Source organism: Alexandromys fortis, unplaced genomic scaffold, assembly GCF_014885135.2.
Source record: "Alexandromys fortis isolate MF-2015 unplaced genomic scaffold, M_Fortis_MF-2015_v1.1 scaffold_25, whole genome shotgun sequence".
Classification (NCBI taxonomy): Eukaryota; Metazoa; Chordata; class Mammalia; order Rodentia; family Cricetidae; genus Alexandromys; species Alexandromys fortis.
In genome coordinates this window covers 197,363-266,955 of record NW_026067904.1, presented here as the reverse complement: position 1 = coordinate 266,955, position 69,593 = coordinate 197,363, and the positions used below count along the sequence as shown (strand labels likewise).

The 69,593-nt window shown below is 52.0% G+C and overlaps 3 protein-coding genes across 7 annotated transcripts in view; all 3 read left to right on the top strand.

Annotated features, from left to right (window-relative positions):
* The window catches only part of Ube2d2 (ubiquitin conjugating enzyme E2 D2), a 37,788-nt gene extending 35,831 nt beyond the window's left edge, over positions 1–1,957 (top strand). Inside the window, exon 7 of the mRNA XM_050134903.1 lies at positions 1,032–1,957. Within this exon, the coding sequence (XP_049990860.1) occupies positions 1,032–1,077 (46 nt within the window). The 3' untranslated portion in view covers positions 1,078–1,957. The remainder of the gene's footprint in view (positions 1–1,031) is intronic.
* Positions 1,958–25,837: 23,880 nt separating this feature from the next.
* Cxxc5 (CXXC finger protein 5) lies at positions 25,838–56,741 on the top strand. 5 transcript variants are annotated; one of them, XM_050134930.1, is made up of 3 exons: positions 25,838–26,035; positions 53,469–54,546; positions 55,741–56,741. In XM_050134930.1, the coding sequence occupies exons 2-3, from the start codon at positions 53,626–53,628 to the stop codon at positions 55,783–55,785; spliced, it is 966 nt and encodes a 321-aa protein (XP_049990887.1). In that variant the 5' UTR covers positions 25,838–26,035; positions 53,469–53,625; the 3' UTR covers positions 55,786–56,741. The 5 variants fall into 5 exon arrangements, with proteins under 5 accessions (XP_049990887.1, XP_049990884.1, XP_049990885.1 ...); XM_050134927.1 differs by having other exon boundaries at positions 25,838–26,286; XM_050134928.1 differs by lacking the exon at positions 25,838–26,035 and adding an exon at positions 26,323–26,450.
* Positions 56,742–65,583: 8,842 nt separating this feature from the next.
* On the top strand, positions 65,584–66,108 carry LOC126497192 (60S ribosomal protein L26-like). The gene has a single exon (XM_050135109.1). The coding sequence runs from the start codon at positions 65,625–65,627 to the stop codon at positions 66,060–66,062; it is 438 nt and encodes a 145-aa protein (XP_049991066.1). The 5' UTR covers positions 65,584–65,624; the 3' UTR covers positions 66,063–66,108.
* Positions 66,109–69,593: the final 3,485 nt, after the last annotated feature.

Below are 69,593 nucleotides of genomic sequence, written 5' to 3'. Positions count from 1 at the left end.
TATACCACATGAGTCCCTGGTACTCGCAGAGTCCAGAAGGACTTGGATCTCCAGAACTGGAGTTACAGATGGTTGTGACCTACCATGCAGGAGCTAGGAACAGAATGAAGTCCTCCTTAAGAGGAGCAAGTCTCCAGCTCCCTTATTGTATTTTTGTGAGACAAGAGTCTATAGTAGTACAAGCTGGTCTCATTCTTTTTTTATTTTTATGTGTTGTTTGAGACAGTTTTTGGAAATTACTGTCTTAATCTCCCCTCTTAGCTCATTATTCCATTTTAATTATTGTTAAGTGATTTTAAGAACCATATAATGTAGAATTACATAGTCAAAAAAACCTTAAGGTGTGTTGGCACATACCATAGCCCTCCAAAGGTAGGAAGACTACTAGTTTGAGGTTGCCTTTGGCTGCACTGAGTTGAAGGTCAGTCGGAAACATAGGGTGGAAGCCAGATGACTTTAATTCCAGCACTCAGGAGCGAAGGCAGTCAGATCTCTTGAGTTCCCCAACCTGGTCTACAAATCTACAAATTGAGATCCAGGACAGCCAAGGCTGTTAAACAGTGAGTCCCTGTCTCGGGAATTTAAAGAAAAAAAGAAAAAGGTATCAGCAAATTCTAAACTTGACTTGAGTTCTTTAGATACTGCATTTATAGGAAATCGTTTTGGTTTTTACAGCAGTGTCTCACTGTATTATGAATACAGGTTTATTTGTAATTAGAGGTAAAGCTAGGTCATGGTACATCTCTGTAATGGCAGCACCCAGGAGGATTGCCTCAGGTTTGAGGCCATACATCCTAGTTTTAGATAGTCCAAGGCCAGCCATGGCTCTGAAGTGAGACCCTAGCTCAGATAGGGGGGTGGGACTGAGAGAGTAAGGGGAGTATGTGTGAAAGAAATTGGAGGGGAAAAGATGATTTTGCTTTAGTGTTTTCAGTTATTGCCCTAAAATTACTAATTGGGATAATGAATGAAATGTGTTGCTCATTGACTCCTTACCTCTCTTAAGCCAAGTTCTCTTTGTGTGTGTACAGGTACAACAGAATAGCTCGGGAATGGACTCAGAAGTATGCGATGTAATTAAAGAAATTATTGGATAACCTCTACAAATAAAGCTAGGGGAACTCTGAAAGAGAAAGTCCTTTTGATTTCCATTTGACTGCTTTCTATGAGCCCACGCCTCATCTTCCCCTGTGCACATGTTTACCTGACACAGCAGTGCTGCGTGTTGTACATACTTGGAACAACAAACTAGAAATACTGTACTTCTGTACCAACATTGCCTCCTAGCAGAGAAGTGTGTGTGTGAGAAGCCAGTTCTCCGGGCATAACCTAGGTGTGAGACTAAAAGCTTTTCTTATTGACCTAAATTTGGATAATGGCAAGATGTGAGGGGTAGTGGGTACACAGTGTTTGCTTGATGGGAGGAAAAAAGCTCCAGTGACCCATAGGAGATTGTTTTTAAGTGGAACCCATCTAATCTCAAACAGTCATAAAAAGCACGGTGAAGAACATGAAGCTGTTTCTGTATTCATTTCACCCTGAAGGACCTACAACTTAGGTGAATGTTATGACCAAACAGATTAGACTCTGCCTACACGCTGTATTTAAGGTCTGATTTTGACTGATCAACATTTAAATGGACTGGAGCTGTTAGTACATAAAGTGTGGTGGACTTTGTTCCCAACACTTTCACATCTCCCTGCCCTTTCAGCCTTCTTCCTTTTAGCCCCTTTCCATAATCTTTGGTTTGTATGTGGTTTCTCAGTTAATACATAGCTAATAGCTCTTATTTTTCTTATGTTTTTAACTGCTTTAGGCCTATTTCGATGTAAGGGTGAAAATTCATTTGATGGAAATACTTGTGTATATTTAAAGACCCAGTTGCTCCTCTGGAGCTTGTACGTTCAAGAATGATTAATCTGTGTAATAAACTGATTACTACAGTCATTACATATAATTTTGTGTGAATAGGCTTTTTGATTTAAAAAGTTTGTCTAGTTAAGATTAGTGGTGGATTTTTTCCTCATCCCTGAAATGTTTTCATTTATATTTGTTGCATTTCAAAATCATGAAACAATTCCAGTTTACATAGTAAAAAAAGATATGAGAGTAATTTTATTCAATACGATAGAGGCATAAGCTCAAAGGCATTTTCATGAAACTTATGTGCACCATTCCAGGAACATGACTGTTAAACTAAATAAATTTGCTTTGTTATGAAACTGAGCAGCATTTCACCAAAACCTTGTGATAGTCTCTTGGTACATAGGACATAGAACACAAAGGTGTTGCTGTTTGATAAGTTAAGCCTCTGTGATTGTAATCATAAAAGAATAACTGACCAAACCTGGGAAACATGAGCACAATCTTGTATTGGAGACTCTACATAATTACTTTGCACTAACATTTGCAGGATGTTCATTGGTTTTAAATTGTACTGTATGTGGCTTTTTGAAGTCTTCCCTTGACTCTAGTAAAATGTAGTTTGAAATTTGTAAACAACTGTTACCCAGAAACATACGTGTGAACTAGGCAAGTTACCTGCCCTCACCCCTTTCCTAACCTAACTGTAAACCCGGCCAGCCTGAAGGCCCTGGCTGATGCTCTCTAGTCATCAGCTTCTTTGAAATGCATCTTTACACTCTTGCACAAAAAAATGAGGAATAAATGTCCACTGCTTTTGGTTTTAAACTTGTTCCCCTGTCTCATCTCTCAGTGTCACTGTTCCTCCATCTTAACCTGTCTGCTAAAAGTCTCTTGGTTAGCAGCTGGCAGCTTACAGACATTTCAGGAATGCTGTATTACTGGTTGTAAGAGAAAGATTTTTTTTTGTTTGGTTTTGGTTTTTCGAGACAGGGTTTCTTTGTAGCTTTGGGGCCTGACCTGGAACTTAACTCTGTAGACCAGGCTGGCCTCGAACTCAAAGAGATCTGCCTGCCTCTCCCTCCCGAGTGCTGGGATTAAAGGCATGGGCCACCATTGGCCCGGCTGAGAAAGATTTAGGATTGAACTCTAACCAGAAATCACCATGTATCATTACTATTATAGGCAGATGGAAATTCAGTTTTTGGGTGCTGTGTGTCTGTCTGTTTCAGTGGGCCCCTTGCCTTGTACATAATAGTTGCTCTGCCATTGGCTGTTTCCATTTTTTATTATTAACGCTGCTACTTACTTTGGGTTCCGTTGCACAGCTCTTGAAAGCCCATTCTTATTTGCCTTTCATTTCAAAGAGCTGCTTGCTGATTACCATTTATTAGGTCATAGTATGGGTAATTTTTATAAAGAGTGCTTTGAGTATTTTTGTGCTAAATAAAAGCTGTCATCTTATTGTGCAAGTGCCAAGTGAAAGGTTTGGATGGTCACAGACAATATTAGGCCAGTGAATGTGGTTAGAATATGAAGACACTTTTGGTCTACTTGTTTTATGAATCCCATCTCACTGTAAGAATACAGATGTCACTCAGGATTCTCACAGGAAATTTCTCTCGTGTCTAAAAGTTTATTTTATTTTGGTAAGGCAGTGGTTACAAAGGCATGTCAAAGTTATGGGTTTCTGTTTGGGTCTTATTAAGAGTTTAGACAGTTTTATCCAGTTAATTCAGAGCAATATCTTGGTAAAACCATTTCAGATATTTGCACACTCTTATTACTGGCCAGTAGTCAAAGGGATCATTGTCCTGCTAACTTCTACTTTGTCTAGGACAAGGATTTAGCAGGGCTATAATGGTGATGATGAGACAGGAAGGTTATGGTAAAAAGGAAAATATGACCAAGGGCTGGGACTTTTTGCACTGACTTAACGTTAGAAGTATTTCTTTTCTTCACCCAGTCCTACTTTCTGAGCCATCTGTTTGCCTCAATCAATTATTTTGAGCTTTAGATTGCCAGGAGAAATAAGTTATTTCTAAATTATAATCAGAATGCTTATCTGTTGCCGCTTGTCTGCAGTTAAGGAGAAATTCTAATTTGTCTCAGTATAGGACTCCTTAACACTTCCTGGAGGTGAGTCAGTCTCAATAGAATTTTCTTCTGTTACTGGCTCTTCTGAATTATAGATGTATTTTGTCTTCCTTTTCACCCCTACTACTCTGACTTTTAGAGCTGTGGAATATACCCCTGTTGACTTGAGATTTCTGTCCTGCCAGGTCCCACAGTCATTCAGTCCCAAAGAAATAACACAGAGGTCTACATTAGCTCAAGCTTGTTATTCTTATATCTTACATTAACCCTTTATTCTTGTCTGTGTTAGCCACGCGGCTTGGTACCTTTTTTGCATCCTCTGTGTCTGGGTAACAACTGCAGACTGAAACTTTCCTCTTCCCAGAATTCTCATTGCCCTGCCTATATGTTTTGACCAGCATTTATTTAAAATACAAGTGACAGGGTACATACAGACCATTGTCCCACAGCATACCTGGTGCGGGTTCCTGTTCACCTGTATTATATATGCACTTATGTGAAAACTGGCTTTCTTCGTGTTCTCTGTAACTTTTCATAAGTCTGTCTGGACTGAGCATAAGTTATCCCAACACTTTAGAAGTACGGGCTTATGGATCGAAAGTCTGGAATATATGAGATCTTGTCTAATTTTTTTAAAGCCTTTCTCTCAGTATTATACCCTTACTTACACAAAACCATTGTTCTTGATAGTTTTTGGACCAATTCTTTGTTGCTATGTTTTACCTTATTCAGTGTAAATGGGAAAGCACAACTTTTGAAAACCTTTAAAGCTGTTGACCTCAGAGACTGTAATCCAGTCACCACCTAGCTTGCCTTCTCAATGACTGCTTTTTAGGTAATTTAGGCAAAGTTAGAAATTTTGACTAGTAGCTAGGGATCACTTTTCATCTTTGAATTATTCATAGAGTTTTACCTCTTATCAGATACAAATCTATATTAATAGGTCGGGGGTGTAGCTCAGATAGGGTGCTTGTGTAGGATGCACAAAGCCCTGGATTTGGTCCCCATTACCTCAACCTTGAATACATTGGTACTAATATAGCAGCTTAACAGTCTTTGATTAGTGTTTCATTGCTTGATTTTAACCTATGTAAGTTATTTGTAGAATTTCCTACATTGTACTCTGAAAGCAAATGGTTGATCACTTGTAGGAAAGAAAGCATGAAGCCACTAAATACTCAAACAGCAGGAGCCCTTTCCACCCTGTGAGGGTATGCAGTATGCCTGCTGCAGCTTTCAAAGGTATGGAACCATCTTCTTCCATATCTTATTCTTGAAATCTCCAATTTGAGCTTCTTTCTGAAGTAATTAGAAACTTTGAATTTCTTTGTTTTTTATGTGTAGTCTCAACTTTGTTACTTATTTAGGTCATGAACTTCTGAGCTGAATTCTTCCTAAGGCCTGGGGCTATAAGCATAGGCTGCATCCACTTCAGTTTTAAAAGTATTTGTATTTTTGAGACAAAGTCTCCTGTAGCCCAGACCAGCTTTAAACTTACAGCTGTAGATGACCTTGAGATTTTGATCCTTCTACTTACCAAGTGCTGGAATTACAGGTACCATGTACCTCATACGCAATACAGGGAATTGAGCCAAGGGCTTCATGCATGCTAGGCAAGTTTTTTGTTTGTTTTGTTTTATGGAGACAGGGTTTCTCTGTGTAGCTCTGGCTGTCCTGGAACTTGCTCTCTGTACCAGGCTGGCCTCGAACTCAAGAGATCCAGCTCCCTCTGCTTCCCAAGTGCTAAAATTAAAGATATTTCCAGCCATTTTTGTTTTAAGATTTTTTTTATTTTTTTTTTTATTTTTCAAGATTGTTTCTCTGTGTGACATAGACCAGGCTGGCCTTGAACTCCTTGATTTGCCAGCTTCTGCCTCCCCAGTGCTCGGTTTAAGCATGTGGCACCACGCTCTGCAAGATTATTTTTTTCCATTTTAATGTGTACTGTTGTGAACCTGCCTGAATATGTGTACCACATGCACATATCTAGGGCACCAGATAAATCAGAGTCCCTGGAACTGAAGTTAGTGGTGTTTATGGGGTACTGTGTACATACTGGGAACGTACTTGGCAATAGAATAGCATTAAATACTTGTAATCAGAGTCATCTCTCAGCCACTCATTTTGCTTTTTGCGACAGGGTTTCAAGTTACCTGAGTTGGTCTTGAATTTGGGGTATCCTTGCTTCTTCCACAAAAGCTGGGTCTGTCCCACTAGACACACTGAAGTCTTAAAATGTTTAAACATTTATTTAGTGTGAGTATGTGTGTGGTTTTTGAGCATGTGTGTGGTTATCAGACAAGGTTCTGGAGACTTTTTCCTTCCACCATGTCAGTTCCAAAGGTTGAATTCAGTTTGTCAGGCTTGACAGCAAATAGTGCCATTACTTGGGGAGCCATCTTGTTGGTCCTCAAATCTTGAATTTAAAATTTTTTTGCAGTAGGTAAGGAGAGGATTTTGTTGAAGAAGATATCTCCCCAGATTGCCAGTTTTCTCTGTTCTCCCTAGACATTAAGGTAGTTCTTGACATCCCAAAGGATAATCCGTTTGGGCTTTAAAGCCAACACTAGCTCAGAAGCAAGAGATGGGTTCTGTGCTTGAAGTAATTGGGAAAAGCTGGGTTACTTACCCTGTGGTTCTGGTGTCTTGATGTTTCCCCCTGTAGTAATTCATTGGTTTCACCTGTTTACACCCCAGCCTCCCCAAGCTAGCATCACAGTCATCTTTGAAGATGTAGCTAACCTGCAGAATATTGTGCCAATTGTTAAAGGATATTGTGAACTTCCAGGCACTTGCTGCAGAGTGGCAAAGGAGACAGTGGAAACAAAACTGTCTCAGACTTCTTTAAAGTTTAATTTTCTAGAAGTATGGCTCTAGGTTTTTTCACTCAGCCTTCCTTTGGAGCAGATAAGGCAGGGGCATGAGAAAAGATAGAATCTGGTGGGGTTTTAGGGTTCTTCAGATGTTTATTCTGTGAGTGGGAGATAATTCCCCCCCCCCCCCCGCGCGCACACCGTTTTTCTACCTCAGTTTCTTTCTACCCTGTTAACTCATGGTTCAACAGATAGCTAGCTAACTAGGGTTACAGTTTTTGTACCTACAGGTAAAGGGGTTCTGTGTGGGTGCTAGTTCCTCTGTAGCCAGCAGAGGGCAATGATGACCCGTAGCTTTTAAAGCTACAAGGTGTGTGAGGTCAGTGAATGTGCTTGGACAGAGCCTGAGAGGCTTTTGTTTGGGGTATGGAGGCTTGTTTTAGGTTTGGCTTTTTGTTTGATGTATTTAGAAATAACCGGACCAGTGCCTAGTTCAGTCTAGTACTCAGAAAGGTTTACTGTAAAGAGAACAGGTTATAGTGTCTTAAATCCCATCCCTAGCCCTACCAAAAGTATCAAAGTGCTAGGCCTTTACCACGTGTTCTTGTAGTCATCTCTGTATTACATAAACAGCTTCAACACCAGGCTTGTCCATTTGGCTGTGTTCATTGTTTCATGTGAACAAGGGGATTCACGTTTCTGGTGCCCACTGTTGTCTTTCTCAAAAGCAGATGGTCCCTGTACCCTCACCAGCTATCCACTATCACTTGTTTGCCTGCATGAGCTGGGCAGCCATGACATGGTTCTTTTAGACCCAAAGATGGAGGGTCGGGAAGAAGAGCAGAGCACTGGTGGTGAGTGAGGCCTGAGAAATACTCTTTTTTTCAATCTATCTTATGATCGGGGACCCCAGGCTTTCTAGTGTTCCAGTGTCGCAGCTGTGGCCTCCAGGGCCACCATCCGGAAGCCAGTTGCCTCTTCATTGGGAATTCTTTGAAATTCTAAGCTTGGCCATCTGGGTATGCAAATAACTGTAGATTTGCTGAAGTCACCAAGTAGCTGCAACCCAGGCAGAGCTATGAGAACCGCTACTATCCCCAAATTGGGAAAGCTTCTAGAGATTGTTTTTGCCCAGAAGTCAGGGTTTTGGCTGTATACCTCTAGAGAGGGAAGTCTAGGGGACTCCCTGAGTTTTCTTTAGTTCCTAACCATGGGAAGGAGCTTACATCTGAAGAAAACTTTGGACCTGGGAAAGTCCCTGTAATAAGTAGGGAAGCCTTGATTGTAGCTGTACTAGAAAAATAGAGATTTACCTGAAGGAAAGGCTGGCTTGCTGTAAAACACTGGCAGTAGACTGGCCCCCAGAATGCTTTGCTCTCTACCACGTCTTTCCCACTGGGGCTGGTTATCAGGCTGCAGCAGGAAGAATTTGTGCTCTGGTGGGGAAGGGGAGTGGGTCAGGACAGAAACCTGGGAATGTAGACTCCCTGCTTTCCCTGAACAACAGCTATGCAGAATGTGACTGGCTCCAGACTAAAGGACAGCACAGGCCAGCTTTTGTGTGCTGGGAGGAGCTGTTCATGTCAGGAACTCTTGAAGATTGTGAGCATGGACATTCCTTAGTGTTTATGTATATGGGCGTGAGCCTGAATCTGTAACCTTTATAAAAGATTAGATCTGGGTTTGGATCAAAGGCTCTTCAATCATATAATTTGGAGCAAATAATTTATATGTCCTTTGATTTTTATCATTGAAAAGGAGCACTTGGTTGATCCCAGCACTCAGGCAAAGACAGGTGGATTGATTTCTTTGAGTTTGAGGCCAGCCTGGTCTATAGAGTTCCAGAACAGCCAGAGCCATTACATAAAGAAACAAACAAAATTTGTGGACCAGGTTCAAGGAAGTAACTATGGACAATTTAAATATGCCCTGTTTTGTTTTGTGTGTTTTCATGGCAAACCTTTGAGCAAGACCAGTATGGGACGAGCGGTGGTGGCGCACACCTTTAATCCCAGCACTCGGGAGGCAGAGGCAGGCGGATCTCTGTGAGTTTGAGACCAGCCTGGTCTACAAGAGTAGTTCCAGGACAGGCTCCAAAACCACAGAGAAACCCTGTCTCGAAAAAGCAAAAAAAAGACCAGTATGGGATACCAGTACCTTGTATAGACTGGGCCCCTTAGGGGGCATGCATATACCAGGATGTACATGTCAACCACTTGTGACTGATGGATATAAAGCCTGGGGGCTGTGGGTAAAGAGTGTTAATGGCAGATCAGATCTCTTCTTCCCCCATGTGTTTCTCAGTTGTTACTGGAAGGGGAAGGAATTGGTTGTTAACAGCCACCGTGGCCAGATCCTTGCTGTTCCTATCCTAGGTCACAAAAACAGTCTTCATTCTCTAGTCAAGGAAGGCCTCTGTGTTAGGAGAAATGTTGGGTCAGTGTGTGAGACCTGAGAGCCGGTCACAGAAAGTTTAGAGAATCTAACTGGGAGTATTGGGAGTCACTCTAGGCATGACCTTCCTTTGTGGGGAGCTCCCTTGCTAGAAGAGATTCTTGGAAGTCCTTGGGTGGGCCCAAGTCTGAACATGAAGATAGGGCTCCTGCCCAGCTGACCTGCATTAGCTCACAGTGGAGGTCTTAAAAGGGTGTTTGTAGGACTGAAGATGTTGATCCTGCTCCCACAAACATGTGCTTCTTCAGGATGAGGGTAGGGGTATTGCTGAGACCTAGGGCTGGTCTTGTTCTGCTGCTTACGCTTGTTACTGAAAGAACCTCTCTGGGGCTTTGTTGTTGGAGATGGTTTCTCTGTAGCTCTGGCTGCCCTGGAACTCACTCTAGATCCGATCAGGCTGACCTCAGAGGTCCACCTGCCTCTGCCACCAGAATGCTGGGATTGAAGGTGTACTCAGCCATGCCCAGTATTCTGGGACTATAACCAACTCTTCTATTTCTCTTGGGGAAAATATAGGGATAGAGAGTGGATTTAAATAGAGAAAGTCCTTGAATTTGGGAGACTGAGTGGGGTAACTTTGTCTTACTAAAGCTTGTGAGGGTAACAGGAAGTAAGATCAGTAGCACCTGATGAGAGGCTCAGTTGTGGCTCCCCAAGGTCCCAGAGCCTAAGTTCTATTTGGGCTCACCCTGCTGCTAGGATATATCCAGTGGGATGGGGGTAGGAGTGGCTTTGTTTTGTTTTGGGTGAAAACAACCATGTGAGTTGGGTTTTCCAGATGTAGTGACAGTTCTTTGCTGCTGTGGTGAATCAAGTTCCCTGAGAGGAACTCAGTCTAGAGCTCTGTCAGGGCATCAGTCATTGTATAGATAGGACTTGCTAACACAGTGCTTCTAGCCTTCCTAGTGCTGCGACCCAGTAGTACAGCTACTTGTGGTGACCCCCAACCATAAAATTATTTCCGTGGCTACTTCCTAACTAATTTTGCTGCTCTTACCAATCATAATGTAAATATGATTTACAGTGGTCTTAGGTGACCCCTGTGAAGGAGTTGTTCAACCCCCTGTTAGGGTCTCTACTCACGACCGAAGACTCCCGTGTAAAGTTCTTGTGTACCTGGGCTGTGCTGCATCACATGGCGGTACTGTCAGAACTGTGAGTTAGTGCTTGTTCACTTTGCCTGTGCTCTGGTGTTTATTTGGGGGGGGGGGTGGCATTCCACATGATGAAGTTGGTTCATGGTGGGTGCTATCAAGCTACTTTATTCCTCCTAGTTATTGAGGTGCATCTTAGGGTAATGGGTGGCCCAGTTGTGTTCCACTTGACCTCTTGATCCCATAGTGAAAGTGCATATTGAGACCCAACTTTTTGCCTTGTGCAGCCAGACATATCAACTCCTCCGTTTTTGTCTAGTTGAGACCAGTCAGTGTAAGTTTATATGCTGGCAAATGGTGGGTGAATAGTGTGGTATGTGTGCCCTGTGTGTGGTGGAACTGGTCGTGTGTTTGTAATAAGCTATATCATTGTGTAGTTATGTGTGACTGATTTCATCGTGTGTCCATGAAGACCAGACATCAACCCTCTTGTGACTTGTGTCAGAGACTAGTGTGATGAGACTGCCTCATTTTGTAATGTGGTACCCTATGTGATGCCTCTCTGTACGGTTTTGTATGCATGCGACCCCACTATGCCCTTTTGCGGCTCTGTGTTTTTTGACCTCATCTACGGGTGCCCCCACCCCTGCTGGCCGCGCTGCCCCTCCCCCCCCCCCCCCCCCCCCCCCCCCCCCCCCCCCCCCCCCCCCCCCCCCCCCGCCCGCGCGCTGGCCGCCTGCGCCACGCAGCGATCGATCGCCATTGATTGTCCCTGACGAGCTGCTCCACTTTCCAGCCAATGTCAGGAGGGGGGGGGGAATCTCCGCCGCCCTGGCGGTGTCATTTCCACACACTCCCTGGGCTGCCGCCAGCACGGGCATCTCCAAGAGCCGGCCTGGATTACCCAGAGTACGGAGTGAACCACTTACTTTGCAGAGGAAGCCCCCACCCCTGACAACACAAGTCCTGACCCTGCTTGTTGTCCCGTCACCCCACTCCTAGGGTGGGTGGATAGATAGATGTCGTCCCCACCCGAGTTAAAGCCGGCTTGTGCACCAAAGGGGCTGGGCCGCAGCCGCCGTTTTCAGTAGGCGGACGCACCAGCGGGCCAACTTTACCGGCCCAAACAGATGCTAATGATTTTCCGGGAGGCGCTGGTTATCTCTGGCCCCAGCCGGCCAGTTGCAGAGCTGGGCCAGGCACTTCCTTACCGCTAGGGTCCTTATTAGATGACCACGTGGCTCTAAGTAGGCCGTGAGGGTAGCTGGCTGTACTGGTGTCTCTGGAACTATGGTTGGACTGTGTGGGAATATATGCTCTATCCACATTGAATGCTACTAATACCCTTGCCAAAAGGCCCCCACTACATATCTACAAGATGCAGGGGAAACTGCATCTTGTAAATGTCCAAGGTCGTGTACCCTTATTCCTACTTAGCTGAGTGGGTCACCCCTCTGAGAAGCCATCCTTCGGGGGACCGCATTCCTCCCCCTCCTTCCCTCTCAGGGGCCAGAGCCAGTTTCCAGACTCTCGGGTGGAAGTGCTGACGTGGCTCTGGGCAGCTGTCTGGGGCCGGGAAGCGGGGCAGATGTCACGCAGCCCAGGGGAGGAGGCGGCTCCCCGGGAGGGCGGACAGGGCTTCTAGCCAAGCAAGACTACCTCCTCCCCCTCTGACCTGGCTCTGTCTGTCTGGAGCTGGGGCGCAACCACTGGGCCCAGTTGAATCACGTCAGAGAAGCTCCAGCTCTGTGTGTGGCTACCGACAGTGTGTGGCTACCGACAGTGTGTGGCTACCGACAGTGCCGCAGCCTCTCTGATTCCTCCTCCACTCCTGCTGAGAATAATGGCACCTGCATTGAAGGGACAGTTCCTTAAGTGGTAGCACGGGCGTGTGAAGCCCAGCCCAATGCCAGGCACATTGTTCCTGCTCAATAAATGTCAACTGCTGTTGTCTTTGCAAATGGGAAGTTGGTATGTCCAAAGGCAAAACTGAGTCCTAAGGGTGCCGGCTGGCTTCAGTGGTCATTCCAGCTTGCCTGCTGCTGCACTGCCCCTGGCCCTCTACATTTCTCGTGCCTGTCTAGCTTTGTGCCTTCTCTCTGCAGTGTCAGCCCCTCTTGGCTCTTCCTGCTGCCAAGCCGCCTCCCTCCCTGCCTCTTCGTGTGGTTCCCTGCTATCTGGCGGCCACATTGGGTCCCTGGAGCAACGCAGCCCCTTGGGAACAGCAATCGATGGGGCGGAACAGCCTTCCTGACAGATGGACCCACGGAGGCTGGGCTGCTTCAGCAGAGCTCCCTAGGAAACCAGAGACAAGAGCTAAGCCACCATGGCTGCCTCCTAAATAGAGGGGGGCGGGGCAGAGCTTCCAGCCAGCCACAGACTGGGGTAACTTCAAAATAGGTGGACTTGGAGTGGCAGGGTAGTTGTATGTCCATCTCCTACCCTCACCCAGCCTTTTCCTTAAAACCAGAATCTTCTTTGATCCAGGCAGTATAGGGTTTACCTGGCATTGGGATAGGTGAATCTTCGTGAGAAGCTAAAACTTCACCAGGCCCCCTCATCATGGGCACTGGAGGCTGGTGTGTGAGTAGGTGAGCAGGCAGCCAGTTCACATTCCTAAGGTCACAAGGGACCTTCGAAGCTGGAGCAGCAGCCTTCTTTGCCTGTGCTGATGCAGTGATGAGCCTTGCTTAGCCCCCTATGCCTGTGGTGGGGGGCTGGAGAATACCCCTTGCCTCTGACCAGGCTTACAATGTCAGCACTACTGACATTTGGGAATGTAAATCCAAATTATTTATCCATCTGAATGATTTCTGTTTTTAGATACCAGTTGCAAAAGAGTGACTCTATCATAAAGTGTTCTCAGGGGCTAGATAAGGAAGCACTCACCTCTAACCCCAACACCTGAAAGGCTGAAGCAGTATGATCTCACTGGATTTGACAGCCAGCCTTGTCTGGATAGTGAGTTTTAGGTCAGCCAGGGCTCAAGCATGAGATCCTGCCTGAGAACAGCAGTAACAAAAAGAGACAACTCAGTGGTACCGCACTTGCCCAGTATTGGGGGGAGGCTGGGGTGGGTCTTCAAACATTGCCAAGTAGCCATGGTCTATCTCAGGACCAATAAACAGAATGTCTTGGGGATGTCAGACATCTGCAGTAGTGAAGGGGTGATATCCCGAAACAACCCTGTCCCCAGCTGTCTCAGATCAAGAGTTACTGGAAATGGCCCCTACTACTAGCTGGAGCAAACTGCTTGCTTGAGATGGCTGGGTTTTTGACATCCTTGCTTATCCTATTCAGGCTTGGTGCCATTACCTCACTATCAGTTGTGGAAGCAGGAGAGTAGATGAGGTCATAGAGCCACTTGGGGTGCTTCAGTAACCTGTCATTGAGGGTGATGTGTCTCAGGACGGGCACACCAGCATTGATGATGATCAACCTCCTTCCCATGGTGTCTTGGCTCCTCCCTCAAGGTCATTGCTGGCTATGGTGGTGCTGGCAGAACTCAGCTATCTCTTGCTGGGAGTGTGAGAGAGATTGTGAACACAGGTCCAGTGGGCTCAGCCAGCTGACAGTCAGCTGGGCCACCTGAACACACGGAGCTGCTCCAGAAGGCAGGAGGGAAGACAACACTGAATTAACAGTGGTACTGGTTAAACTGCCAACCCAGAGCCTCTGAACCAGAGAAATGGAATTGGGGCGCCCCCTGGAGTCACCTCCACAAGCAGGCAGAGGAGGGAAAGCTTGATGCAGGCTTGCTAGTAGGAAATCCCTACTTCTGCCTAATCCACTTCTTTCCTAAGTCATCCTTCCTATTCTGGCCCCAGCAGAAACAGTGCCCAGAACTACAGTCTTCTGGCTAATGTGTGATCATACCTTGGAAAGAGAACTCTTCATCTGCCTTTGTGGCTGGAGGGATAAGATTGCCTGAGTGGACAAGGCTGAGGAGAAGGAGATGGCACTGACATGAGATTAAGACAGTTGGGGAGGGGTGGGGTAGTGGAGAGATGGCTCAGTGCTTCTCTTGCAGAGGGCCTGGGTTTGATTTCCAGCACTCACATGGTGGCTCACAGCCATCTGAAATTCCAGCTCAAGGGATCTGATGCCCTCTTCTGACATCTGTGGACACTGACTGCGTGGAATAAATAGTGAAAGGCGGTTAAGTGGCTGGAGAAATGACTCGGCAGCTAACAGTGTTAACTGCCCTTGCAGTTTCCTAACATCCACGTCAGGTGCTTCACAACCTCCTGTATCTCCAACGCCATCTTCTGGCCTCCCCAGGCACTGAAGTCATGTGTACATATGCACAGACACCCACATATACACATAATTAAAGGGAATAACCCTGCCTTTTACTTATGGAAGAAGGGAGCTCTCAACTGCTGCTCCAGCACCATGCCTGTCTACTTGCTGCCTTTCTCCCGGCAATGATGGTCATGGACTTTAACCCTCTGGAATGATTCTTGTGGAAAAATTCCTGACTTTGTTTTGGCTAATGGGAGGGAAGAAAAATCATCCTACCGTTTGTTGGTCAGGAGCCTTGAAAAAGCAAGGTACCAGGGGACAGGTAGCAGTGTCCATGGCCGAAGATCCAGTGGGCATCCACAGCAAAAGATAAGGGAGCCAGGAGAAAGACAGAGATAAATGTAGGCGCTCCTCCCAGTAATGTCTACCAGGAAGGAGAGCATCCCTCAAGTGTCACCACTGCTGGGAGGGGGGGGCAGTTACAATAACTCCTCCCCTGGATGTGTTCCTAACGTGCAGGGGCACAACAGAGACAGGACAGGCTATCTGTGCAAGTCATACAGGAACTCTGAAGAATTTGAGAAGCAGTAGAAAAACACTTAAAATAATCAAATCTTTCTTAAAAACAAGACATATAATCTGTAACTCCAGCTTCAGATGATCTGATGCCCTCTTCTGGCCAGACACCTGCACATACAGACCTGTATACATAAATAAATCATAAAATAAAAAGTGTAAGACCTGCCCTGGGAAGATGGTCCAGTGGCTAAGAGCACTGATTTGACTCCCAGCACCCACGTGACAATTTCCAACCTCGGTAACTCGAGTTTTAAAGAGATCTGATACGCCTAGCCTCTTCAGGTGCCTACCATGCAGGCAAAAGACGCATGCACTTAAGATGAATGTTTAAACATCCAGAAGACCCCAGTATACAAGGTCCCAGGATAAGGAGGAGGTGGGCCTTAAGGAAGGGTCTGAGGTTGGGGCTTAAAATAGTCTTTGGGGACTGGAGAGAGGTGGCTTAGCGGTTAAGAGCTCTGACCCCTCTTCCAGAGGGCCCAAGTTCAATTCCCAGCACCCACATGGCAGCTCATAGCTGCTTGTAACTCCATTGTTGGGTGTCCAACACCTTCACACATACATGCATTCAAAACATGAATGCACATGAAATAAAAATAATTTCCAAAAAAATAGCACCTTTGCCTGACCAATATGTGGAGTCCAGTTCTATCTAGCTGGGGCAGGGAGGGGGGGTGGCATGGTTCTCGCCTTCCCTAACTTTCAGGGGAGGCAGTGAAGGAAGGGCTAAGGCAAATAAGCTTTAGGGAAGACAGATCCACTGCAGCCCCGAGCAGACGCTGGCTCACCCCTGAGATAGCAACCAGGACCATTCCTCTAAAAAAAACAGCATCAACTGGGGGTGGGACCCTCAGCAGAGATGGAGAAGATGGAGACATGTAAGGCCTGCTGTCAGTCCTGGGTCACAGAAATAAACAGAGAAATTACTTGGTATACAGCAATGGTGATGGAGCTGGGCGATGGTGGCGCACGCCTTTAATCCCAGTACTCGGGAGGCAGAGGCAAGCAGAGGTCTTGAGTTCAAGACCAGCACAGGCTCCAAAGCCACAGAGAAACCCTGTCTCGAAAAACCAATGGTGATGGAAAGTAAGGACCAGAAACCCAGTAACCCTAGCACCTGAGCAGTGTGAGGGGAGGGTTCTCAAAAGCTGCTTGTCTTTGAACTCACCCAGAATGTTCATATCCTATTTGTCCTGGAGGCAGACGAAGAGAATGACCCCTTCCCCAGTCTCTTGTCCAGGTCAGGGCCTCAGGCACAGGTTCAAGGCCATATTTTAGAGCCAGATTTGGTGCTTCTTTAATCCCAGCACTGGGGAGGCAGAGGCAGGCAGTTCCAGGTCACCAGGGGTCCATAGTGAGACCTTGCCTTTCAAAGAAAAGTGGATTAGGAGTGGGGCTGGAGAGATGGCTCAGTGGCATTTTCTTCTCTTGGATCCAGGTTTGGTTGCCAGCAGCCACATGGCAGGTCAAAATTGCCTGTGGCAAGAGATCTGACACCCTCTTCTGGCCTCTGCAGGCATCTGTGCCTATGAAACAGACATACACTGGGCACACAAGTATGCATAGATAATTAAATCTTTTTATTTATTTTTATTTCATGTGCATTGGTGTTTTGCCTACATGCATGTCTGTGTAAGGGTATCAGATCCCCTGGAACTGGAGTTATAGCTGTGAGCTGCCATGTGGGTGCTGGAAATTGAGCCTAGGTCCTTTGGAAGAACAGCTAGTGCTCTTAACTGCTGAGCCATCTCTCCAACTCCTAATAAATCTTCACAAAAATAATTTTAGTAATTCTCCCATGTCCAAGATAGGGTGCCACTTTCTCAGGCTGACCCAAGAGATGGGGGGAAGGATTTGAGGTCATAAAAAAGATGGGCCCTCTCTTTAGGTTGTTTTGTTTTTGTTGTTGCTATTTAGTTATTTGTTCAGTTTATTTTGAGGCAGGGTTCCACTGTGCAGTCCTTGCTAGCCTGAAACTTGCTTTGCAGATCAGGCTGGCCATAAACTCACAGAGATCCTACTGCTTCTGCTTCCTGAGTACTGAGAGTAAAGGCTTTATGTGTATTCATTCAAGCATGTGTACACATATGTCTGAGTGTTCACAGAGACCAGAAGAGAATGTCAGATCCCCTAGGACTGGAGTTACAGAAGGTTGTGAGCCACCATGTGGATGTGTGAGTGCTGGGACCTGAACTGTAATCTTCTGCTCTTCACTACTCTGCTACCCTGCAGCCCTCTGCTTGCCTCTGTTTTCTGAATGCTGGGATTAAATGTGTGTGTCACCAGGCCTGTCCTTTAGTTTTTGATAAGATAAGCAGCCATCACCCTGTAGCTCCCGTTTACACTATTAGAGAAAACTGCTTTCAACAATAGAATGTCTAGCCCGGCAGTGGTGACGCTTATGCCTTTAACCCCAGCACTCAGGAGGCAGAGGCAGGTGGATCTCTGTGAGTTCAAGGCCAGCCTGGTCTACAAAGTGAGTTCCAGGACAGCCAGAGCTGCTATATACAGAGGAAACCCTATCTTGAAAAACCAGAGGGGGAAAAAAGTCTACTTCCTGTTTTAATTTCCCTTGCTAGAATTTCTGGGCCACTGGGCAGTGGGCTCTGGAGCCAAGAGGTGGGGCTTCTTCCCTCTCTCCCTAACTCTGAGTTGGAGCCAAGGCAGTCCAGACCAGATGCCCTCTCTAGCTGGAAAAGTAGCCAGTCCTGACAGAGCTCATGTAGCTGTATGTATCTTAATAACTTCTCAACAGCCCGATTGAAGTGTGCCCAATTTAGCCATGCCATAAGTAAGTCTTCATATTTCCTTAGGGAATCAGTTACGAATCTCTATTAAAAGTTGATGTTTTTCCCATCTCCTTGGCTTCTACGACACCTCCCTAGTGAAAAGGGTGGCAACACCGTCAGCCTCCCTCATTGGCTTGTTTGAAACAGGCTTTTGGGGGTGGAGGCAGCACCTGAGGGTATGCTGGGAGCAGAGCCCCCAGAGACATGGTGATAGTGATGGTTTTGGTTTGTTTCCCAAGACAGGGTCTCTCTGTGTATCTCTGACTGTCCTGGAACTCACTAGACCAGGCTGGCCTTGAACTCACAGAGCTCCACCTGCTTCTGCCTCCTGAGTGCTACCACTGCCCAACTGATATTATTATTTTTGCCTAAGTATGTCCCCTATTATTTCCACATCAGAAATTCCCGCAGTATTATGCCTGGGGAAAAGGGTTTATTATATCTTCTCACCTATAGCTTCAGAATATAAAATGAGCTAGACTCCTTCTAGGGTCAAAATCCAGGTTGTGTGGGGCTGGTGAGATAGATCAGCAGTTAGAGCTTCTGCCAGGCAGTGGTGGCGCTCGTCTTTAATCCCAGCACTCGGGAGGCAGAGGCAGGCGGATCTCTGTGAGTTCAAGGCCAGCTGGTCTACAAGAGCTAGTTCCAGGACAGGCTCCAAAGCTGCAGAAAAACCTTATCTCAAAAAACAAAGCTTTTTGTTCTTTCCAGAGGACCCCTGTTCAGTTTCTGTACCTACATCAAGATGCTGGTGATGGTTGACCACCTGTCTCTCCAGCTCCAGAGGATCTGACGCCCTCTCCTGACCCCTGCAGGCACCAGCATATTTAGCATATTTAGACACACACATAAATAAATACTAAGAGCTGGAGAGATGGCTTAGAGGTTAAGTGCACCTGCTCTTCTAGAGGACCTAGGTTCAGTCACAACCAACCATAACTCCAGCTCCAGAGGATCTGATGCCCTCTCCTGACCCCTGTAGGCACCAGGTGCACACATGGTACACATAAGTACTTGCAGGCAAAACATTCATGCATATAAACAAATCTACAAAAATAATAAAATATGCTGGGTATAGTTGCACACACTAAAAGATTACTTACCACCTTTAATCCCAGCACTCTGGATGCAGAGGCAGGTGGACCTCTGTGAGTTCTACAGCAGCCTGGACTACACCAGCCAGACCCAATCTCTAAAAAATAAAAATAGGCAAGGGGTGGGGGGGGGGGGTAGGGGTGCATGCCTTTAGTCCCAGCACATGGAAGGCAGAGGCAGGCGGATCTTTGTGAGTCTGAAGCCAGCCTGGTTTACAAAGAGTTCCAGGATAGCCAGGGCTGTTACCCAGAGAAACCCTGATTGAAACAAACAAAAAGGCAACCATTATTGTATTCCTTGGAGCTGGAAAGATGCTAGGGGCCAACCCCAGTTCTCGGGGTGTCCGCAGGGTTTCCTCATCCCATTCTTTATCCAGACTCCAGCACTCCTCTGAGGAGGTGGGACTGGCATGATTATGTGGGGCTGCTGGGGCTGGGGCTTGCCTTGAGGTCCTTAGGGACAAAGGTCAGGGCTACGACAGACAGACTGGAGGGAAGAGCTATCCACACAGAAACTTCCCCTCCCCTTGAGAGTTAGGGGAAGGACTTGCTCAGGTGTTGAGACCTCTGACTCTGACCTCTGACCTTTGGCCTCTGGCCTGTGGGTGTGCATTCAGGGCCAGAGTCATGACTGGGGGTGGGGCCCAAGGGACCCAGTGGTGGCTGTGGGAGTTAACGATTTACAAGGGGCCCCATCCTGAGGCCTCTCTACTTGGCCCAGTAGGCAACCCATGACTGCCCAGGCAGCTAGACACAAAACCAGTCCCACCAGTTCAAAGAGCAGTTCATCCAGACCCCACCCCAGGCACAACCTGAGCGCCCCATTTTCTGTAGTCTGAAGAGGTAGACAGTGTAGAGATTGGTAGGTGGGTCTTGGAGCTGCCTTGCCCTGTGAGAGGAAACCTCAATGTGGAGGGCGCGTAACACCCGTCTTTATCCTCTGGGGCCCTGTCTGACATAGGAAGAGTCATCCAACCCCTCAACCAGCAGGCTTCCCTCTTGCTACTCCCCCTAGCCTTACCGCCTGAGCAGACACTTAGAGACCAGGTGGGCCAGGGCAGTGGTGGCACACACCTTTAATCCCAGCACTCGGGAGGCAGAAGCAGGCAGATCTCTGTGAGTTCGAGGCCAACCTGGTCCACAAGAGCTAGTTCCAGGACAACTCCAAAGCTACAGAGAACCCCTGTCTCAAAAAAACAAAACAACAATAACAAAAACAAACAAACAAAAAAATAGAGATCAGGTGAGCTTCTCAACGCCCCAAGGTATCCTCCCCCAGTACAGGACTCTGCCTTCCCTTCACCTCCCCTAGGCCTCTCCTTCAGTTACTCCTTCCTGACTTGGGAGTCCTGGAGCCACAGTTTGGCCTCTGTGATACTTAGTCATATTCCCACTAGACAGACAGTTGACCTATGACTGCCTAGGGAGAAGTCAAGAGATACTGTCAGGGGCACGGTAGTCACCAGACTGACCTTGCTCTCCTCCCCTTCCCTACACACACACTTGTATGTTCGACTCCCTGTAGTGTAAGAGTGTAGACCTGTGTCTGTGGTCATTTACACATGTGCAGAACTGTGTGCATGGCTGGGGAGATGGCTAGTCCCCGCCTCTAGAGCTGTTCTGGGGCTGAGGTCCCCTCTGATTTTCTCCTCCATCCCCTTTTGTTTTTTCAGGCCAGGGCAATGGTGAGCCACCATACAAATTTTTCAGGAGTAAGCCTGGACCATGTTTGATGCTTCCCTTTGGTTTGACAGCTCTCTATTCTGTCAGCTGTCATGAGGTGAAGGAGGTGACACAGACCTAAGGTCTCGTGGAAGCCTGAGTCCACAGTGGGCTTTTGTCTGCAATCACAATCCAGCGTGCCCTCCATCAAAGTCTGGCCTGTATTCTACCCCAGTAGGCAAGCTTGCAAACGCTCCTGCTCTCTCCCTTCCATCCTCAGTTATACTGGTGAGGGAATTCTGTCCTAGAGGAGAAAGGAGATGACATTAGGCAAGGTTCTGAATGGGACATTTATTTTTTTCCCTGACAGGGTTTCTCTGTTTAGCCCTAGTTGTCCTAGAACTCTCTTTGTAGACCAGGCTGGCCTCAAACTCACAGAGATCCGCCTGCCTCTGCCTCCCAAGTGCTGGGGTTAAAGGCATGTGCTGCCACACCGGGCTCTGAATGGGCCATCTTTTTTTTTTTTTTTTTTTTTTTTTTGGTTTTTCGAGACAGGGTTTCTCTGTGGCTTTGTAGCCTGTCCTGGAACTAGCTCTGTAGACCAGGCTGGTCTCGAACTCACAGAGATCCGCCTGCCTCTGCCTCCCGAGTGCTGGGATTAAAGGTGTGAGCCACCACCGCCCTGCCTGAATGGGCCGTCTTTATTGGAGACTCACCCCTCCAGCCGGCATCTCCATCTCCCAGCTGTGCAGTTAATGGTAGGCATTAGCTGAGACACAGTAGTTGCGGGGAAGACCTCAGATAGGGCTGTAAACTTGGCACCAAGCTGACATCTTCCTGGGCATATTTAATCCGCAGATTCTGAAAGCAATCAGCTTGGTGTCTAATTCATATACGCTCTCACTCAGAAAGATAGACTTCAGGAGTGGGGATGGTGGGAGACACTCCTTACCTTCAAAGGATTTTCATGGCTGGTGGTAGTGGATGACTAAATGCAGCCAAATGAACAAATAAACCTATTTCTGGGGCTGGGGATACAACTCAATGGTTGAATACCTGTCATATACGAGCAAATCTTATCCCCGGCCCAGCCAAAAGAGAAAAAAGCCTATTTCTATGTGACATGATCACAGTGGCCTATGAGCGATGATAGCCAGGCCATGGTATAGGGGTAAAACACATACATTTCAGCCGAGCGGTGGTGGTGCATGCCTTTAATTCCAGCATTCCGGAGGCAGAGGCAGGTGGACCTCTGTGAGTTCAAGGCCAGCCTGGTCTACAAGAGTTAGTTCCAGGACAGGCACCAAAACTACAGAGAAACCTTGTCTTGAAAAATCAGAAAAACAAAAACAAACAAAAACGGTACCTAGTGGAGTTGGAGAAATGACAGATAAGGGCACTGGCTGCTCTTCCAGTGGACTTGGCAGCTGACAACCACCTGCAACTCCAGTCCCAGGGGATCTGACGCCCTCTTCTGGCCTTCACAGGCACTGCATACATGGTGCACAGATAAACTTGCTGGCAAAGGCCCATATACATAAAATTAAAATAAATGTTAGGGGCTGGAGAGATGGTCCAAATGCTAAAAGCACTGACTCCTCTGCCAGACGACCTGAATTCAATTCCCAGCACTCTAATGGCGGCTCACAACCATCTGTAACTCCAGTTCCACAGGATCTGACACCCTCTCCGGGCCTCTCATACACGTGGTACATAACTATACATGCAGAAAAAACATCCACACATATAAAAAAAAATTAAAGTTTTTTTTTTTAATTACCTATCACGGACTAAAAAGACTGTTCAGCCCAAAGAGACACCATTTCCAAGTATCAGAAACACTACTGCTGGTCCTATAGAGATGGCCCAAACTCAGGCTGGGAATGACAGCTGGAGAGGACTGGGTCTTCATCAGGACCTACTGTGACAGGCTTGGATCAGTCCCTCTACACAGAAGAAAAGTCTGTAAAATTCGGGAAATTATAGCCGATCCTTTGGAGTGCAGGGAGCCAAGGCAGGATGTGAAACAGAAGAGCCCCGCAGAGCGACTGTATGGGAGAGGCCTCACAGAGAGAGCAAATCACAGCGTTAGAGAACAACTTCAGCATCAACTTTTTAATGTCTTCATCTGAGAAATGGAGAAGACAGCAAGAAAAAGAATGAGACGGGCAAGAGCTTAGTTCATGCCGGTGACAAATATTATCTGTGGGGTTCAAGAGGGCATGATCAGGCTGGGGTAGCTGGTGGGCTGAGAGGAGGGGAAAGAGAGAGGGAAGGAAGGGAGAGAGGGAGAGAAAGGCGTACCTAGTTGGGGTGGGGTCTGGGTGGCAGGAACAAAATAATCTAGGGTCCTAGACGGCTGTATTCCCCTCTGGAGAATGCAGGGCCCTCCCTCCACACAGGTCCTGGAGACTTGCAGGATGGTTGTTTGAAAAACTCAGTAGAAATCTTAGTAACAATGTAAACCAAAATATTCTTTTTGAGGGACAGACCCAAGGTGGGGCTTCCCTCAGTCTTGAGAAATGGTGGTCTTTCCTGCCTCCCCCTGCCTAGATGTCTTCCCCTGTGCTCACACTCATGATAGAAATATAAGTAGAAGGCCGGCGGTGGTGGCACACGCCTTTAATCCCAGCCACTTGGGAGGCAGAGGCAGGCGGATCTCTGTGAGTTTGACACCAGCCTAGTCCATAAGAGCTAGTTCCAGGACAGGCTCCAAAACCACAGAGAAACCCTGTCTCGAAAAACCAAAAAAAAGAAAGAAAGAAAGAAAGAAAGAAAGAAAGAAAGAAAGAAAGAAAGAAAAGTAGATGGCAGCCATGTGACATTCCATGTTCATGTTGTGTTTTCCATGGGAACAGTATTCTCTCAGCTTCCCAAGTAGCTTGGCCAGGTGAGGACCTGGGCCCCTCCCAGTTGTTGAGGTGGGAAGACCCTGAGACCAGGCATTGAGAACCATTTCCCTGAGGGGACACCTGGCTCTCTCCACTACAGACCCTTAGCCTTTGGCTTCTTGAGTTTGTTGGGGGCCAAGGGGGTCTCAAAAAAAAAGTGCAAATTCCTAAGATGAAGCTCCGCTCAAACCCCCATAGATCCTGGTTTAGAGATCTTCCTTTTTAAAGTGTATGGGTGCATATGTGGAGGGAGACTGAGGCACACAGGTATGTGTGAGCTGGAGGACAGTGCTGTTCACCTCCTCTGAGTTAGGGCTTCTCAGTGGCATGGAGCTCCCAGTTAGTCGAGGGTAGCTGGCCAGTAAGCCCCAGGAATCCTTGTGTCTTGGCCTCTTCGACGCTGGGTTTACAAGCCCGGATTTTGGGTATCAAACTCAGGTCTTCCTACTGGAAAGGAAAGCATTTGTATTTACTGAGTGAGCCAGACTTCCAGCACAAAGCCATTTCCCAGTGTGCAGGGTTTGACCCTGTCCTGGCTCTACGCTTCAAGCACCTACCTGCGGGTCATTTTTCTTCTTGGGTCAGGATCTTCTAGCTCCTGTTGCGGAGTTCCAGAGAGCAGGCACTTAAGAGCAGTTGCTGGTCTTCCAGAGGTCCTAAGTTCAATTCCATCAACCACATGATGGCCCACAGCCATCTGCAATGGGATCTGATGCCCTCTTCTGGTGTGCCTGAAGACAGGTCACTCATATACATAAAATAAATAAATATTTTAAAAAAAAAGATTGGTTCTGGTTCTATAGCAAACACCTTCTTACTTAGCCAACAGGCTTGTTTGGGTTGACTATGAAGAAACCAGCTAAGGCATCCACTAGACACTAGGTAGGAAAGAATTGGTGAGGAGGTTTCCCCAGTGCCCGGGGAGTCAAGAGTGCGGGACAGGTAACACATTCCAGATGAGCTCTGCCCTTTGACATTCCACCCCGACCCCAACTGGGTTAAAGCCTTAAGTCCATACACAGATGGCCCGGAGGGTGGGTATTAGTCCCAGCTCCAGGGAGACCCACAACCAGAGAGAGGAAGCAGCTGTGGGAGGCGATTTCGCTTCTCCCACAGAGGCCAGGGCCTGTGGCTTGAGGCACCCTGGTGGTTACAGTTAACTCCCTGTTATCTGGACCCCACTTGATATCAGACTGTAATACTTAGCACCAAGCTGACGCCCCCCAACCTCATCGCCCCTTCTCCTTCGTGGGTCTAGGGGCTGTGTTTTCTCTGTAGTCTGACTGCTTGAATCCCTGAAGACTGCATAACTAACTATCACCCCGGGACGACAGGCGTCCAGGGCTCATTCTATAGTTCTCTTAGAAGACATCAGCTGTAGGATTAGCCCAAGCTGGGCAGATACAGGAGGGGACTTTGTCAAAGGGCAGAGGCACAGATGGAATCGGTGCAGAGACACGGGGGCTCAAATCAGCTGTTCCCACAAGGTACCTATTCTATTACACAGGGCTGCGATTTAGCTCTCTTAGCTGCTCATCTGACCGTTGCTTTGTTTTAAGTACTATTTCAGATTCTCAGTTCATAGGCCACCAGGACTCTAGTTGGGCTGGAGCCTGCCTCCTAAAAAAAAAAAAAAAAAAAAGCCAAACATCCTTTCTCTGATCAGTTTCTTTATCTGTGAAATGGGAACAGGACTCTTGCTCCTTTCTTCCGGTGGAATTAGTATCTACTGCGTGCAGGAAAAGTGGTTTTGGGAGGGGTGCGGTCTTTGAACTGAGAGTCGGTGGACCGACAAGCACCTGAGCTGGAGGGTGGGCAGCCAAACCCTCCCTCTCAATTCCTGTAGCTTGCCGCCCCAGAGAAGAGCTGAACAAGGGACAGAAGGTCGGTGGATTTTCCCCAGAAGGTGCGTCTCCATGTCCAGGCATCTCTTACAAAGGGGGTGGGGGAATATTTATTTTATTTATTTGTAAAGTTGCACGGAAAAAAGGTGAAACAGGGCACGCGGGGGAGCTGAGCCAGGGCGGACCTCGCCAGGACGTTGGAATCGGGAGGCGCAGGGGCTGCGGCTCCAGCTTCACAGCCTGCGGCGTCCAAGTGGCCAAAGCTGCTCTGGGAGGGAGGCCGCGGGAGGAGGGAGGGAATCCGAGGTGGAGGGGGGTGTGTGAGGGAGCCGCTAGTCCGGTCCGGGTTTTGCCGGCAGCCCCCGGGCAGCGTTCGGAGCTTCTGCCCGGGCGGGCGCGCGGCGCGGCGGCAGAGGCGGCGGAGCCTGAGCTGGGATGTAGAGGCGGCGGCGAGAGCAGGCGTCCGAGCAGAGCCAGAAGAGGAGAGCCTCGCCCCCGACAGCCCGGCCCCGCGTCCCAGCCTGTGCCTAGCCATGCGCGTCGCCTGCTGAGTCCGGGCGCCGCACGCCAAGTCCTCCGCCCGCCGCGCCGCGAGGCGCTGCGCTCCGGGGTGATTAGTTGCTTTTTGTTGTTTTTTAATTTGGGCCGCGGGGAGGGGGAGGAGGGGCAGGTGCTGCAGGCTCCCCCCCTCCCCGCCTCGGGCCAGCCGCGGCGACGCGACTCCGGCTCTGGCCCCGGGCGCGGCGGGCGACTGGAGCGGAGCGCACCGCGGCGGTGCCCAGAGCGGAGCGCCGCTCCCCGCCCCGCCCCTCCCCCTCGGCCTCGCGGCGACCGTGGCGGCTCGGACGACTCGCAGAGCCGGTAGGTGTCGGGCCACGGCCCTCCCTCGGCCCCCCCGGGAGGCCAGCCCCCTCCCCTTCCCCGCCTCCCTCCCTCTCCTCCCCCGGGGCTCCGTGCGCGGCCGGGGCCGGAGTTCGCTCCAAGTCCGCGGAAAGTTTGGTGACGCGGGTTCCCCCGAAGTTCAGGTGCGGAGAGCCAGGGATGGGGAAGGAGGGGTCGGTGTTTGGGAGGGGCGGGGGACGCCCGCAGCCTGAGCCGCGGGCCCTGGGAGACCTAGCTCCGGTGATCGCTCGGTGGCCGCTGCTATATCCAAGCCTTCCCAAGCCGCAGTATGCTCGGTCGCAGATCACTGAGTTCAGACAAAAAGAGGGGTTTTAGGGTCGAGGACGGCGGGCTGGGAACGGAGGAGCGAGGCTGGAGCTCTCTCTGCGGGGGACGCTTCCTTCCCAATCACTGGTGCTCGCGGGCGCCTGGGGGTCCTCACCTCGCAGTGCAGGGCGGGTGCTGCGCCTGCGGGGGCGGCTGCTTGCAGATCTGCGGCGCGCACTCCCCGCATCAGACCCCGCTCGCTACCCTGTGTTTGTGGGCGACCGTAACTGCCCCGAGCGCCACGGACCACGCGTGGCCGTGCCTTCGACTTGGAAGAGGCGGCAGCCACTTCTGTGTTTCTCCTCGGCTCCTCGCCCCCGCTGCCTGCAGGGTGCCTGGCGGGCTGATCAAGTTTGACCTTTTTTTTCCCGTCAAAGTATATTACCCCCACCTCCGCTGGCCAGGCGGCCTCTCTTCTGTCCTCTACGGCCTTGGGGAGTCTCGGACTGCCTCTCCGCGTGTGCCCAGCTGCGTGCAAAGCCGGGGACGCAGAATGGGGGGGGGGGGTGTTCCTCAGCTGCAAGGCTGCAGGGGGCGGGCATCCCAGGCTCCTGCCACGCTGCTTTGGCCCCGAATTTACCCCCGAAGTCCCGCCCGAGCCCCCTCCCTTTCGCATCCCTGGAGCCGGGGGCTGAGCCGCCGCGAGAGGAATGTGTTAATTTTCTGACTGGGGGGAAGTTGTCCTCGCCCGGAATGGGCTGTTTTCCGGCGGGGAGCGCGGGGTGCGCCTGGCTTTGTTTATATATAGGTCCGACCAAAAGTGAGGGACCCCGATTTTTAAGTAGGGGACCTGTCACAAGAGCTAGTGTGCAACGGAAGGAAGCAAGAAAAATTTCCTTTTTTTTTCTCCTGAGGGAATCGTAAGGGGTGCGCAGAGTTGGGTTAGTGCCACGGGTTACAAGGAGGTACCATTAGATTTGGGGGGTTCTGTAATGACTCATCTTGAAAGACTTGATCCCCCTAGTCTCCTGAGAAAGGGGGCAATGAAGGTTTGGCAGCCGCACCCTACTTTGCTCCCCGGGACCCTGGGTGGTCTGAGAGTTGGGTCCTCCAGTTGGGGGTGCCCAAAACGAGATGCAGATTAGGCCCTTGATCCCCACCTTTCCCTGTGCCCCCGCGCAGTTTGCAGCCCTTGGCTTTGTAGTGTGCGGAGCCCTCCCTTGCCCGGCGGGTTTGCCCAGGAAGCGCTGGGGAAGGGGGCGTGTGATCGCTGGCCCTCGCCCCCGCCCCCGCCGGAGCCGCCCCAGGGCCGCCGGCAAACAGAGTCCCTTTCAAGTTTTCCGCTGGGGCCGCCTGGCGGGGGCTGCGAGCGCGGTCGCTGCGGACTTGTTTGGAGCGCGGTTTGAACGCCCCGGCGCCACCTCAACTGCCCCCGCCCTCGGGCTTCGGGGTGTACGGTCCTAGTGTTGGGAAGCATTTAAATGAGATGGTTAGGGGTCGCCTGGGGGGCCTACGCTTGGCCTGACCCTCTACCGAAAGACTCCTCTGTCCTGGCTTTAGCTGGAAAGCCTTCCCATTCCCTTTTTGAGAGCAGTGCGAGGAGGCTGTCCGCGGCTACTTTGCCTGTAACTGCATGGTGTTGATTTAGCAGTTCCTTAGATGAGAGTCAAGCTGGAGCTTGTTGGGGGGGGGGGGGTAGTGGCTCGCTTTGCAGCTGTCACCTCCCCACTCAGAACGGAAATTGTCCTTCTCCTCAGGGAGGAGGGAGGGGGTGACAGTTTGATTTTTGCCCCGGAGAGGGGTGGGAACAGCTGAGGGAGGTTGGCCTCTGGATTCCCAGGCAGCCCGGATGGCTCTGTAGCCCCCCCCAATCCTGGCTGGAGCTGTGTTCTCTAGGGGAAGCCCCTAGCCAAGCTTGAGTCTCCCCCTTTCCCAAGGTGGTACAGAGGGCCCTCTGCGGCTAGGCCCTTGGCTGGCTGGCTTGTTAGTGCCTTATTTATGTGTCTGTTTGGGCCCGTTTTCCCAGCTCAGCAGGTGACCCTGGCCTGGGCCTCCTATCTCCCCTGTTGACTTACCGGAGGGCCAATGGCCTCCCCATTATCACGTGAGGCCTGGAATGTCCACCCGGCTGGGCTGAGCTGGGCTGCATGGGGGAAGGGAAGGGGAGGGTTCTGAATCCAGGGCTCAAACCCCTCGCGTGATATGTGCCCCGGGCTCCCATGGTGACCCCTCAGTTTTGCTGTTTCTTTTCTGATACCCGTTTGGCAAGTACAAAATTGGGGCCCATAGGAATGTGGGGCATGATCGTCTCTGTAGATGAAGTACCCCGTCTTTTTAAGGTCCCCACCTAGTTACTCATGAGAGCATGCAATGAGACGGAAGACGCCCCCAGGAGGAGTGAGAGAGCTTTGGACTGAGCTAAAGCCAATTGATTTCTAAGGGTGTATGGTGAAGTAGAGAACCGGAGGGATACAGGTGGGACAGACCTGGTCCTGCTCTTAGAATTCTGCAGCGTTTGCTTTCACTGGTCCTGGACGGGGCTGGTTTACCTGCTGTCATTACATGTGATTCGTTTGTTCATTCTCTGACGGGGAATAGAAGTTGCTGGTCACTTTGCCATTCTGGGGGTACATATTCTGCCTCTGTGGTCTAGAGGTGCAGCCGGGTGGAGGCTCTACCTTCCTGCTACCCTTACCCATGCCGCTTGATCTCATCCTGGGGCTGTGTGTGTGTGTGTGTGTGTGTGCGTGCGCGCGCGCTTTACGAAGTGTCCTTGCCGCTTAAGTGTATTAATAGTTAAACTCTCACTCATAGCTGGAACTCACCAGACCACAAAAAGCCTCCCCCGTTACTCACGCACTGCTGCCCAACAAGAATATCCCACTAAAGTTTTTTTTTTTCTGCATTCTGGAACTTCCCCCTTACTCTGTCGGCCTCCTCCGTGCTGAGCCCACCTTCCCAGTCTGGCAGTGAGAAAGGACTGCCCCTTTAGAGACCCAGAGGCAGTGTCAGCTGACAACGATGGGGTTGTGTGGCCCAGTGTCGATCTCCCGTGTGAGAACCTGGATGGTAGGTATGTCTATATCTTTGATCTGCGTGCAGAATGTATCTATCTGAGAATGTGGAAGTCTAAGATGGGTTATTTTGTGAATGGTTATGTGTATCTGCATTGTACGAGTACATACATACACCTCATGCGCTTAAGTCTGAAATGGCATGTCTGAATGTTGGCCGTTTCCCCTACATACTACGTGCGTGTGTGTGTTGGCACACGTTTCCTTGTGTGTGCATGTGTATATTCTTTATGTTTCAAGTACTTGGAATTTTGTAGGGTTTCGTGTTTGTATGTGTTTGTTTTGAGACAGGGTCTGACCTGGAACTTACTATGTAAACCAGGTTAGCCTTGAACTCAGATCTGTCTGCCTCTGCTTCTGCCTCCCTAGTTCTAGGATTAAGGGTGTGCCCTACCACTCCTGGCTTCTGGTGTGTGTCTGTTTTATATGGGTTTATAAATCCAGATGTGTTCACGCCTTTAGTGGTGTGACTATTGAAGCGGTAGGCATATTTGAGCTGGGGGGGGGCAGTAGTTAGTGGCTGGTGTCTGTGTCTTCTTTTTTCTTTCTATATCTCTGCCATTCTGACTTTCTGAGTTCCTCCCTCCCTGCTTGTGAAGCTTAAAACCTTTTCTGCTCAGTTGTGCCCCTCCCCCTCCCCAGCAGTAACTGGGCAGCCTCCCGGTCGGCCTGCCTGCTGGGAGTTTTGGAAGCCGTGGAGGGAGACAGGCTGGGGCCGGGGTGACAGCGCATATCCACGGCGATGGCAGCCTGTGATTATAAGAATAAAAGGATTTTAAGGTCATGGGTGTTTTTTTATGCTTCTCCCCTTTGCTGGAGCCGGTGGCAGCAGAGGTCTTTGGCTGTGTGTCTGCAGGTTAGAGTGTGTCCCTATGCAGGTAAACAGCAGTGTGTGTGTGACTTACCTGGGATCACAATCACGTGTGCGCACGCATGAGCAGAGCCTGTGAGAGTGCCTGCCTGTCCGCCTTGACCTCTCATGAGAGACCGTGGGTTTGTGCTGGATTCTCCAGGGTGTGTGTGTGTCCCTGTTAAACTTCCTGCATCCCTCAGAGCTGGAACTTGGACAGTCTTCTAAGGAAGAGTGGGCTAGCCTCAAGCCTTGCTCACCTGTTTTCCCCTCGCCTAGTTGAATATTGCTTCGAGAGTAGCTGGACCCAGTTACCTGGACAAGGCTACATCTTGGGGTGTCAGTGCCCCTGGCCCTGCTCCAGCCTCTGTAATTGCATTCTGCTGCCTAATCCCCCGCCAGCTCAATTAGATTGCAAATTCTTCTTCATTTCCTGCCTCTTGATGCTGGCCTCCCTCTGGGCTTGCAGGGATTGGGGGGTGGTGGGCAATCCCAACTTCCCTTCTACTAGCTCTAGGGACTCTGGGAGGGTGATTAGTTCCTGGTACAGTGACCCTAGAGCTAAAGTCAGGACCCTGGAGACCAGCAAGACAGGGTTCCACCAGCCCTTTTGAACCAACTCTACTATCCCTCTGTCCAGAAATAGGTTGTCTTTTAGCGGGTACTACAAGGCTCTGTGCAAAATAGGCGGGTCCCTTTAGCCAGGCTCGTAGGCCATACCTTGACCATGGCCTCCGTAAGCTGCGCTCAGCTCCTGCCCGTCGCAGTTACTGCTCACCTAGCACAGAAGTTACCATTTAGTCTGTGTTTTTTCTTTTTCCAGACAGCATCTTGATCTTGGCTATACAGTTCAGGCCAACCTCAGACTTGCGGAGCCCCTGCTTCCTCTGCTTTTCCACATACTGGGACGTACGTTCCCGCGCTTCTAGCCATAGCCTTGTTTTTTTCTTTCCTGATAACTGTTCCCGGCCATAATGCTTTGGGGGGCTCATGGGACCACCAAGGCCTTCTACTGGATCCCCAGTACCATCCTTGGACTCCACCCAGACGAGTACACATGAATGGCGGGACTACAGAGAGATCCTTAGACCTGCCTGTGAGTCCTGGCCACCGTGGCTGGCTGTGTGACAATTTCTGCTAACCTGTTTTCTTACCTCTGAGGTAGGACAGTAAGTGGCTACCTCACTGAGACCAGTTTTAGATTGAATACAAGGACTCGGCATGAGGGAGGACCTCAGACAGTCAGCAGTCAACAGAAGTTGGGTTTTTATCTTTGTTTTTTTGTTGTGTTTTTTTTGTGGGTTTTGTTGTTGTTTTTGAGACAGGGTTTCTCTGTGGCTTTGGAGCCTGTTCTGGAACTCAACTCTGTAAACCAGGTTGACCTTGAACTCACAGAGATTTTCCCCCTGCCTCTGCCTCCTGAGTGCTGGGATTGAAGGAATGTGCCACCGCTGCCTGGCTGAAATTGGCTCTTTGGTTGGGTTGGGTTTTGTTTTTTTATTTTTGAGACTGGGTCTCTCTATATAGCTTTGGCTGTCCTGGAATTCACCATATAGACCAGGCTGGCCTTGAAGTCACAGAAATCCACCTGCCTTTTCTGGGATTAAAGACGCGTAATGCCGCGTCAGATTTGGTTTAGAAGTTGTCTTTTACAGCATCAAGAACTATTCGTAGTGAATGGGCGGGGGCATAGGGATCTCTATTTTTTTTTTTTTTTTTTTGTATTCTTATAGGGATCTCTTAATACCCAGGGATGTCTCACCCTGGCTGCATCATGTTCCCCGTCTGCAAAGTGGACCGAGGGGATTGGTGTACAGGACTCAGGATGCTGAGCCCCAGCAGGTTGCCACGTTATTTTATTTTTTCCTTTCTTTCCTCACATGAAGGCTGGCATGGGTAGAACAACATGGACATAGAGGGCAAGGGACTGGCCAAGGTCGTGAGGCTGGTAGTGGGGCCAGGGAATGGCCTGCTGGTTGCTGCATGGTGACTTGCTTGGTCCCCCCCCCCCCCCCGTGCCCCTCAGGGAAGAGGTGTCTACCCCTCTTCCCCCAGGAGGCACCATGGCAGCCACTGTGTTGACAGGCCTCCTGGCTTTCTTATGGGGTGGCTAGCAGCTCAGGAAGGCTGGCCATACCCAACTCAGCCCCAGGGGGGAGTGAACTGCAGAGGGCTCTCTCCTGTCATTAACCCCCATGGTCCCTCCCACCCTCTGCATGTCCTCTGTTGGACAGGCTGTGACAGAGGCGGGGGCTGCTTTCAGCCTCAGGCTCCCCTATCTCTTACTGGCTAGTCTTCTGAATTCTCTGACCTCTGTCACTCACTGGCCTGGGCTCTTTAATATTTCATGGCCCTTCAAGTCGACCCTTGCCCCAGCCCACAGGGCCCCCATTGTCTGCAGCCCAAACATCTCTGTCACTGAGTTATTGACCCAGCCGCTGCCCCTACCTTCTCTGGCTGTGACCACTGCGACTACCCGTCTTTCCTTCTGCACCTCTACAGGTGACACCTACACCCACCCCCTTCCCGTCTGATGTCTCAGGACATCTCTGGCCGTCTCATCTGCTTTTTCTCCATTTTCCCTTTTGTTGGTCCCCCTTCCCAGTGGAACAGAAACCGTGGCAACTGGTCTGCCTGCCTGTCCTTGCGCCCTCCGCCCCTTTCTGCCCCCTCCTCTGGCTGGCTGGCTGGCTGGCGTGAGAGCTGGTTTTATTTATTTTTCTGTTTGTTTGGGAAGAGGGCAGTGGCAGCCCTGGGCCTGGCTGCAGTGATCTGCTTAGAACCGCGGGCAGGCCGCCGTGCTGGCCTCCCAGGAATGCGACTGGGACGCCGTATTTATTCCTCTCCAGCTGCTGTGTTCAGCAGGGCAGAGCCAGGCCTGCCCAGTGGCCCCTGGGGAGCCTTGGACTCACTCTGTCCTGTCTGGCAGACCCCATGTGGCTTTTGGGGGGGATCAATCCCTCCCTTGCCTCTGACCTCTCCTGACCTTCTCAGGCTCTCTTGGTCTGCCATGCTGGAATGAGCCTACAGTGAGGGTACTGGAGGCCTAGTACTCAGCAGCCACTCTATCTCCCACCCAGGAGCCTAACGTAGGCCCGTACTGGGCCTAGTCCCTGTCCTTGCCGTAGTTCCTCGGCTTAGATCATGGGCAGGAGTGAGGAGGTGCCGAGCCAGAGTGGTCGGATCCCTCACGGCGCTCACACACTCAGGTGTGTGCACACGCAGACGTGTGTGGTGAGACTTGCTTAGTCACAAGCACGTGCTAGGTTGTACTTCCGGTCCTCGGCTCCCTCATTCATCAGTTGCTTGCAAGGTTTCTGAGCCTGCCAGGCTTGCAAGTGGGATGTGGTGGTGACTCGCTTCCGTACCCCAGTACCCCCAGTGCCTGGCACCATGTGAGTGTTCAGAGGGTGTAGGTATCGTCACGTGATTAATAAAAACCCAGAGACAGAAACTGGGGTTCAACCTGAAGGTCAGAAAAGCAAAACAGCCACTGGCTCTTCTTACCTCTACCTCCGTTGGAAACAGCGATCCTGCCTTCAGGAATCCCAGGATGAGACTGGGTCAGGCTCTGCCCCAGTGGATGTGAGAATGACGACCCACCCTGAGCCCCACTGCGCGGTGCATCTTTTCTGGCCCTTTTCTACTTTCTGAGGAAAGTGAGTTCGTGACAGGCTGTGAGGACCCTAAGGACAGCTAGAGTCGTCAGTGTGTGGTGGTTTTCTGCCCTTTCCACTCTGCCTAATGTTTACCAAACATAGGTCTGGGTTTCTCTCACCCCACCGCCCCTCCCCCAACCCCATCATCCCGGCGTGGGGGGGGGGACGGACGACGGACACGGGACTGTTGGGTAAATGAATGAATGAGCCGGCGGTGTGAGTGAACTTTCTCAGAGTACACTGCGATGTGGGGGTAGATAGACTGGTGTGTAGACCCCTACTGGCTCTGTTAAGCATAGTGGTATGTGAGGTGCTGAGCGGCCGCAGACCAGGGACCTGCTGGGCAGAACCAGTGGGCAAGTCCTATCTTCTTCTTGGACCTCACTGTTTCTATCTGTCAGCTGGCTCCAACTTGGAGTCTTTTTTGGCTGTCTACCAGCTGGCCTCGACTGCGGCCAGCCCCGGGAGGTGAAGGGACTGTGGTGGGAAGCAGGAACCAGTGGGTGGCGAAGACAGGAAGATAAAGCCAGGAGCTTGGCTTGGAACCTGAGAAGCAGAGAGGCCAGTGTTGACCTGATGTGGACTGGGCCCTCCTTTGGAGGAGGGAGCCCAGGGGCGCGCGCGCGCGCACACACACACACACACACACACACACACACACACACACACCAGCCACCAACTCTTGCTCCCCCACAAGCTCATTTCCTGACATCTGTGTTGTTAGTGGCCCTGTGTGCCAGGAGGTGGCCTGTCCCCTTGGGGCTAGACTGGTTCCTCCCCCAGCCCATAGTATACCCCAGCTTTATGTCATTTCCTGTTGACCCTGATAGAAGAAACTCAGTCTCCTCTCCAAAAGCTAGGTAGGAGATTGGTTAACTGGCCCAGCATAGGAGATGGAGGTGGGCTGGATATGGCCCCTCCCAAGGGCTGCCAGATCCTGGCAGTCTAGAATTTTTAGTGATAGGAGTCTAGAATCATAGGCTGCTTGCAACGAAAGGATGTTTTAAGTTGGGATTTATGTCGTGTTGGGATTCTAGAATCACCAAGGAGTGGGTTTTGCTGCAGGAAGGAAGCAGAACGGCCGTGCTTCAATCTCTTGTTTGATGACAGAGAACACGGGTGTGGGGCTGAGGGCTTTCCTGAGGTCACAGAGCCTGGAGACCTCAAGTGACATGAGCCTATTCCTGAGACTGAAAGTCCAGATCCGCATGTAGCGTGTGGGCTTCGGGCCCAGTCAGGCAGCAAGGGGCCGTGGCTGGCCTGCAGGCACAGGAGGGGTCCTCCCTGTGGCAGCCTGCCGCCTGCTGCCCACGCTTCCCGAGGCACCAGCGTGAGGAGGAAATGCAGGCTGTTGCTTCCAGTGACAGCAGGCAGGGCCGGGCGGCTTCCCAGCTCCCCCTCTGACTCATGACTGCCTGCAGCTCCCCTCCCCTGGGGTCCTCAGCAACTCCATCTGTGCAATGGGGAGAGGAGACTGTGTCCCACAGTATGGTTCACAGCAACAACGGGCACTGTTAGGTGGCAGCGTGGTCCAGAAGGCCTTCCAGCACTGAGAGGATTTCTTGGGAGTTTACTCTGGGCTCCCCAGCAGCCTGGGGAAGAGGTGACTGGGTTCCCGAGCAGAAAATGTAGGCGCTCCCGCTCTCTCTCTCTCGCTCTCGCTCTCTCTCTCTCTGTTTTGTTTTTCGAGACAGGGTTTCTTTGTAGCTTTGGAGCCTGTCCTGGAACTAGCTCTTGCAGACCAGGCTGGCCTCAAACTCACAGAGACCCACCTGCCTCTGCCTCCCTAGTGCTGGGATTAAAGGCATGTTCCCTCCCCCCACTCCTGAATATCTTTCAGGATGAGATTGGATGGTAAACATGTCCCTCCCGCTAGGTGGAAGGAGCCCCTCCTGACAGGTATGTCCATCTGTAAAATGGAGCACATGTTATCCCACAAGGGCCAAGTCAGCATCTCCACTGGATATGTGTTGGGTGCTGGGGACTCTTCAGTCAAGTGGCACATATCCCAGGGAGAAGGGGACCCTTGGCAGCAGAAATGGCAGGGAGGGGGTTGACTGGGTCACAGCGAGAGTAGAGGGAGCTTGGCAGCTAGGCTGTGGCTAGAGGAAAATCCCAGCTGCCCTCCCAGGAAGACCTGGGGAGCTGGATGGGAGGCAGTAGGGGGCAGACTTGGCCTCCCTCTGGCCCCCCTCAGGTCTACATGGAGTCATCCCAGCCTGGCAGCTGGGTGGGTGTGCCTCTCACTGCAGGAGAGCTGGAACGCACTCTTCCATGCTCTGAAGGGGGGCTATGACTGCCAAGAGGGGTTGGGCCCTCATCCAGATTTCAAAGCTTCTGATGCCCTCAGCTCTGTCCTGAGCTACTACCTGGGGTGGAGGTGGGGGGCTGGCAGGTGCTCTTTCGTTGGCCCAGGAGAATGGGAAACCCCTGGAAGGGCCTTCTGGGATGTTGGGGAGGCAGTAGGGATGTAGGCAGTTGCCACCCAAACAGACTGGCTTGCTTGAAGTAGCCTCCCTTGTCTCCCATGGCCAAGGCCGGGGACTGGGGTTAGTGTTGTGAGAATTGACACTGGTCTCTCCTGCCCTTTCTTTTCCCCAACTGTCCACCAGACTGTAGGCTCTGGTCTCTTCCCATCCCTGGCTATGTCTGCAGAACCCCCTGGGAAGATGGGGAGGAGGCACAGCGGGCTCAGAACAGCGGGCGCCTGCTCAGCCAAGTATTTTGCAGGAGCTGTCAGAGACAGACAGGCACGTGGGGAATTCAGTGCATGTGGGGCTGGGGGAAGCAGCGGGTGGGCAGAGGGGAGCTGTGGCTGCCTCCCGGCCTGCTGAACCCTGTGGCGATGACTGACCCCCCCACCCCAATACCAGAGCAGTGTGGGTTTGGTGATGTGCTGATCCTATCCAGGGTCCAAGCTGGGAAAGGCTCTCCAGCTGAAGTTAAGATCCAGACAGGAATTTGGGTTGTGCCCGACTGTCGCCTCCAGGAAATAGCGCTCTCTCTCTCTCTCTCTCTCTCTCTCTCTCTCTCTCTCTCTCACACACACACACACACACACACACACACACACACACACACACACAGCCTGGCACAACTTGTCTCCTCGCCAGAGTCCGGTTGGGTAGATTGGAAGAGATTGGTATTGCCCAGTCTGAGCAAGGAAAAGGCAGATTGGGGGGAGTAGTCTTTAGAAGCTTAAAGTTTATATTATGGGGAAGGAACCTCTCAGGCTTTGTAACCACTGTGCTAAGACCCCAACTTAGTTGCTTTTGTGAAATCTCCTCAATAAATCCTGCAAGGCAGTACGGAGCCCAGAGCTGAGTAAATACTTGATTTTTTTTTTCACAACTAAGACCCAGAGAAGCATTCACTGGCCCAAGGTGACTGCCTTCCTGTCCATCCTTCCCTCTGTCCCCATGGGGGTGGAGCCAATGAGAAGAGGTGAGCTTTGGGGTTTGCTGGGGTGGGGTGGGACTAAATTTAGTCATCGCTGCGTAGCCTCTGGGAGCAGCTGTTAGTGCAGAGACAGAGGCCTGAAGCTGCATTTAGTCTGGACAGAAATATCCTATCACCCACCCACCCACGGCTTGGGCAGCCAGGCTGTGGGCTTTTTCCCTGAGGGCAGCTTGCCTGGGCCTGGCGACCCGGCAGGGCAGGCAAGATGACCCGATAGGCTTTTCCCAGATCAGGTTTCTATGAAACAGGAACCGCAGCCGGAGACTGGACCGTGGGGGCCAGGGCAGCCAAAGCCTGGGGGGCCAAGACCGCCTCTCGGGCCTCCCTCTCCTGCTCCTCTGCTGATGCAGCCCTCCCCTTCTCAGAGGCCTGGGGAAGCAGCAGGTTATTTATCAAGCCAGCCTCCCCGCCGCGCGCCTGCCCGCGCCTCCTCCCCACTCTTGTGCTGGCGGCCATGAGCCCAGCAGAGCAGGGTGAGCTGGGCGGGCGGGTGGCGAGATTAGCTCAGGAGACGTGAGTCACCCCATCCCTAGCAGCAGGCAGACACACATTCGGTGCAGCCACACACACAACACAGCCAGGGACACGGTGTGTACAGCTTCAGCACAACTAATGCCGCTTGCCTCAGCATGACCCACAGCCACACATGCTCCAGACTCAGTTACATATGTGTGGGGACCTCAGTAACACCCAGTCCTGGTCGGTTCTGGTGCACATGCGTGCTGTCCAGGCTCAGGCAGTGGTCTGTAGACCTGGCTCACACCTTTATGAGGCTGCAGGGCTAGACCAAGACCACCAGCAGCAGTGCCTGTTCCGTACACTTGCACACACACAAGACTCTGCTCATCCCTGTTGAGGCTTACACATGAGGCCTTTAATCCCAGCACTTGGGAGGCAGAGGCTGGCAGATCTCTGTGAGTTCAAGGCCAGCCTGGTCTACAAGAGCTAGTTCCAGGACAGGCTCCCAAGCTTCAGAGAAACCCTGTCTCGGGGCGGGGGTGGGGGTGGGGAAGACCTCCCCTAGGCCTAGGTCCTGTTGTCTTCCCAGTCTGTGAGGTAGGAGTGAAGGAGTGCTCTCTCCATCATTAGGCTGCTGTGGTCCTATTCGGGGGTCCAGTTACCCTCATCATAGAGAACTGCAGCTCAAGCCGAGGATACCAGGAGAGGTAGGCAAGGAAAAGAGGCAAAACAGCTGGGAGGAGGAAAGGCTGGAGAAGGAGTGCTGTGGAAAACCCATTTTTCCAGGAGCACTGAGTGGCCAGCTCTCTCCCCATTCACAGTGGGGTCTGTGAGAGATGGGAGCATCCCAGGAGCTGGTGGAGGAAGGACACCTCCTGGCACAGTGAGCTGTGTCCAGAGAGTCTGTCCTTCTGCTATCCTGGCATTCACTTTACTCTGTCCCCTGGGTTCCCAAGACTCTTCACACGGTGCTCCCCCTGCTAGCACCCCGAGGCTTGGGATTTAGCCACACCTCTTAGTCCGCATGGCGCTGGGCTGACAAGAGGGCCTGGGCTGTGAGGTTGGCAGTGTGCCTGCAGTGGTGTCTAAGCCTTAGCTCCGTTGGGGCCAGGGCTTGCCGTCCCTCCCACATAGAACTAGAGACAACCATTTTCCATACAAGAAGTGAGAGAATTGAGCTCGGGTGGACGTGGCCTAGTAATCACGAGGGGCACCGACACCGCTGTCCAGCACGTCTACAAATCATTTGGGGTGCAGCAGGCTTCCACCTCCCGGTCTCCTCTATATTGGATGGTCTATATAAGCCTGAGAAGAAACAGCAGCAGTGATCACCTAGAGAACTGGATTTCTCCCTAACCTGGAAGCTTGGATTTTGGCTAATATGTGCGGTGTCATGTCCCAGCTTTCTTTGTTTTTTGTTGAGACCTTGGCTGGTCTTGAACTCAAGTATGTAGACCAGGCTGTCCCCAAATTCACAGAGATCTGCCTACTTCTGCCTCCCAAGACCCGGGATTAAAGGTGTGCACCACCACCACCACCACACCTAGCCTGCCAAGTTTCCTGGCTTCATCTTTGTCATCTATAACACAAACCAAGTCCCATCTGTGTATTAAAGCTTTAGTGACGCGAGAGCTAAGGTCGCGAGCACAGCTCATGCCTGGCTCCATTGAGCCATGCTGGGGCCAGTGAGCCCGTCTGCTCCTCCAAAAGCCAGCACTTTTCGGGGGGTTGCACTCCTCAAGAAACATCCTTGGACACAGGCCCTGTCTGGAGCTCTCCTCAGATGAAGGCAGCTGAGTGGCTGGAGGCGGGGACGTGAGGGTTGGGTTCAGAGCAGGAGAACCTGAGGCTGCAGTCCCACAACTCCTGATATAGAAGTGCCAGCGTAGGGTGGGCATGGAAAGGGTGACCATAAGTGTAGGTGGGCTTTCCCTGTGGTCAGAAGAGGCATGGGCCCAGCCAGCTGGTACTGCCCTCCTAGTAACTTCCAGACTCAACCACATGCTTATCTAGCTCTTGGGGTTTGCAGGTAGAGGACAGGAACTGCTGGGGTGGGAGGAGCAGAAGATAGATATGAGGGAATTGGCAGCTCAGAGGAAATCTAGGACCTTGGTCATCCAAAACCCATGGCCTGAGCAAGTGATAGCCGCAAAAATAACAAGGTGGCTCCATATCGGGACTTCAGGTATGTGGTCTGCAAGCCCCAGGGCGTTGGGCCTGTGATTTGCTGTATTCCAGACCAGGGTTTGAGCTCAGCAAGCCTCAGCCGCTTATCTGGGATCTCTCAGACTAGATCTAAACAGAACAGGGTCAGGAATCCTGACTCTGAAGCCCAGCCTGCACTTGTGCCTTCAAGAGGAGGTATCCTTCTCCGCCTCAGAATCACAGGCATCGAGTAATGCTTGCTGGTGATCCTTTGGACCTAAGTAGAGTGTGCACCCCCACAGGGTGTCCCTGCTGACAGGTTCTGAGAAATTTCAGCACTACACTTGAACCACCTAGGCACTTGCTGGGGGTCCTTTTCTTTTCTCTGGGAAACTCAGAGAGTGGTCGCCCAGGTCCTTTAAGCAAACATTTCCTTTTGTGTATACAGGGGCAGTCATGAAAACACGACCCTGTTTCCCATCCTCTGGTTGGTTTACCGCTTAACCAAACAGTGCCCCAGACTCCACGTGACCATTGGGGGCTTCCTAAAGCTCCCCTAAGTTAGGTTGACCTGGTCCCCACCTCAGTTTCCAGAGCTGCTGCTGTCCTCATGTTGTCAAAGAGACCTGGGGCAGCAGAGTGGACTCTGGCATCGGCCAACCAATATTTATAAAAACCTTCACCTTTGCTGCCCAAGCTTGGGTGGCCTCGGCCAGTCACTGCCCTTGTCAGAGCCTCAGTATCCCTACCTGTGAAGTGGGAGAGCCCTTGTCTTTGGGCCCCTGTGAAGCTGAACAAGATGGTGTGAACAGAGTACCTTGCTAGACTCTCATAGTTGGTGGTAACTCAGCTCCCTCCCCCAGCCCTGGTTTCTGTCCCTCCAGCCTTGATCTTGAGGATTCTGGGAAGGGTATGGTGCCAGTCTGCTGGCTCAGCCGGCTTGGCCACTGACCTTCAGAGCGCCCAGGCTGTCAAGGCTGCCTGACTGCCTGTCGGTTGGGTGGCGGGGAGCGCCAGCCAGCTCCTTCCTTGCCTGACGCCACCCGCCCCTGCTCCCACTCTCCTCTCTCCCTCTCTGCGCCTGTGTGTGAGCTAATTAATCTCAGCCCCTTTGGGAAATTAGACCGCAGCCGCCTTCTCAGCCTCATGGAGCCTGTGCTGCTACTGGGCCAAGACCTGCTATGTTTGGGGCACTGAGGTGGAGGTGGGGGTGGTAGCAGCAGCAGGATGAACTCAGCAGGACACGGGTCTCTGAGAACCCTTCACTTTTGGTGAGGGTCTCTGGCCTTAGTTCCTCCCTTCTCAAAACAGTTTTTGTGAGGACAGCAGGCAAACTCACTGTTACAATGAAACCAAAGCCTGTGTCCTTTTCAACCTGGCTCCAGGTTGTCATGGCCATCCTTACCCTGGGTTCTACCTCAGCGTGGGGTCATTCCCTTCCTTTCCCAGCTAGGAGGCTGATGGAGACAGATGTAATTATGGAATTTTGCTTGGGAAATTAATTTGAAAAAGTTAATTAATTGGTGGTTCCGGAGGTGGCAAGCTCCACGCCCGGCTGGCCTTGCTTACGTCAGTGCTGACCCACTGGAGACATGCAGCTTGCTGGGCAAGCTGGGTAAAGGGACCCCAGTGACCCCACTAGACAGCCCTGTGACAGGTAGGTGGACAGGAGCAAAGGGCACTTGTGTCCTGGCCCATGGTGGGTCCCTGGGCTGCTGAGGGTGACTCTGTCCTAAGGACTCCCGCTTGTCTGTGCAGTAGTGGCCTTTGTCTGCTTCCATGGGACACCGATCTCAGTTCCACGAGTGTCCACTTCCTCCGAGAGTGGCATGGTTGTACCATCTAGCAACCCAGATTGTTAAGCTAGAACTCCAGCAAGATAGAGCAGAGACTAGCCTAGTCTTGTCCCAAGGAATGAACACCTCAGCACCTGTCCTGGGTGAGTGGGTGAGTAGTACGCGGAACAAAGTCACCTCCCCTCCCGCAGCCTGTCACCCCAATGCCATTTTACTTTCTGCTGCTGTTCCCATCTACTTGTCAAAGGACACAGCTGGAATGAGCCAGGCGGCCAGCAGCCCTGTGCGCGCCATAATAGAAATCTCCCTACATCTTCAGGTCTCCTGTCAGGCCACTGACCACATGCTTCGGTTGGACTGAGTTCTAGTTTCTGAGGATTTGTGGGGCCTCTTTGCCTGGAAAAGAGAATGATCAGGGATGGGACATGTGAGAAATTGAGGATACTCCTTGCCCTGCCCCTATTACCGGAGTGTACCCCCGAACTGTATAATCTTGGGCGAGCCCCTTGTTCTCCCTAAGCTTTACTTCCCTCATCTGGTTGCATATTCTGAAAGCTGTGGAAGGGTCTGGACAGGTGTAATCAGCCGGAAGTGTTTTCTCTTCCTCCTGGAGGCAGGCTAAGTGGTGGAGCAGGGAGTCCTCCAGGGCTCTGCTGCGCACACACGAACGCGCACGCACCTGGTATACATGGTGCAAGAGGAGATGGTGTCTGTGAGCTGGCAGGGGTCCCAGACCGAGCAACTAGGCCACAGTCCTGAACCTGGGAGGTGGTTAGCCTGGTGTGTACTCCTTCATTTCTAGAATTTCTAGGGGCCTGCAGTGACTTTAGTGTTGAGAGATGGCTCGGTAATTAGGGGCATTCCTCTCTCTTCCAGAAGACCTGGGTTCAATTCTCAGGGCCCATATCAGCTAACAACCACCTGTAACTCCAGGCCCAAGGGATCCAAACCCTCTGGCCTCCAAGGGTGCACGTGCGCCTGCACACACACTCCAAATCTTTAAAAACATGCTGGGCATAGTGCTTTCGTCCCAGCACTTGGGAGGCAGAGGCAGGCAGGTCTCTTGGGTTTGAGATCAGCCTGGCCGCACAGTGAGCTCTGAGATGTTGTGAGACCCATCTCGGGAGAAAGAAAAACATTTCTAAGCCGTGTATTCAGTAGCCATTTTCATCTCCTGTCAGTCTGGTGTGATTTGTAGTTCTATGTTTCTTAGAGTTCTGATCCCAGGCTTGGGTTAAATGGGCCACATCCCTTCCCTGAGCATCCTGCGGGCTAGCCAGAGGGAAAAAGGTCCCCACTTGCTCCAAGACCTGCTACCACCCGCCGTGTTAGCCTATGGGATCTGTGCAGAAGTTCTGTATAAACTGTTAAATGTCACCGTATCCCCAGGGGACTGGGAGCTCCCAAAGGGTGGTGTCCATAGCATCTTCCGGTATCCTAGGACCCAGCACTCCGTAGACACTTCGGGCTTCTCTGTTCCTATTTTATGTGTGTGCCAAAGCCCCGCGAGAACAAGGTCACTTGAGCCCTGAGAGCTTGGGAATGAGGGGTTCTAATCTTGCTGGGCTTCAGTTTGAAAGCAGGGATCTTCAGTACTTCTTCACCCTCTGGTGTTGGGGCAGGGGGTGGTTAAAGAGCCCCTGGCTGTTGCCAGTTAAAGCGATCTTACATGTCCATGGCTATTACCATTGATGCTGTTAGGTTGTTATCTTGACGTTATTCATGCTTCCTGGGCCCCAGCAGCTGCTGTGCCTATGCCTGGACTTAGAGCCGGGTCCACAGAAGAGACGTTGCAGCTCCTAATTAGTGCTCCAAAGAGAGGGCCTGGGTATTTAATTTTTGCTGCAGGATCCCACCCGCCAAATGCTTCTTCCCCAGTCCTTCTCCACTGTACAGGGTTTAGACTTCTTTCCCGGTCTCAGGTAGAGGGCCTGGCCCCAGGCGAAAGCCTCCCCAAATTTCCCCTGCCACTCCCTCCGCCTCCCAGACCTCTGGGGCCATGAATCATTTATGAGGCAAAAATGAAACCAATTAAGGACAAACTTTGAAAGCCTCTAATTGCCGCGCCTGGTGGCATGGAGGAGTGAGGGGCGGCAGTTCTGCTCGCTGTGGAATCTCCTTGGCCCCAGCCTTGCCTTTCCAGGCCGTCTCCGGGCGCCACCACCTCCTGGCCGCTCACGGACGTGCCTGCGCTGCTCTGGGCAGCCGCCTGGCGCCCGCCCCGTCCTCCCAGGCCGACTAATTAGGCCCGGCTCCCTCCTGCGCTGCCCGCTCCAGGCCCGAGGTGATGGCGGCTCAGCCTGCCCTTCTGGGGCATGTGCCCCAAAGCTGGCCGCCTTTCCCAGGCTGAATGGCTGCCCGCCTGGCTTAACCCAAGCAAGCCCAGGGTGCACTGTGTTGTGGAGCCTGGGGTCCACACTGCAAACCAGAGGGGCTGGGAAGAAATTGATGAAGGGCAAGCTGGGGACAGGAGAGTGGCTGGCAGTTGAGCTTGTGGGGTATTGCGTTGGTGAGTAGGGCTACCCAGTGCCTGTCAACACTGCCAGGACTGACAGCAGTGACCCTGTACAAGATCTTGGGTTTGGGGAAGCAGGCAGGTGGAGGGTCAGAGTCTGGATCCAGCAGGACCTGCCTCCCTGCAGTGAACCAGAAGTGCCAGTCTTAAGTCCTGCTAGCTGTGCTGGGGGCCATGCAGGCCCTGGGCACTCAGGCACACTGTTTGCTGAAACAGAATTTCCGTGCTTGTGTTTTTCCATAATTATATTAGCAGGTGGGATTTTTCCTCGGGGAAGCACTTTGAGGGGGAGCGCTGTGGCTGTGTCCCCGCCTGCTCCAAGCGTGAGCTCACACTCAGCTCAGCCCGCCTGCCTGCCGTAATGATTTTTTAATTATGCAGCCAGTGCTCGGAATTGCTAATCCACCTCTAGCCCAGCGTCCCCTGCTGCAGCTTACACCCCAGCCCCTTGCTGCCAACCCCCGAAGGGCAGTGCCCAGCTCTATACCCATCACTGCATGCTGAGGGACACACCGGCTCCAGTGGGGGAAGAGTACCCAGAAAGAGGCATGGGGTGCCTTTCCCCCCCTCTGCAAGAGACGGGCTTGGGGATGCCGCTCTCTTTGTCTCCCACCCCAGCCCTGGTCCCAACCTTGCTTGTGTTGGCCAGGACAGCTGTGTCTCTGGAAAAGGGTAGGGTGTGATCAGTACCCATCCCTCCTGTCTTGTGTGACCCCAAGGACATACGCGTCCAAGCACTGTCTTTGTCCCTGTCACACCTACGAGTCATCCTCTGCTTCACGTCCACACACACTCAGACACACACACAGCTAAGCTGCAGCAGTGACACGTTCCGTGCTGCTCACACTCAGCCACACCTGAGGGCTAGGGTCTCCCCCAGTCACCCAAGGCTCTCTCCTTTCTGCCCGTGGTTGGCCTGTAAGAGCCTCGATCGACCCTGGCCTGGGGGAGTTGGGGGGCAGACTACAGCACAGTGGCCGCGGGTGGCTGCGGCTCCTCTCCAGGCGCCCAGCTGTGGCATCTGTCAAGGTCAGATAGCAACTCCGGAACCAGCCAGCTTGGCCCCACGGCCCCTCTCGCCTCATTATTTTTGTGTTCCGGGGTTGCAACGACACCTCCCTCCTTCCCTCCCCCCCCCTCAGTCTCCTGCCTCTTGCCTTCCTCCCCCACGCCTCTGCAGGGAGGGCCTGCGGTCTCCGGGCTTTTGTTTTCCAGTTTTTACCAAGCTCAGGCCAGGCAGGCGGGCAGGTGGCTAGAAGCTGACCAGAGCTGTTGGACCTTGAACGGCAGACAGGTGCCTCCCTCATGGCTGAGCGTTTCGGCCAAAACAGTGAATTAGTTTCTCAGAGGGACAAACTGAACCTGGGTGCCACCCAGCCCCCACCCACCCCAGGCACACCTGTGGGTAGCTTCCTGTTTCCATAGGGGCCCTAGCAGCCGGCACCAGTTCCCATCTGCACCAGCCTGGCACGCTTAGGCCCCGCCAAGGCTCACAGCACACACACTGCCCTCTCAGCAGCTAAGACAGACCTGAAGACCCTGCAGACAGGCAGCCACCATAGTTAATACTCTACTTGCACACAACGCTGGTGGCTGTGTGTTCGGAGGTGTGGAACACTCACCCCGCCGCCTTGCGCACTAGGAGCTTAGGGTCCAGGTACCCCCACCTTTGTTGGTGTATAACCATGTGCACAGTAGCGCTCCAGTTCACAAGGGTTGGCCCTTGGATTTCATCTGCGCCTGGGCACACCCACAGCCCTCCAGACACAGGCTCACAGCATAAATGTCTGACATGCTTCCCCTGGTGACACATAGCCCCCTCCTCAGGATACACACTCTGTGTCACACTCCCTTCCTCCCAGGTTTCTTAATTATCTACCCAAGGGGCTTTGGTCCCCTGAAACGTTAGGAAGAGGCCTCTGCTCGGTGTGTCCTGTATGTCCAGAGCTGGGAAAGGGTGGTTTGGCAGATGCACTGCCCCACCCTCCTGGCCCGAGAGCACCCTGGTGCAGTAGGGTGGGGGGCTTCCAGCAGGACAGGTGGGGAATATGCCCACTTAGGTGCCGGCCTCTAGTTTAGGGTCTGTAAATATGGGGGTCTGGGGGTGTGAGTGGGATGTGGGCCTGGTCCAGATCCCCTAGAGTCTATGGGGCAGCCACAGCCATCCATCCGCTCACTTCCTCCTCCAGCTGTGAACTGCTGTGGTTGTCCCTGGGAGGGGGAGAAGCTGGAGGCTTAGCGGTTGCTGGACACCCCCCACCACCCCCCAGGAAACTCAAAACCCTGGGCCAGCCGGGTGCGGGTTGGGGCCGGCACAAAGAAGGCCTCTGTGCAGCCTGACTGGGCTGCCCACAGGATTCTGGGGGAGGCAGCAAAAGCCGGTTTCCGTCCCCGTTCTGCTTCCTGCGGAGGCTGCCGGAATGCCCGGAGCTCTTGCCCAGCCAGGCCCGTCCGGCCCACCCGTAGCCCCTTACCTTGACTTTGCCTGGGCTTGGGGTCTAGCTGGAGCTGTATTGGCAGTGGTGCTTGGTGTGAGATGCCTAGAGCCCCAAGGCCTCCATGTACCTTGAAGCCCCTGGCCGGTATTGGTAAGCCAAGCCTGGAGACACAGGTTCAAACCCTGACTCTGCCATCTACTGACCTTGTAACCCTAGGCAGGTATTTCACACCAGCTAAACGGGTGTAGTGAGAACCTAATAATAAACTACAGAGGCTGGGTGTGGTGGCGCACGCCTATTACCCCAGTATTGGGAAGCAGAAGCAGGCAGGTCTCTAGAGCTAGAGGAGAGACCTGTCTCAAAACAGCAACAACATAAAGTACAGGAAAATGCTTAACACAGTGCCTTAGGCCACCAGAGCTGAAGGAGACTTGTTTAGCTTCTTGTCTGCAGTAACCCAAATTCCCTCTGTGGCTTCCTCAGAGCCTTTCCCGCCTTCAAATCCTGTCACCAGCTCTGGCCTCCTGTCGACCTCTAGGTCACTAACCCTCTGTGGGTAGCTGATGGGGAGCCAACTCTCCAGACCTCTTGTGTATCTGTCCTCTTCCCATTCAAGCCCAGGAGCATTGAGAGTGAGATCACGAACCTTCTCCGGGGCTGGAGAGGTGGCTCAGTGGTTAAGAGCACTGGCTGCTTTTGCAGAGGACCCAGGATTGGGTCCTGGCACCTGCGTAGCGGCTCACCACTTCCTGTAACTCCTGTTCCTGGCACCATCTTCTTGGTCAGCAGAGGTGCACACAGCGCATATGCTCATGTCGGGACTCATACATACATACTAAATAGAATAAGTTTCTATTCTACAGATAGGAAATGGATGCTCTATGTAGGGAAGGGGCTAGTTCAAAGTCCGTGGGAAGGAAGGCCAGATCAGAGCCACAGCTCAGACCTTAGGACTCCAGTGCACACCTTTGGCTTTCTCTGCCTGTCCTGTGCTGAGACTCATCAGAGTACAGGAGCTAAGCAGGCATGTGGGCTAAGGTCTCAGGTGGGTGTCTGCAGGCATTACTCTGTGAAACATTTAGTTCAAGATTCAAAGACACCCCAGGGGAGAGTGTCATTTTGTCCACCCTAGCCCGCTGACCATTTGCCTTCCCTCGGTAGGGCAATACACGGAGTGTCTATGAGGAGTGTAGGCGCTGAAGCATGCAGAAGAAAGACAAGCCCATATTAGCTCTGATCCGTGGGGTCCCATATGACACGTCATGTGCTGAAGTCACAAAATGAGGAAGGGCATTCCTGGGCCTTTGCTGCCTTTGGGGTAGGAACCCAGGGGGAGGTTCTGGGAGAGGAAGTCTGCGTTTCGCTGCCTAGAGCCAGGTCAAAGCACACCTCTGGCCAGGGCCTCTGTGCCATTCCAAGAAGGTCCTCCTCGCAGCCGGGCGATGGTGGCGCATGCCTTTAATCCCAGCACTCGGGAGCCTGGTCTACAAGAGCTAGTTCCAGGACAGGCTCCTAAAGCTACAGAGGAAACCCTGTCTCGAAAAACCAAAAAAAAAGTAAGAAAGGTCCTCGGAGGTAGTCTAGGGAATTCTATAGGGAAGAACAGGCCGTGTTGCTTTGTTCAGAGCTTTGTTTATCTGAAGCTGAATGTTTGAGTCACAGGTCTGACTGCCACAGTCCCAGAGGGAGGGGCAGGTCTCACTTCATAACCTTGGCTGCCATACAGCTCTGTGTAGACCAGGCTGGCCCCAAATTCATAGATCCACCTGCCTCTGTCTCAAGTGCTGATTACAGGTGTGTGCCATCAAACCCTGCTTCCTTTTTTGTTTTGCATTTGTATGTGTGTGTGTGTGTGTTGTTTTGTTTTGTACTGTCTTGGAATGTTAAGTCTTACTGAAAATCCCCTAGTGGTGTCAAGGGTGTATCTCACCCCAGCCAATTTCTAGGTCCCTGAGTGGTTACAATGGCCATACAGGTCTGTCCCTCCATCCTGGGTGTATGTCCTGACGACCTCAGGCTGTAGCTGCGCTTCCTGCCTCCAAGATCAGCACACCTGTGTCTCTTGGGCCCAAGAGGGCTCCCAACCTCTGTAAACTTCCCAGACTGAATTATGAAGCTCAGAGACAGAACCCCCCTCAGCATGAGTGGGGCAGCTCAGTTCAGTCCCTGGAACCTGTGGTCTGGGCTCCCTACCAACATGTCTGTCTGTCTGTCTGTCCTTATACTATTCTTCAGCACTGCTCTCCTCTATACCCCAGGTAGGTAGAAGTAGTAAGCCAGTCTGTGTGCTCTGCAGAGCTAGTCCCACCAAGCCATGCCGAACTGTGCTTAGCTAGAGCCCTGGGGTTAGTGCAGGAGGCCCAACACCCTGGGAAACCTGCCCTCGGGCAGGATGGTACTTGGATCGGTCTAAAAAAATCATCGAACCAGTAACAGGAATGGTGGCTAACACTTGTAACCCCAGCACCCAGGAGGCCGGGGTTGTCGGAGACTTCTCCCTGGAAGAGACATGAATTATACTGTAAGGTCCTGTCCCTGATCTCAAGGCTCTCTCTGTCCAGCTGGGACCTTGCAAAAACTCAGCCATACCTGGCACCTGCTTCCACCCAGCTCTTCCTAAGGCTTTCAGCTGTGTGTCCTCTGGTAGCTTCTCCCTATCCTTCGCTATTTCCTTGGCAGCCTCTTCCTCCGAGCAGGCCCTCCAGCCTCACTCAGTCTCCTTCCAGGTCCCCTGTGCTCCCGGTCTGTGACCTCCTTGCCCCTTCCTCCACAGTAGCAGTGCATGGAGCCACTACTGGCATAAGCGGGGAAGGGGGTACTACTAAACATGCACAAGATCTAGCTGCAGGCCTCCTAGGAACACAGCATCAGCCCCTCCCAAGATGGAAACTCCTCCCCCATGCAGTCAGTCCCTTCTGGGGCCGAGGGTGGGGTGAGGCCACTGCCACTACCTCCGGTGACCTCATTGCCAGCTGGCATTATGATGTCACTGGCCTAGCATTCTGAGTTGAGTTCCCGCATGTGTATCTCTAAGCCTCCAGGTGGGGCACTCCCCTGGGGGCCGGTGACAGCTCACCCCTGACCACGAAGAGGTGACAGGCATGGTAACAATTTGGTGGGAGGGCAGGAGTATAACTGAGCTGCTTTGCCTTGGGCTGTTCTGTTATTGCCCAAATAGAACAAAGGCGGTCAGAGAGCAGGTGACCAGCACTTAGCTCTGGGTTCAAGTTCTACCACTGCAAGGCACTAGCTGTTGACATCAAGCCAGCAGCCTGAACTTTTGTGAACCTTGTTCTCTTCTTTTCTGAAGCTGGTTGAAGTTCCTGTCTCATGGTTACTATCCTAACATGAAGCACACACACCGCAGCACAGAAGTTGCTCAATAAGTGTGAGCAGCTAGCGAGGGGTTCGTAGTTAAACTCTAGTTGGGTTTGAAGAGAGCAAGGTCTGCCTGCAGAGGGTAGAGACAGGAGTAACCCCTGCGCTAGCAGATGCTCTCATCTCTGACTTCCCTTCCAACAGCCAAGGTCTCAACCTCCATGGCCTGCTGTGACCGCAGGCCCTCCTTCCATCTCTTCTTCCTGAGCTCAGGTTAGACACGGCCTCATCAGGTGTCCCCGATTCTCACTCTTGGGCTCCTCCCTCTATGATGGGCTCTGTCATTCCCATCCCTGATCCCCTAATAAAACCCTCTGACCTCCAATCACGACTCTGCTGCATCCCACCAGGTCTCTGACCCATTCCCGAGTTCTATTGTCAGCGTTCTCTGACCTTAACCACCTGTCTCCCTCTCAGGCCCAGCTCTCGGGACTGGTTCCTTCGCCCCTAGGCCCTATCCCCACCCGTCAGCCCCTGGTCCCAGCTCCAGGCCGCCGGGCTCCTGCCTGGACAAAGGGGTCCTTTGTGGGCTGACCGCGGCTGGCGGGGCGGCGGGGCGCTGGCTCCGCATTGCTGATGAAACGGAGCCCTTTGTTGTCCCCTCCTCAGGCGCAGTATTTCTTTTTGGGGGCTGGATGCGTTCCTGGCAGGGCGGATGATGGATGCGCCCGCCGCTGCCGCCTGCCTGCCCGCCAGCTTTCCCTCCCGCTCATTCCCGCTCCGCTTCAACGCAACCCCAGCTCTCTTCCCCTGCTGCCTGGGTATTGCCAGGCCCTTCCTGGCCTGGGAGGGGTTGCTATGTGCCCTGCTGTAAAAGGCAGGGGCCTAGGAAAATGTCCCTTCTGTTTTCTCCTCCTGTGAGTAGGTTATATGGGGGCCTGTAGTCTCAGGGGTCCATAGGGACCAGGGAGGACATCAGCCTTTCCCTAGGTCTGAAGGGGATAACACAGCCACAAAGGCAGGTTTAGAAGAAGCTTGGGGACTAGGCCTAAGCCACGAAGACTAGTTTTGCATATCTGCTGTCTGAGGGCTGTCGCCCCTGTGGCCAGGCCCTGTCCGTATCCTCCCTCCCCCACCTTCAGTTTCCAGGGTTGACAGACCACAGTGTTCTGCCTGCAGCACCTGTTCGGTGACATATCACGTTTTCTGTCCCAGGCTCAGTATGCCTTAGGACCTGGGGGACTGAGAGCAGGTGGTCCCTGGGAGAACCGAAGTGAGAGATGAGGAAAATTCTAGGAGGGGACCAGAGATGAACGGAACACAAGGCCTGTTCGCAACATACAAAGACTGGGGATGGGGACAAAAGCAGGAGCTCAGCCTGAGCAAGTAAGCACCAGCCCTGAACCATGCTGCTTGCTGTGTTGAAGGGAGCTGACTTCTAATTGACCTGCCGGCCCTGCACGCAGTGCCAGCTCCTGGAGCTGGTGGAGGGAAGGAGGGAGGGAGAGCTTGAGCAAGCAAGAGCAGCGTTAATGCGACTATCGATTTCTGCCACTGGCCAGCGGGCCTTAGAGGCGGGGGACACACGGGCTTTTCTCCTGTCGCTCTAGCCCATAGACCTTCTTCCCTGTCTCTGTAGTTGAGCTGCTGGGTTATGGCCCTGGGCAAGGAAGTTGAGTTCAGTGAGCAAGAGCTAGAAGAGGTGGCTTGGTGCTTTCTGACTCTTGTCCGTCAGCACGCCCGTCCCTCTGCACACCCAAGGTCACTGGTCTCTAAGAAAGAAGACCTGGAAAGGTGATTTAGGCTGACCCATTGGAGGTGAGATAGCACAAAATCCTCAGAATGGTCCCCTTACGGCCCTGACCTCTGACCATGCCTTCCTGGGATTGTCTGGGTGGATTCAGCTCCATGGAGATCTGAGGAGGACGTGCTTATAGAGTGAGGCTTCAGTTGCCTCCCCTGGAGCACTGCAGTTGGGTGCACTGACCACTCCTTGTGGCTACTTGTTGGCAGCCCTGGAGCAGAGGGCCCTACAGGTTACAGGTTTACCCCTTCGTAAATGCAAAGGGTCGGACTACATGACCTGGTCCAGGCTGAGTATCCAGGGCAGCCTGGTGGGTGTGATGGGGTTGTCCGGGGACAAAGATCTGATGTGTTCCCAACTCTCAAGCCCAGAGCAGGGTGGGGTTTGCCAGATGTTCCACTGCCCCTTGAGCCACCAGCTGCTCAGGGGCTGGGCCTGATGCTCTCACTCCTCCACTTGGGATGCAGGACTGAAGGGGGCTACAGGGAAGGGATACCAGAGAGCCAGGATGCAGGAGGAAATCGCCACCCTGCTCCATCTGGACCTGTGACAGGGGCACTGGCCACTTGCATGCCCTGCTTAAGGCTGGGGTTCAAAAGCCCCCTGTCCTGGGAAAGGCCCTGGGCCTCAGAACTGTGGAGACAGCCAGAGGAAGGCTCTCACTTGCCTCCACCTTCTCCATCCCAGCCCTCTGGGTTTTCACTGCACCCCTGGAAGCCAGGCCAGGGCACAGCAGGGGCTGAGGTGATGGCTATGGTTTGGGAACAGAGAAGGGAGTGTGTGGAATTTATGCATGTCTTCCCACTCTTGCAAGAGGGGCACTTCAGGCTCTGTGCTTCTCCCTTGCTTTGTAGAAGGGTGGATGTTCCTTCAGACAAGGGTGCTGTACTCTCTCAGACTTTGGATTAAACAGAGGAGCCTGGATCCTTTACCTGCAATCTCCAAACAAGCATTCCGGTGTTGTGGTCAATATCTTTCCTTCTCTCTTTAGATGGGTGGGGACCAAAGAGTGTGGAGGTCATTAATCCTCCAGAGTTAGTTAGCCTCTCTAGATCTCCTACCCTAAGGCCATCAGCCACTTTCCTTCACTCTTAGGTCTAGATCTACACAGGGCCTCAACCTCCCTGTGCCTCTCAGTGGCCATGTGTCTATGGGCTAGTAGCTCTCATAAGCCTTGTTCTCCCTGACTGGGAAATAGAGGATTACCCTACCACTTTGTAGAGTTCTGCTGAATCTTAAGATAGCCCAAATAAATTCTTCACCAAGATCGGCTTGGCACTTAATGCCTTATCGGGCTTCTGGTTGTTACCATGGCAATATGGGTAGTGGTCCTGAAGGAAGAGGATTTACTGACCTTGTCCCCACCTTTCCCAACAGAGTACAGACGTTCCCACGCGGACACCTGACCATGTGCCTGCCCTGAGTGAGCCCCACCAGACGTCTCGATTGTGGGCAACAGGGCTACACACTCATCTGTGAGCCCCCAGCAGTTTGCAGGCTCTCCCAGCAGTGGGGTCTGGGCCTCGGCCCCACCATGTCGAGCCTCGGCGGTGGCTCCCAGGACACCGGTGGCAGTAGCAGTAGCAGCGGCAACAGCAGCACCAATGGCAGCAGTGGCAGTGGCCCAAAGGCAGGAGGAACAGACAAAAGTACCGCAGTGGCTGGGACCGCACCAACCTCAGTGGCAGATGATGCCCCGCCCCCTGAGCGCCGGAACAAGAGTGGCATCATCAGCGAACCCCTCAACAAGAGCCTGCGTCGGTCCCGCCCACTCTCCCACTACTCTTCCTTTGGTAGCAGTGGTGGCAGCGGAAGCATGATAGGGGGGGAGTCTGCTGACAAGGCAGCCGCAGCTGCAGCCGCAGCCTCCCTATTGGCCAATGGTCATGACCTGGCTGCGGCCATGGCCATGGACAAAAGCAACCCTACCTCAAAGCACAAAAGCGGTGCTGTGGCCAGCCTGCTGAGCAAGGCGGAGCGGGCCACGGAGCTGGCAGCCGAGGGACAGCTGACGCTGCAGCAGTTCGCACAGTCCACGGAGATGCTAAAGCGCGTGGTGCAGGAACACCTGCCCCTGATGAGCGAGGCGGGTGCTGGCCTGCCTGACATGGAGGCTGTGGCTGGTGCCGAGGCCCTCAACGGCCAGTCCGACTTCCCCTATCTGGGCGCGTTCCCCATCAACCCAGGCCTCTTCATCATGACCCCAGCTGGTGTGTTCCTGGCTGAGAGTGCTCTGCACATGGCCGGCCTGGCCGAGTACCCCATGCAGGGAGAGCTGGCTTCCGCCATCAGCTCAGGCAAGAAGAAGCGGAAACGCTGCGGCATGTGTGCGCCCTGCCGGCGGCGCATCAACTGCGAGCAATGCAGCAGTTGTAGGAACCGAAAGACTGGCCATCAGATTTGCAAATTCAGAAAGTGTGAGGAACTCAAAAAGAAGCCTTCCGCTGCTTTGGAGGTAACAGCACCGTAGAGGGAGGTGTGCGGGCTCTCCCATTTGTCTGGCAGTCCAAACCTACCCCCGAGTCCTGGAGCCCACCTTTCCTGCCTCCAAGTGTGGGGCATACCCAGCCAGTCCTAGGGCCTGAAGGTCTGGCTGCAAGGTACCTGTTCACTGCCCTAAAAAGCAGAGCCACATCCTGAGATGCCAGCAAGGCATGGTTTGCAGGTAGGGGCTTGGCATTCCCAGTTAGGCCCTGGTTCTCTGGTGCCCCCTCCTAGGGCCTGGGTCAGGTATTTCCACATAGGTACCAAGTTTCTATCTCATAGACATGTTCTAAAGCATTAACCCAAGGCTCTGGTTGTGTGTTAGCCCCATCCGAAAGGTTCTGTCTGTGGACCCTGTGGCCTTGAGAGTGAGCCCTATGACTTGCCTCCCAGAGTCCTGTCCCTCCCCCAACACACACAGTGCACACGCAAAATAGAACAGCTTCAGTGCTGGCTGCCCTGCCTAGAGACGGGGAGAGACAGCTCAGCTCATTCCTAACTGTGGTCCTGGCATAGCTGCAGGGGTTGCCTGCCCCTCTCTCCCCAGATAAGGTAAACTAGCTGGATTCAAAAGCGGCTTTGCAGTTTGCTGTCCCTGTCACTCGTTCCCACCCCTCTTGGAAGTAGACTTGATTCCATAGTAATGGTGTCCTAGCCATGGCCTCTTGCCACCTCTCTGACTGCAACCTCCCATGTGTCTTGCTTACCTACCAGCTCACCAAGGCACCCACGCCAGTATAGACACCCACATGTACACCTGCTCCTTTCATCATAGCGCTCTCTGCTCACTGAGCGCCAGATACCGGCCTCCCCATCACAGTCCCGTGTACACCACACAGTCTGACACAGCGCAGGCTCGTGTGACAGGACGCAGCTGTGGCCCCAGGTATGGCCATCTGGTGCTCTGGGCCAAGGGAAAAAGGGATCCAGGAGGCTTCTGAGTGCGGTGGCTCGGGAGGCCTCTGGGCCCTTGGGTAGCCCAGCAGGTCATGGCTCCTTCTCTGGCTGGCCTGTCCTGGCCAGGATAACAGGAACTCTTCGGGGTAACTGCCCGTCCTGCGTGCTCGTCCCTCCGCCATTGAGCCGGCCTCGGGGAGCTTCTTGCGCCAGGTCCACCGGGACCCTGACTGAACTTTCTCCTTGTTTTTGTCTCCTGCCCCGCCAGAAGGTGATGCTTCCGACGGGAGCCGCCTTCCGGTGGTTTCAGTGACGGCCGGGAACCCAAAGCTGCCCTCTCCGTGCAATGTCACTGCTCGCGTGGTCTCCGGCAAGGGATTCGGGCGAAGACAAACGGATACACCCGTCTTTAGAACCAAAAATATTCTCTCACAGATTTCATTCCTGTTTTTATATATATATTTTTTTTTTGTTGTCATTTTAACATCTCCACGTCCCTAGTATAAAAAGAAAAAAATTTAACTGCTTTTTCAGAAGAAGAACAACAAAAGAGGTAAAGCGAATCTGCAAAGTACCGAGACTTCCTGGGCAAAGAATGGACAATCAGTCTCCTTCCTGTGTCCGTGTCAATGTTGTCTGTGCAGGAGATGCCGTTTTTGTGTAGAGAATGTAAATTTTCTGTAACCTTTTGCAATCTAGTTACTAATAAGCACTACTGTAATTTAGCACAGTTTAACTCCACTCTCGTTTTAAACTTCCTTTGATTCTTTCCAACCATGAAATAGTGCATAGTTTGCCTGGAGAATCCACTCACGTTTATAAAGACAGTGCTGATGGCACCGTGTAGAAGCCCCTCTGTATCCATCCACGTGTGCAGAGCTACAGCCAGAGCCTACTGGGACTGGAGTTCCTGTCCCAGGCCCAGCCTTGTTGCACCCACTGTCCCCTGGCTGGGACCCCCTACCCCAACAGTGACAGATTTTGGAGAGATGAGGATTCTATTCATTTGTTGATCCACTAAGATCTGGGGAGCCCGCATCTCAATCCTGGCTACTTCCCCTAGAGAAAACAAGCCCTCTTTTCTCAGCCTTGCTCTCAGCAACAGAAGAAAGGGCTTCTCCGCGGTCCCTCACCTACCTCCCGGTAGGGGTGGGTGCCCAGGGGACTCCCTACCCGTGGCCAGCTCCCTGCTGAGGAACATGCTGTTTGTATTGTTTTAGGAGACCAGGCTGTTTTGTGAATAAAATTGAATGCATGTTTGTGTCCTGATACACAGCTGACTTCTTGGGTTTTCGGAGGGCTGGCTTGGGGCTAGGGTTTGTGTGGGACTATCTTGAGAGAAGGGTACCCTGAGGATACTTAGAGTTGAGTCTCTTGGAAAAGAGAAGTCCTTTGGTGGGGTGTGGGGAGGGTGAGAGCCATCCTGGAAACAGCATGGAACCATGTTTATTTGGGAGTCTGGTGCATCCCAGGCCTTGGGACCTAGACCACTAGGGCTGTCACCCACTTGGGCCATACTGCTCCCCAGCTTTTCAGTGTCAGGCAGCCTGCGTTGTTGGGCAGGCTGTCTATCTGGGTCTTTTTGCATGGCAGCCACAAGTGAGTGTGAACTCACCCAGTTACTCACACATGGAGTAGTTTCTGGAATGTGACTGCCCTCTGTGTGCCCTGTCCTTGGACCCCTTCCATTCCAGCCTGAGTTCAAGAAGGGCATCATCTGCTCTTGCCTCCAGGTGGTCTAGAACCTCAGAAACCGGGTGTCTGGGGGAAATCATTGCAGGGCCCCACCGTCCAGGCAGAAAGAGGTGTCATTTGCATGCCCCTCCCCGTACTCCTGGAGGCTAACCTAAGGATGAGGCCTAGCCTACCGCTGGAGGAGTGCCCCCCCCCCCCACGCACACACACAGCTGCTGAGCCTGGCAGAGGTGGAAGCTAGACTTGAAGAAGGACTTCCTGACAAGGTTTCAGGTGGGTGAGGACTTTGAGAACAAAGGAAGGTGGGGTTTTCTGAAGCTGAGTGGGTGGTGAGGTGGGGGAGATGGGCTGTCCCTGCGATTGTTCCAGGAAGGGGAAAGCTGGGAGGAGGTATCCTGACCCCCAACCCCGTTCCCTGTGTCACAGGCTCCCTTGGAGCACCAGGGACTCAGCAGCCTGGCCTGGCACAGCAGGGGTAGGCAGGGGCGGGGGAGGTAGCTTTCAACTCCATCTCTGCCTGGGAAAATTCCCTTTCATGTGGCTGCCTGTGATCTCTCCAGGCGGCTCTGCCAAAGGGGGGTGTCCAGCAGGGAGTAGGGGGAGGTGTTGCAGCTGGGGGCACCCTCACTCCAGTACAAGGCAAACTGCAGCACCTCCAGAAACTTGGGGGAAGGGGGGTCTAAGAGGGCATGGGGGATGCTGACCAGCAGGGGGCACTGGGCTAGAGGCCTTTGCTGGCAGCATGCAGGCTGCAGATGGCCTAGGCCGGCCCTCTGGCACACCTCCAGGTGTGGGGTGGGTGGCTCCAGTGCCAGCCTTAATGGGAGGGGACTGTGACTCGGCTGGCCTGGACCCACCCCACAGTACAGAGGCACCCAAAGTTCAGAGACCCTCATGTCCAGTTTCTGCGTCTTAATGTACCCAAAGGGCAGCCACAGTGTCTCTGAAAGAAGATGGCTGTGGGGCCACATCTTGCCCTGGAAAGTTATTACTCCCAGAAAATGGCCTAAGGAGGAACGCCATCATGAAGGCAGGCCCGGTGCATAGTAAGCTCTGGTCGGTGGCTGTTCTCAGGGCTGAGGAAATGGGTTCCGTGCTAAGACTGTTCACTGCTCACGCAAAGCACTGGAGATTGGTTCCCAGCACGCAGCTCACAGCCACCTGTAACTCCCACTCTGGGGGAGCTGACAGCCTCTTCTGACCTCAGGCACCAGCATATGAGCACACATATGTACACATAAGAACAAACGTTTAGGTGCATACCTGTAACCTCAGCTGTGGGGAGGCTGAGACAGGAGGACAACCTGGACTACAGAGGCCCCGTGTCAAGAGCACTCTGCGTCCCAGCATTGAGGAGATGGAGTCGGGAGATAAGGAAAACCTTAGTTATGTGGTGAGTTTGAAGTTGGCCTCTGCCTCCTGGGTGCTGGAACTAGAGGTGTGCCTCACTACACTCAGCTTTTCTTCCCGAGGCAGAACCTGATGTAGCTCAAGAGGACTATAGAGTGGGTTCCAGGACAGCAGGACTATGTAGGGAGACCTTGTCTCAAAAGAAACTTGAGTGTGGGCTTTTCCCCAACTCATCAGCCCACTTTATTCTTGAGAATATCTTTCCATTAAACTTTAATTTAGTGTGTGGTTGTTTTGCCTGTATGTGGTCTTTGTGCTCCACATGGGTTCTTGGTACCTGCGGAGGTCAGATTCCAAGAGACTGGTGCCACAGGCAACTGTAAGCCACTGTATAGATGCTAGAGCCTGAACTCTGGTCCTCTAGAAGAGCAGTCAGTACTTGTAACTGCTAAGCCATCTTCCCAGCCCCCAAAACTGTATTTCTTTAAAATAAATCATTCACTAGACCTCCCAAAAAAAAGCCCTTTTGGCTGGACCTGACCTTGACATTATCCCTAAGGCCGAGTCCTGACACACAGCCCACATGCAGTCCGGCCGCTGCTCACCAGCCAGCTAAGTCTTCCTGCTTTCTGGCCATAAGGTTGTAGGGTCTCCAACTCCTGTGACCTAGCCTTCGCACACCTGTGGGTCTCCTTGTCACCTTTATCCCCGTCTTGCACCTCTCCTGCTGACAATGGACCCTGGGGTGGGGGGTGGAGGTAGCCCTTTCCCTGCCAGGACAGTAAATAAGGCCTTGTGGTGATTTAGGAGCCTTGACCCAGCATCCTGTAGCCCTCCTGGGGGTCCAGCATTCAGAACCAGCTTTGAGGGTTGCAAGGTATGAGAGGCTGGACACACTGTTGGAGTCAAGTCCAGCGTGTGTGAGTGTGTGTGTGTGTCTCACACTGCTAGAGACAAGAAGAGCAACACCGGGACCCTGTGTGTGTGTGAGATAGAGATGGACGGTGGGGGCTGGGGCTCTTAAGGCCCAGCAAAACCTTGTGAGGTCATGTCCTGGAATATGACTACTTGTACCATTGAGTGTGACATCAAAGTGGGTTTGAAACGATGTGGAAGACATCTAAGACCTCATGTGGCCATGGGTTCATAAATGAATGATGTCATTGGGACATTCAGTGATGTTTGTGTGGTCCTGTGACCTTGTACAGTCTGGTAGCAAACCCAGTGTGACATCAAGTTGTACAACTGAGTGTGTAACATTGGGCAATACTTAGTTTATGGTATTGAATATACAACTACATTGACCCCGGGACAAAACTTCATAATACTAAGTGTCCATGACTGTCATCGATGTGGCCCTGAGACACCAGAGAGTATTTGTGATGTAAGTAGTGACCATGCTGGGTCCCTGCATATTGCCTGCACAATGCTGGGGGGGGGCCCACCCGACAGCTGTGCAGTTCTAGGGAGAGCACAGGGTTCTGGGGCATCTCATTCCCAGCATGGGTCCAGAGGCTCAGGCTGCATCGGGTGTTGGCATGGGACAGCAGAGGCTTTTCCCACAGTTGAAATGCCCCTCTCCCAGACCTTCCACTGCTGGCTTCAGCTCCACAGAATACCCTGGCAACTCTGACTCCTTTGTTCTCTGTGGCCGCCAAAGGCCTCCCACTTCAACCCCATACTGTCCAGCGCCTGCCAGGCAAGCGACCCTTCCCCCATGGCGCAGCCAGGCTTACCCACGGAAACCACCACACACACACACACACACACACACACACACACACACACACACACACACACTCCATGTCTCTGTCCCATGCTCCAGGTCTAACACAGGACTCCAGTCTGTGAGCCTGCTTGTGTGCAGGAAGAAGGAAACAGCAGTTCATGGGGCTGTACTGGGTGATTGCAGGCCAACACCTGGGCTCTGGAAGGGTACAACTTCCCCTTGGCACATGGCCAAGTTGGAAGCTCAGCCTTCAGTCCAGACTGGTTTCCGTTTGAGTTGGTTTTGGTTTGGCTCAGGTCAACCGTCAGGACTGGGATTATGACCCGCTTTGTAGATAAGGAGCGTGCATGACTCACCAAAAGCAAGATGCCGATTAGTACCCAGGCTCCTTACTCCCTTGGGAAGAGGACCAGCTGCCTCCAACAGAGTTGGGAGGGGGCCTGGGACTCTGGACATATGGGTTCCTCCCCATGTACTGGTCATGGTGTGTCAGGCACCATTGTGTATGTGTTTCTCCTTGTTGGATGACCTTGGCCAAGTACCCTTGCCTCTGTTCTGGAAAGAAGGGCAACACAGGGCGTGTAGAGTAGGGACTTGACAAGGTGCATTGCAGAGCAACAAGGTCACCTCACAGTTAGTGCCAAGATCCACAGCAAGGACATGACACCGGTGACTCTGGGTCAGATTTAGGCATGGAGCCTCCACTCCCAGCCCAGCCTAGCTCACACTACTAAGAAGAAGGTCGTGATATCCACGTGGCTCAGCCTATCAAGGCCTTTTGGGTCTGACCTGATTGCACTGCCAGCTCCCACTCCCTCCCAGGTGCCAGAGATACACAGATGGAGGTCATTTGCACAGCCCTCCCTGTCCCGTAGTCACCCCACCCCACCCCTGCCCTCACCGGGCTGCTGCTGTGACAAGTAAAACTGGAATGAACAGGCCACAGTAAAAGAGATCCCAACCCAGGGCTGGAGAAATGGCTCAGTGGTTAAGAGCACTAACTGCTCTTCCATAGGACCGGGGTTCAGTTCCCTGTACCCACATGGCAGCTCAACAACTGTCTGTAAGTCCGGTTTCACTCTCACACAGACAGACATACAGACAAAACACCAATGCACGTAAAATTTAAAAAGAGATCCCAATCCCCTGCAGATGGGAATTGGGCCTTGTTGTCCCCATGTCTATAGCTCTGCAGTGTGCCCTGCTCCTCAGTGCCACATCTGCCGTGAGGTCTCTGCTTGCTGGGAAGGGTGGGAGGGTCTTCTGAGACTGCTGGCCAGGCTGCGGAGCAGACACTCATTTCTCTGCCTGCCACCTCCCATCTCCCAACAGCAATACAATTCCCCTCTTCCAGAGAACAAGGGCAGGCTTCAGAGGCAGCAGGGGGTATGAAGAGGAGGTGGACCAGGTCCTTTGGGGCTGAAGATTTGGGTATTGGAGGATTTGAGCTGCTAAGGGTGATCACTAACCACTAACCCTGCCTCAAACGCCAGGCTTTAGGGGCACACATCTGTTTCCTGTCCTTTCTGACTGACCCTCACTCTCCTCTTCAGCACACACACACACACACACACACACTCCACCCCCTGAATCCCAGTAGCTCAGGTGCCCCCACATCTCCCTTGTCACAGTCACCCACTCTGGGTGACATCACATGCTGTCAAGACCATGGTCGTGAGTTCACGAAAGGCATCACTGGCACCTGTCACAAGAACTGTTGCTAAGAAACATCTGTAGAGTCAGATGTGTGGACCAGGCCTATATTCAGTACTGGGAAGGTAGAAGCAAGAGGATCAGGAGTTCAAGGACAGCCTGAGCTATACATCAAAGACTGTCTCACAAGAAACCTGTGAGCTAAATAAAAATCTTCCCTTCTTAGACACTTTTTTTTCTGTGAGCATTTTTTTATCATAATTGAGGCGCTGTCCATAAATGAGGAAAACTTACTAAAAAGAGCCTCAACCTCCCTAGGCAGAGAGTATGACTCAGTGCCTACAATGCATTGGGCTGGCTCCCCAGTACTGCAAACCCCCAAAAGCATCCATAGCACTTGGATTAGAGGTATCAGTGAAACCCTCCTGCCTTCCAGTGAGCTTGTGACTGGTAAATTAAGCACTGGGCCAGTTTATTGCATCCATATGCCCAGAAAACCATGAGGAGAGCATTGGTCAATTATCCCTTCCTTATAGATGACAAAAATAGGGCAAGAGAGAGAGAGAAAGAGAGAGAGACAGAGAGACAGAGACGAGACCACACAGCTGATTTTGTAAACACTTGCTTATGCTTCAGACTTTGTCTGGATACAAACCTTCCCCCTCCTGACAGACCTAAACCTAGTGGAGCCAGATTTGGTTGTTTGAGACGAGGTTTCGCTATATCCCACGTGGGATCCTCCTGCCTCAGCCTCTGAGTGTTGTGATTACAGACATGTATTTACCACACCCAGCCCATAAAGTCCTTTAACCGAATATTCGCAAGTCCAGCAAGGTTTAGGAAAAAATAACTGAACAGAACTGCTGTATAGGGAGTAAGGGCTTAACCTAGAGCAGCAAGCGTAGAAATTCTGGGGGTGCAAAGTGGACACAGCCTGAGTTCATCAGCTCCTCCCTTTCCCCACCCAGGAGAATCCACCCCAGCTCCCAGGGCCTCCTGCAACAATAGGATTGACAGGCAGCTGCTGGGGGCCCAGAACACTGGCCGCTGCGAGAGCGAGGGCAAGGGCAGTGCCCGCTCTGCAGCCGTTGATAAGGCGACAGAGCCCTCGGGAGCGGGGACACGGTGAAGCCATGGAAACACGGCTGAAGTGTGAGGCTGGCTCAGCCACTTCCCCAGGTGGCTGCCTCCCAGGCCTGGCAGGGACCCAGCAAGACAAATCCAGCCACAGGCTATGTGTCTTCCTGCCCTCCCAGGGGCCAGCCTGGGCTGGTGGCTGGACGTATCACCCCAGCCTGCTCTCCTAGGGTCGGACTGGGGTCAGTCAGTCTTTGGGCATCAGTAGGGAACACCAAGGGTAAGCCGGGAGCTCCACCAAAGCCGGCTTCCCCATTTAGCTCCTCCTAGTGTGCTACCCACTCCTCTACTATAAATATGTGTGTATTATTTACCTTAAGCATTTTGATAAATCATAATAGCAGAGACATCTGCTGTCAAAACTGCAAACTGCATTTGGGGCTCATCTTGTGGATGATCGGGATACAGACCAGGAGTGCATGGGAGCTTATAACTAGAAAGGGCTGGGTCTTGAAGGGAACCCTAGGTTCATCTTTTGGGGTCCTTCCTCACTGGCTGCTAGGCACAAAACCTTTCCAGAGAGGCTAACAACCCCCCCTCCAACACACACACACTGTGTTCCTGCTTCCTGCGTTCCTCAAAATTAATGCATCAATGAGAGGGCTGAGAAGTCCCCAGAGCAGAGATTAACTCCTGGGGGGCAGTGTGAGTGGGGTTGGCCCTGGGAGGCTGGGGCAGGGAGTGGGTCGGTGTTAACGCTCAAGCCTCACAAGATTAATCACCCTGCAGCTGGCTTCATCACAGGGGCACCCAGTACCCAACACCCCCCCCCCAAGCCACACCCAGGAGGGGCTCTGTGTTGGGAATCTTCCCTGCCTTTCAAAGTCCCTACAGTGGCCAATCTAACTTGTGGGAGGATTTTGGGAGCTAAACCCAAGTTCCTTTTGCCTTTTCTGGCTCTTTCTTGGTGGTCTCAGGGACCCTGAGGATCAAGCGGCAATCCTGTGGTCTCCTTGGTTTTAGTCTAGCTCAGCAGCCCTGAGAGGAGGAGGCCCTGGCCTGCCTGACATCCCCACCCTAAAAGTAGAGCTCGTGAGAGACACCCCCAGGACCTGTTTACATGGGGAACTCAGAGAGAGGTGTGGTGAATTCAAATGTCATGCTCCCCGGCCTGCCCCTCCTGCTCACCCTGACATTCTAAGTAGAAACAGGACAAGTGCCTGTTAGGAAAGCCCTAAGCTGAGGAGCCAAAGTTCAGGCTCCTCAGCCAGACACCCCACTTTAATCTTCAACAAGTTGCAGTAAGTGGGGCTCAGGTTAGACCAGAAAATAGACGAGTTGCCATCTTCTTTCCTCTGCTTATCTTCCTCCAAACAAGAGACACCCCTGGCCTCACAGAGGTCCCATTGGGTGAACTAACCTGTGTGCTTGCTTGGGCCTCCTGGGAAAAGAGCAGGGTGGTAAGGGGGGAGGCCTGGTCTCTGGTGAATGTCAGCTGCTAAGTGGTGTTGGAATGGCTGCATGGCGGCCTGCTGCAAACAAGACACTGTGGAAAAACTGTTAGATCTGAGCGTGAGGATCCCAACTTCAGGGCCACAAGCTGGCGACTACCAAGGGTTGGTACAGCAAAGGGAACCAAGAAGGGACTCAAAGAAGACAGAGGAGAAGAACTTAACCAGACATGGTGGGCACTCCCGGATCTGAGCATTGTGTCCGTATGCAGGCTCTTAGACGAGCAAGGGGCTGCTCTTCACCCCCCCCCCCCCCCGCCTCAGTTTACTCGTCTGTTACTGGCATCATGTCTGCAAGATCCCATGAGGGTAATATGAGAAGCCTGTGTAAAAAACCTCGAGAACTCCCTCAACTAGCAGTGTGTGGGGCTGCATGCCTGTAAATAAGAGGTGGCTGCGAGTTTGAGGTCAGCTTGGGCTGTAGCATAGCATGACTCTGCTGAGACACACAGAGAGAGACAGAGCATGACCCTGTTGAGAACAGAGAGAGACAGGAAGCACCACCCCTCATCCTCAGAACCACAGTGCACAAGAGAGGTGAGCGGGTGGGAAGAGGCAAAAGCCAAGAACAAAGACGGTTTTCTGGACATAAGTGAAGGACCAGCTTCTTTTTGTGTGGGAGTGAGGTTTACATGTAAGCATGCATCCATGTTTATATGTATCCGTGCATGTTTGTCCAGATGGAGGTCAAAGGTCAGCCTCAGGTATCATTCCTCAGGAGCCATTAACACCTATTTTTTATTTTGTTTTGAGACAGAGTCTCACTGGGACCCGAGGCTCATCAATTTGTCTAGGTTGGCTGACTGGCAAACCCCAGGGATTCACCTATTTCCACCTCCCCAGGTCCAGAATTACAAATGTATGCACCACACTCAGGTTTTTATTTTATACGCATGAATGTTTGCCTTCATTGTATGTCACTGTCCGTGGAGGACTGAAGAGGACATTTGATCCCCCGGGACTAGCATTATAGATGTTTATAAACCACCACGTGGGTGCTAGGAATCGAACCTGTGTCCTCTGGAAAAGCAAGCAGTGCCTAAACTACTATGCCATCTCCTCAGCACCAATAATATTATTTGCTTGCTTTTTTTTTTAATTAAAAAACTTTTTTTCGGCTGGATCGCAGCCGCCAAAATGAAGTTCAATCCGTTTGTGACTTCTGACCGGAGCAAGAACCGCAAACGGCATTTCAATGCACCTTCTCACATTCAGAGGAAGATCATGTCTTCTCCCCTTTCCAAAGAGCTGAGACAGAAGTACAATGTTCGCTCGATGCCCATTCGAAAGGATGACGAAGTTCAGGTTGTCCGGGGACACTACAAAGGCCAGCAGATTGGCAAAGTGGTCCAAGTGTACAGGAAGAAATACGTCATTTACATTGAACGGGTGCAGCGAGAAAAGGCTAATGGCACAACTGTCCACGTGGGCATCCACCCCAGCAAGGTGGTGATCACCGGGCTAAAGCTGGACAAAGACCGAAAGAAGATCCTGGAAAGGAAAGCCAAGTCTCGACAAGTAGGAAAGGAGAAGGGCAAATACAAGGAAGAAACAATTGAGAAGATGCAGGAGTAGGGGCGTCTCATACAGTTTCCATTAAAGACTGCTTGAGTAAAAAAAAAAAAAAACCTTTTTTCACAGGGCAGTGGTGGCACACACCTTTAATTCCAATACTCGGGAGGCAGAGGCAGGCGGATCTCTGTGAGTTCGAGGCCAGCCTGGTCTTCAAGAGCTAGTCCCAGGAGAGGCTCTAAAGCTATAGAGAAACCCTGTCTCAAAACAAACAAACAAACAAAAAACACAAACTGTTTTTCAAGACAGGTTGACCATGGTGGCCTCAAACTCAGAGATCTGCCTGACTTTGCCTGGAGAGCTGGCATCCAAAGGCCTGCGCCCACCACTCCCAGCCATACTGTTTTCATAAGAGCTTTAGGGCCTGGTATGGTGGCACACGCCTTTAATCCCAGCACTCCATCACTTGGGAGGCAGAGGCAGGTGAATCTCTGTGAATTTGAGGCCAGCCTAGTCTACAGAGCAAATTCCAGGACAGGCGCCAAAGTGACAGAGAAACCCTGTTTCAAAAAGCCAAAAAAAAAGCCAGGCGGTGGTGGCACACGCCTTTAATCCCAGCACTAGGGAGGCAAAGGGAGGTGGATCTCTGTGACGTCGAGGCCAGCCTGGTCTACAAGAGCTAGTTCCAGGACAGGCTCTAAAGCTACAGAGAAACCCTGTCTTGAAAACAAACAAACAAACAAAGCCAGAAAAAGAAAAAAGAAAGAAAGAAAAAAAAGAAGAAAAAGAAACAAGAAGCAAAGAGAGCCGCAGGAACTCCTTGGGCAGTAAAGCCATGCTGGTGGGAGCCAGTGAGTGTTCTCAGGACTCAACAACATTTGGAGGCACTGCAGTAGGGTGTCCTCAGCCTTTAGTCCTTTGGGTGTGCAGAGCAACTTCCAGCTCCACTCTGGGCTCCTGGAGCTTGTCAGAGGCCAAGCCCCCTGCCAAGAGAGGCCTAGCTAGCTCTTTGTGAGATAGCAGAAACACTCCATTTCATGTCAGAAGCTTAAGGTGAGGCGTTCAGGAAGTGACCTGTCCTCTTAGTAACCTGGACAGAATGGATCCAAGTTACAGACTAACTTTAGGGTTCTTACTTCCTGGATATGGAAATAAGGAAACATCTGGATCCCAAGAGACCCTAACCTAGAACTGGCATGGTGCTGGGTTGGGAGGTAGGGTCTAGAATTTCCATCTGAGCCCAACTCAAACTGGTTTCATGATTTCAAACACAGGCATAGTCAGCTCGCCCTTCCAGTGCCCAGCTTTCCTCACTGGAGTGGAAGAATAACATCTTGCAGCAAGCAGCCTTGGTGCTAGTCCTTTCCTGGGTGTTCAAGGCCCAGGGGTGGACTTAATTTAGAGTGCTTTAGCCTCGTCCATGCCCACACAGGCTACCTTCCGCTCTTCTAGCCACTTCCCTTTCACCTCTGACCTTGGGGCCAGCTGCCTCTGTTGCTATCATTTGTTGTCATGGGAACCCTACAGTTCTGATCTAGCCCAGGCAAGAGCGGGCCTAGAGCTCATTGCAAGAAAATCTGATGATACTGGGGTAGGAGAGTTGGGGCTTCTGTTCCTACTAGTTTAGGCTTTCTTGTTGGGAAGAGGGCAGTAGAAAGAATGCATGACCTGGGGCCAGCAAAATGGCTCAGCAGGTAAAGGCGCTTGCCACTAAGTCTAATGGTTTGGCCCCTAGGACCCACATAGTGGAGGGAACCGATCCTGGCAAGTTCTCCGACCTTCACAAAGGTGCTGTGGCATTCACACCACCCTCCTCAATAAATAAATAAATGTACTTAAGATTCAAAGAAAAAGAATGACTTGAATATGGGTGGGCTACAGTGCAGATAGTCAGGGCCTGGGGTCCCTGAGTCTTGTTCCCCTCTGTGCCCACCTTCTCCTGACTTAGCTTTAGGTTGGTGGGGACCTTCCCATTTCCCTCACTGCCAACAACAACCAGATCTCAGAGCCCTGAGCTCAGCTCATTCTCAAGGCTAAAAATACCAGGAAGGCGGCAGCAGCAGCTCCCTAGACACCCCATCCACCCGCCCCTCGCTCCCAGCAACACACACACACACACACACACACACACACACACGGGAATATACTTGTACTCACCCAGGCCTGGCATGTACCTTATTCCAAGGTGCTGTCTGAACTTAATCACATAGGGCTCTGCCTGAGCTTCCCTAAGTCCCCACTCTGTGTAAGGCCAAAATATGGGTTCTACTCCCTCCTATGACCCCAGTTTGCTGTGTGATCTTGGGATAGTCTCCTGGCTTCTCTGAGCCTCAGTTTCCCTTTTTATGAAATAAAGAAGCTACATAGAAACGCAGAGGCCCAGGGATGAGAGGTCAGGGCCCTGGCTGACTACCTCTAAGGCCCTCGGAAGCTCTCACTCTTTTGTTTTTTTCAATACAGGGTTTCTCTGTGTAACCGCCTGGAACTCACAGAGATCTGCCTATCTCTACCTCCTGAGTGCTGGGCTGTTCTCACTCTTCTTAAGTGGCTATGCCCTGAATCAGAGCAACCCTTCTCTAGCATTCTTACTGAACTGGGGAAGAAGAGTGAGTGCTTGAAAACCCACAGTAAGGAAGCAGAGGCAAGAGGATCTCTGTGAACCTTGTCTACACAATAAAGACCCTGTCTAGACAAAAAGGAAAGAAAGGAAGAAAAGAGAAATAGGTATATAGATTCAAGTCCCATAAACATGGCAGCACGATCGATCTTTATTTCTGGAGGCTAGTTGGGAAGAGGCACGTTCCGAAAGAATTCTGGGATATTTGTCCATTAATTATTCTAGTGCAAGCTGGGCAGTGGTGGTACATACCTTTAATCCTGGCACTCCAGTGCGAGGGAGGCAGAGGCAGGCGGATCTCTGAATAAGTTCCAGAAAAGAGAGGGCTACACTGAAAAACCCTGTCTCAAAAACAGGTTGTTGGATGTTGTGGCCTGAGACCCCAGCTGGGGTCTACTGTGCACCAGATCATTCTTCCAAGAGAACCAGTCCAGCGCCCATTAGTTTGGTGAAGGCATTTTCAGACTGTGAAAGGGTGCTCTTAGGTAAAACATTAATAAACTGCATCACATTGGTGGGGAAAATTAAATGTAAATTAGATAATTAAAAATGAAGCTGATGCCTGCTGGTTGGTGCTATTACCTCTTATTAAACGTTATGAGAGGTGGCCTTGGGTGGAGGCTGGTTGCAGGGTTCCCGAGGAGGGCAGCAGAGGCAAGGGGCTGCTGCCTACTGGAACCCAGTTTGGTTTTGCAGGTCCAGCAGGTAGGCAAACGGATGCTCTTGTATCTAATCTGCAGAGTTAGGGGGTCTGTGGTATGGACCCATTTCTGTCTCTTAGGCCATCACCTGCTGCTCACCGAGCCTCAGTTTCTTCATCTGTGAAAGGATGACAGTAACAGGTCCTTGCAGCACTGGGGAGGACCGTGGATTCCAGACCAGCCTGTCCAGAAGACAAAACAAGGGACTGCAGATGCGGTCAGTTGGTAGAGTGCATGCCCTGCCAGAAAACCTGGATTCGATCCCCAACACTAAAA

Coding starts and splice junctions, on each gene's coding strand:
- Cxxc5 (XM_050134930.1), top strand. CDS start 53,626: ATGTCGAGCCTCGGCGGTGGCTCCCAGGACACCGGTGGCAGTAGCAGT. Junction 54,547..55,740: donor AGCCTTCCGCTGCTTTGGAG/GTAACAGCACCG, acceptor CTGCCCCGCCAG/AAGGTGATGCTTCCGACGGG.
- LOC126497192 (XM_050135109.1), top strand. CDS start 65,625: ATGAAGTTCAATCCGTTTGTGACTTCTGACCGGAGCAAGAACCGCAAA.